The following is a 72,089-nucleotide window of genomic DNA, read 5'->3' on the forward strand; positions in this document are numbered from 1 at the left end:
CATTTGTCCTTCCGTAAGCGAAGACCATTTTGTCGCAAGACCTGATATAATGTTCTGACATTGGCTAAATGTTCTTTTTCCGTCTTTCCGGAGATCACAATATCGTCCTGATAGTTTGCTGCAGTAGGGACCGACGCACAAACAGTTTGTTGATATTGCTGAAACAACGCAGGGCAGATGCATACCCGAATGGCAGTTGTTTGAATAGATACAACCCAAGATGCATGTTAACCACCAAAACGCGTTGGTATTCTTCGTCCACCGGTATTTGCAAGTACGCATCTGCGAGGTCCAACTTCGAAAAATATTTACCTGGCACAGTTTGTCAAAAAGATCTTCTGGGCACGGTAAAGGGAAAGTTGCAATCACTAGTTGTGGATTCACTGTTGCCTTGAAGTCCACACAAAGTCTCAATTTTCCCGAATGTTTTGGCAAAATTACTAAGGGTGATGCCCCGAGAAAAGCCTGTACACGTTCAATTACACCTTGTGATTCCAAATCGTGTAATGTTTTTGCGAGCTCATCACGCAATGCGTGGGGAACATTGCGCACTCTGAAAAATTTCCGTTGCGGGTTTACTTTCAGTTCCAAATGTGCTTTATAGTTCTCAGCGCAACCAAGGGCCGGTGCAAAAATGTCTGCAAATTCTTCACATAGACGAGAAACACTGTCGGAAGGCACAGTCTGGTTCACTGACAGGACCTGATTTACTATAGACAAATTAAACAGCTGAAATAAATCGAAACCAAACAAGTTCACTGCAGAAGAAGAATGAAGGATGTAAAATGACACAAGTTTTGTTTGTCCTTTGTATGTTGCAAGAGGGCTGCACTGTCCTAACACACGGATATCTTGACCTGAATAACTAGTTAACATTTGCGGCACGCAACGGAGGTGTGCCCAGCTGTTTGTACGTGTCTTGATTGATCAGTGAAACTGCAGCTCCGGTACTGAGCTGGAATGGTATCACTTTGCCGTTAATGTACAACTACACAAAAAGTTTATTGTCCTGCTGATGACAAGAGCGACTGTCTCGAGCAACATGAACTGACTCTGGTACATAATCACTTCCGACTTGACGGGATTTCCGGCGATGTCGATGCACACTATTTGTGGGACGAACACAGTCACTGTTAGAGAGAGTGGCACTGAGAGGAGTGGAATGAACTACATGAATTTCCGTGGGCGAAGTTTCACGAGCCTGAGTATCCTTGGTTCGAATCTGGCGCGAAGCAAAGGGCCTGGAATGGTTGTGAGTTTCCGATCTGAGCTTTCTCTGGTAAACACTCTGAACATGTAATTTTTTATTACAGAAAAAGCAAATAGCTTGGCGTGACCGGCAATTCTCACACGAATGTCTAGTAATGCACCACGGGCATGATTTTAGCACTGCATTTGCTTGCCGGCGTGGCACACGTAGCTGAGTACCTGGCGGCAGCGATGCGGCTGGGCGCGTGGACTGTTTACTGTTCCGTGCAGCTCGCCCGGCGGGCCGGTTAACCTGACACACGGGTGGCGAAATTTCAAATGATTCCTGAGCATAGTCAAGTGTGTCCTGCCGATCCTATATGTCCATCACTTGTTGAAGGGAGGCATTGACTAGTTTCAAAATCTGTTCCCTTATACGAACATCAGAAACGTTCTGTGCTATTGCATCATGTACCATAGTATCTGAATAAGGGAGTCCACACTGACACTCAAAAGCACAATCCCTAGTAAGGCCTTGCAAGGTTGCAACCCACTCCCGATTAGTCTGACCTGCTGTACGTTTTGTACGAAAGAAGGTATACCTTTTCGCAACTACATTGACTGATTCTTTGAAATATGTATCTAATGCAGACAAAATTTCTTCGTAGGGCAGAGTTGCTACGTCGCGTCGGGGTAGAAATTTGACTATCACACCGTACGTGTTCACCCCAACTGATGATAACAAAAAAGGCTGCCGCTCGTTACCTTGAATTCTGTAGGCGGCGAGATGGAATCCAAATTGGCGTGACCACTCTGTCCAGCTTTCCAGCGCAGCATCGAAAGGTCGAAAAGTTGGTGCAACTGTGTCTTGTGGCTGCGTTAGTGGTGGAGCGGCTGCTGCCACATCATTTTTCATCGCATGTTGACCCTGGACGAGCTGTCCAAGGCCATCCAGTTAGGGCTGTGTCTGCTGATTCTGTAAGCGATAGAATTCGACAGTGAATCTGGAGATTGTGGCGAAGCCATTACACAAGTTAATCAGGGCAATATCGATAAGAACTCGGTTTTGCCTCGTCGCCAATGTTGTGGTTGGCAGGACAGCCAACGCCATGTTACTAGGGGAGGCCGAAATGCACACGTTTTAGCTTACTCAGGCTGGCGTGAGGTCTGGAACAGGACAAGGAAATTAGAATTTAGAAAAACGGACGTAGCTGGTGGAATACTTAACTTTAATCCATTAATGATGAACGTCGCTCTTGATGGTACATGATTCACAAAATCAATAGTAACTGAATATGGTGCCTTGCTAGGTCGTAGCAAATGACGTAGCAGAAGGCTATGCTACTATCGTCTCAGCAAATGAGAGCGTATTTTCCAGTGAACCATCGCTAGCAAAGTCGGTTGTACAACTGGGTCGAGTGCTAGGAAGTCTCTCTAGACCTGCCGAGTGGCGGCGCTCGGTCTGCAATAACTGATAGTGGCGACACGCGGGTCCGACGTATACTACCGGACCGCGGCCGATTTAAACGCTACCACCTAGCAAGTGTGGTGTCTGGCGGTGACACCACACATAGGATTTTCATAAGTATAATTTGGTCGCAGCGACATCAATTAGAGTTCACTGTAATGCTCTTCAAACCACTGTAGCATGGTTGTGGCTCCGAGATATCTACAATTATAATTCTGGAAGATTACATCGCCGTCGGGCGAAACATCTACATCTACATCTACATGTCTACTCTGCAATTCACATTTAAGTGCTTGGCAGAGGGTTCGTCGAACCACAATCATACTATCTCTCTACCATTCCACTCCCGAACAGCGCGAGGGAAAAACGAACACCTAAACCTTTCTGTTCGAGCTCTGATTTCTCTTATTTTATTTTGATGATCATTCCTACCTATGTAGGTTTGGCTCAACAAAATGTTTTCGCATTCGGAAGGGAAATTTGGTGACTGAAATTTCGTAAATAGATCTCGCTGCGATGAAAAACGTCTTTGCTGTAATGACTTCCATCCAAATTCGCGTATCATATCTGCCACACTCTCTCCCCTACTACGTGATAATACAAAACGAGCTGCCCTTTCTGGCACCCTTTCGATGTCCTCCGTCAATCCCAGCTGGTAAGGATCCCACACCGCGCAGCAATATTCTAACAGAGGACGAACGAGTGTAGTGTAAGCTGTCTCTTTAGTGGACTTGTTGCATCTTCTAAGTTTCCTGCCAATGAAACGCAACCTTTGGCTCGCCTTCCCCACAATATTATCTATGTGTTCTTTCCAACTGAAATTGATCGTAATTTTAACAGCCAGGTACTTAGTGGAATTGACAGCCTTGAGAATTGTACTATTTATCGAGTAATCGAATTCCAACGGAATTCTTTTAGAACTCATATGGATCACCTCACACTTTTCGTTATTTAGCGTCAACTGCCACCTGCCACACCATACAGCAATCTTTTCTAAATCGCTTTGCAACTGATGACCTTACTAGACGGTAAATTACAGCATCATCTGCGAATAACCTAAGAGAACTGCTCAGATTGTCACCCAGGTCATTTATATAGATCAGGAACAGCAGAGGTCCCAGGACGCTTTCCTGGGGAACACCTGATATCACTTCAGGTTTACTCGATGATTAGCTGTCTGTTACTACGAACTGCGACCTTCCTGACAGGAAATCACGAATCCAGTCGCACAACTGAGAAGATACCCCATAGGCCCGCAGCTTGATTAGAAGTCGCTTGTGAGGAACGGTGTCAAAAGCTTTCCGGAAATCTAGAAATACGAAATCCACTTGAGATACGCTGTCGACAGAGGCCATTACTTCGTGCGAATAAAGAGCTAGCTGCGTCACACAAGAAGGATGTTTTCTGAAACCATGCTGATTACGTATCAAGCATGAAAGGATGCAGGCAGTACGTAGCTGACAGCGTGTCTTCGATTGCTACCACAGGTCTCATGCAAGCGCAGGAGAACGCCTTCCTTAGCATTATACTGCTCCCACCAGCCTGCGACCGTGGCACACTGCACGTTTCGATCCGCCGCTCTCCTCGATGACGGCGTTTGTGGAGACGACCATAGCCCTACTGTAGCAAAAAGGTGATTCACCAGGAAAACTGAGTGTTTCCGTTGTTCTAGAGTGGAATTCCGATGAAGCCGCTCCCCTTACGATCGTAACTGGCGATATCGATGTCGTTGGGTCAACATGTGTAAACACGTAGAGTTGGTCTGCTGCAGATCTCCCCATCTATCAAGGTCAGATAAACGGTAGGCTCCGAAACACATGTGTGTGCACCAGCATTGTCCTCTTTCGGCGCAGCTGTCACAGATCAACACTGTCCCACTTTACAGAGCAGACAAGCCTCCGAACCGTACGTTCTGTGAAGAGTCATGGACGTCCAACCATTTAGCGTTTAGTGATAGTTTCACTGTTCATATACCTTTTTCCGTAGACGCTCACGACAGTAGCAGGTAAACATTCGTCCAGCTTCGAGGTGCTCGTTCATAGGCTCTGCGTAATAATAGTCGCCATTTCTCATAGTTGATTATCTCAGAGGATTGCCCTATTTGCAGCAGGTATCTTCAGTAGGGTGAACTCGTCTGTGTGTACTCCGTTTGAACTCTTTTGTTAGTATGTTATGTGTCCGCAACGCCACGAGGTAGCATCCAGAGTCACGTTGACCTGTGGTCATAGTGATTTGGCTTTTCCATTTAAGATCCTGTGGATCATGTTCTTTGTAGGCGGTTATCATGCAAGGATTATTTCAATTATTTAAAAAATCTAGACGTTATATGGAAATACAAGATATTCTGTATAGTTTGCAGTGTGTTAGAAACGCTATTGTTGAGTTAGCAAGTAATAGTGCATAATTATAAACGTCACACATCGATATTCTATAATAGAGATAGGTAATATTTGGTTGCGTTAATTACGAATAAGAGTACTTACTTATCTTAAATTTCCTGGGATAGAAATGGTAAGCATTAGGGAACCATGATTTTAGCGCTAAATCTTAGCAGTTAGTAGCAGGCTATTTTTACGAGGTGGACTATCGTCCGTAGAATTAAAATGACGTCATCCTTTTTCGTACCTCGCAGAGTGCTATTGGCGAAATAATCTGGTTTGTATCATATCTGAAGTCTTCTCGAGGGTACTAGCTTCTTGATACAGATGTGCTCCTGTATCTGCGAATAATAAAACAAGCTGTTCTGGCCTGTAGGCAGGCTGGGTGCGACACCAGCCATTCACAACGGGATGCTGTGTTGCCTTGATGTGTTGTCCCGCTGGCGGAGTAAAAAACTATTTTCACAATCTCTGTTTCGTTACTTATAAGTGTAATACTTGTCAGTGTAATACTTGTGTCCAAAATTAAAGCAACAAAATGCTGCTTCGCCGTCGTATGTCTCATTTACGATATAATCATATGAACTGGCAACGAATACCCGAACGAACATGTTGTGCATGGAAGGCGGCATTAACGCCTACCAAACTGAGCAGCACTTGGCGGTTAGTCCCATGTCCATAGTTGCTGTGTACAGAGTCACGGACGGTGCAGCATGGCACAGAGAAGACGCCTACCAGACTCTCTGCGATGGAGGAAGATTTGCAGCAGGACAGTCACAACCTGATGTAGCCTGCTGGGCTAATGTGAATCGTTCTGTTGTCTCCTGGGTGGGGAGACTGTTGTAGAGATCGAGACGGTACCACAAAGGTCAGGCCAAGGCCGACCACGTGTGACACAGAAAGAGAGATCTGTTATTGAATTGTAAAAGCAGGACGGTACCCCAACAGTATTACTTTTCAACTGACATCAGACCTACGAGCATTCACTGGAAGCGGTTTATCGAGGCCAACTGTGTACAGGAGGCAACAAGAGAAAGGCCTTTCTTGTCGGACACCCCTGTATGTGTACCTCTAACGCGTCTTCACAGAAGAAAACGTCTACGGTGGAGTATTCAACATGCCACATGGACGGTCGAAGAGTGGGCGGCCAATGTTATTTTCGCAGATGAGTCCCAGTTGCATCTGGAGAATGATTCTCAACGGATTCGAATCTGCACGGAGCTTGGAACACAATTTCCGGATTTAAACGTTATGGAATGAAACCAATATCGAGGAGGACCCCTAATGTTGAGGACAGTAGTTATACTGATCACTCGATCACCTTGCATGGGTGAACTGCCTAGGTTTAGCTGCTGTTACATATCGTTACGAGATCTTGCGACCTCATGTGCAGTTTTTGCGAGGTTCTGTGGGTCCAGACTTCGTATTGATCGATGATAGTGCTCGACCTCATAGAGCACAGGTGGATGTTATTTCCTTGGGAGATACTGCACGGATGGCGTCACCTGTTTGTTCTTCCGACCTGAATCCCGTAGAGCATGTCTGGGATGCACTAGGGAGACGAGTTGCTACCCTGCATCATGCATAAAGCACTCTCGAAGACTTGCGACCAGCTCTGAAATGAGCATCGGCGTTACTGCCTCAAAATGAGGCTGATGACATCATTCACAGCATTCCCCGTCGTCGTCAGACCTGTTCTACAGCCGTGAAGGCTCACATCCCATACTGGGCACATTAAACAGTTGTCGGAATGTGTGTGCAAATCCGTGGAGTTGGAGAAGACGAAACACACTTTTGTCTACCGTTAAGCATGTTGTAGTTGTTTACGCTATGTATTTTTACATTATTTCTACTTTACTATCGCCTGTTTATACTGTTTTCTGGCAAAATAAGTGCAACCTTGATAAATTGCCTTTGTTTGCTTTAATTTTGAACCAGCCTATTAAGTAGCAGGGCATACCATGATAGCTACTAGACTCTGAGTATCACCTGATTTTTATATATGATCTATTTAGTGATCAATGTGTTAGCCTCGTTCCGTTTTCATATACAAAATGTGGTGGTTGCATGCCTCATAGGAATAAAGAAAAAGTATTCAACGTCAACGCCCATTAGTTGGGATTTAATTATTTTATTTGCAATTAATGGTGACAGCAATTTCAGTTTGTGATGACAATTTCGGATTGTAAACCATTTTTTATTAAAAGTGAAAAGCAATTGTAGCAACGCTTAAAGAAACTGGGGCCTCTTTCATTAAATGGCCGAATTAATTCTGAACACTTGCGGATATCTTCTGAAAGTAGGAACGGCCCACAGATTAGGCTTGGAGAGCAAATGTTTTAGTAAAATTTGTTACTGACCGTGAATTTACATATGCTCCCATGCGGAAGTTAGTTTTAAACTGATTATCGGACTTCGTAAAATTGAAATGATTGCAGGTTCTATCGTACTTCACAAACAAAAGTATACGGCGCATGAAATGGGGCACGTAAATCATAATAAAAGAAAAAAGATATTGAGTATTTAAGAAAAGACACAAAATTACGAATTTGTAAATGGAGGACAGGTTTACAAATGAAATATGGTTAACAGTATATTTTAAAGGAATAGTAGCTTAAACTAGTCGACAAAGCACACATTTTATGCCTAATATTTAAACAAAATAACCTGTAAAAGACACCCACGATATTTAAAGCACGCACTTGATATTCTGATTTCTAATAACAGTTCCAGTTGCAAATAATTACTAACAGACCACGAAAGATCGCCTGAGACCATTTCATCGAATCTGCAGAAGTGGCTGCCTAGAATGAATAAAGAAAGATAACCGAAAGGGACAAGCACAAAGGCTAAAAGAAAAGAGCGAAACCGATGAAGATGCCCTTGTTTCACTGCTACTTTCCGTAATCACAAACTGTGCTCTTGGTATGATTATTGATTTATTATTAAGAGGTGTTTGCCATAGTTACATTACTTTGGGTAAATTTCGTGTAAAAGTTGGGAACGTTAAACGTTGACTCTATTGACTGGGATAACGGTACAACAATATTCATCTAATGAAAACACAAAAGCTTTACTTAGATTTACAATAAATTACACTCGCGAAAATATTAATCTCCAAACAAATAACAACAACCAAATAATACTTAATTAAAATTTTTAACCTAGTACAGTAGGATAAAATACAAGGTGTTGCAGCGGAAGTCAGGAGAGCAGTAACTTTATTCCAATACTCAAGAGCTAACAATATTCTTAGCAAAAACTTTAATTACCATTTGCACAGTTCTCAAAATTTTACCTTAAGCTGATCCGTTGCTTCAAGTTCGGAACATTACTGAATTGATAGAATGAACCCATGAAGAAGAGTGTTAAACTGTAAAGGAGAAAAATGGTTCAAATGGCTCTGAGCACTATGGGACTTAACATCTTAGGTCATCAGTCCCCTAGAACTTAGAACTACTTAAACCTAACTAACCTAAGGACATCACACAACACCCAGCCATCACGAGGCAGAGAAAATCCCTGACCCCGCCGGGAATCAAACCCGGGAACCCGGGCGTGGGAAGCGAGAACGCTACCGCACGACCACGAGATGCGGGCTGTAAAGGAGAGTTATTAAAACAATGACAATAATTGGGACCGATGTCTCACTTGGCAGGAGCTCGGATGGTGTCAACCAGAACACCGCTGTAACGTAGGGCATGGTACGGGCCCTCATTCCATCAGTAAATACACATATAAGGAAAGATCACAGGCTACTCTGAAGCAACTGTTAGCGACAGGAACCTAGAAGTTCTTGGCATAGCCAGTCAGTGTTCCTTGTACAATTTTAACAAACCGACTGCACATCCGCCACATCCTGTCCTTCAAGGCTATAGTTATAAAACAAACCCCAAAACGTTGAATTCATGGAGGTTAGAGGTAAGTGAACTCTATCGCGATAGAAAACCAGAGGACAGATTGTGTAGCACAGTCCCATCACACGGTTTAAATCACTCTATCAGCACACAATCTGCAAGTGGTAATTATAAATTATTGATATTCCTACACGAAAACACACTGCCTGTTTCAGTCAGAAGCATACGTTGATGTATTCCATGCTGCTTACTTGATTAAAAACATTATGATCACTGCCTCCATACTGCACAGTACTGCAGGCTCGCAAACCCTATGAGTCTGCTCCACGCCGATAGTCATACCGCGTTGTCGGCATGTGGGACAGCTCTTCTCAAGTGAGAAAGCAACCGCATTTCCTTTTGTGGCTCCGAACAAAGATCGACTAGTATCCTTCACGTTCTGTCTGCCACCAGAAAAACACTTCAGACCCCAGAGAGGGATATATTCCCGCACACACCGAACTCTCATCCCCACCAATCAATTCTGCTACACACCAAGGAAGCCAGTATAATCAGAACCCTAACTCCTTAGCAGTTCTATCAGAGGCTTTACGGACCACACGAAAATTCTTGGAAATAGCCCTATCACAAACTACGTAGTCTCTTGTCTACTGCCCCAAACTGAATTGTATCCTTTCCTGATTTTGGTTTTGTCAACATCAGGTATATAACCACCTTCCAAGCAATTCGTCTCTAAGGCAAAATGTCATCAATAGACCATCAATTACACAACGGAGTAGCTAATCCATGTCCTAGAAGCCAATTCACATGAATGGACTGATGACTCTCATAGCACCTGGAGTTTAACGCCATCGCTAACCAGGGAAGTGAAGGTTCACATCCATTCATGATAGGGTATCAAGAGCAATTTAAGGTTTCCATTAATGTGAAGTGGTACACTTCCATATGAAGACAAAATTTCTTAAATTAATGTGCAGTAAATGCAGTCGAATTGTCAGCCATTATATATTGTGGAGAGCCAAAGTTGTCAAAATTTCTTTGTAAATTTGGGTGGTCGCTACGGTGGTGGATAACAACAAGACACTCTAGTAAAGTCCTAAACGCAAATGAAAACAAATGTTTCCAGTCTTAGACCTAGGCAACGGCCCACAGAATCATTGTATATCTGTTGGAAGGGTCTTTCTATCAACTTGGACCCCAAATATCCGATCATTTTATTTAGTAATGGTTTACTAACATCACGGTCACAGAACTTGCTTTCCTCTAAAGGGTCTCATCATCCGTTCCAGACCTAATAAATCCGCTGTCTGATTTTCTGCCGCGTTTTCAACACTTCTAAATGTCCTCCCACAGACGATTCATTGAAACAGTGGAACTCTAAGAGAACCAGTTACTTGAGTGCGACTGTTTCGGAATCGTTAGTACCCTGTGCCTTACGACATATTACATTACTTTTCATAATATAGGGTTTTACAATTTCTCCTTTCTGTAACCTCTCTTTAATCTCACGAAGGCGTTCGTTTTGATCCTGGAAGTGCCTAATATCACGAAACAAGTGAGGAATTTGTGTAAGTTACCTGGGGTTTATGACCATGATCTGTCAGTAGCTGCTTATCTCCTTAACAGTCTTCGAGACTTGTGACACAGTCTACGAATCCAATAATAGTGCATATTTGAACTTTAAAGCTAACAACAAGTCGAGAGCTTGCAAGGTTCCGGATGATAACTGCACTACTCTATGCTGAAGAAAACTGTCAGGGCCTCCTATTCACCAACAGAACGTCTTTTTTCCAAGTTATTGAATATCTTCGAGGCATAGTCGTTTACCTACTTATTCCCTTTCTGTTCCTGTAATAACAATCGTCCTACCCTCCCAACTGACACATTTATTCGCAAAATTAACTCATTGTTAAAATTAAAATTAGCTAATGATAATGCCAACCTTATACATGTCTTAAGGCTTAAGATGGTAAGACCTCCACAGATATTTACATCCCTTTTTACATGTTTAGTTTAGTGAAGCTGCCATTTCTGGAAATGCTGTAATATATTTCTTATATAATTAGCCATCTAGAAAAATCAGGCAATTTGTTTGACATTCTGCGATGGTGGAAACTCATGGCTTCTACATCATCAGGGCCATTAATTGCTAACTCAGAAGAACATTCAAACATCATTATCAGTGAACTGCCTGCTAGCCTTACCTTCATGATCATCTAAACTCTTGCAAAAGAGCGAATTTAGATCACTAATTCATCCATATAATTGAATAGATATCTCAATTTTTTACTGGAAAACACATCATCTGTGATACACAAAAGCATTCCCACCCCTATCGCCAATCCAAATTCAGAAATGTTTCAATCTGTAACACATGCAGTAATCGGCTTTGAGGCCTTCTCCAAGCGAATTTCATTATAATCCCTTAAACCACCCGAAACACCAATGCAAATCTGGTAGCTGCACTGTTCTCAATATCACCTTGCTATTTAATTCCTGGGAGTCCAACATAAAAAATGTTCACTATTAGAAATACGAACTAACACACAGGGGTAGCATATGGTACATCTAGATGGTAGAATTGTACCATTGCATTGGAAGAATATTTGGGATCGTTTTCTTCACTGGAACCTGTTCCGTTAATTCGACCTAATATTGCAGTAATGCGGTAGCCCACAACTTGCTATTTAATACATCCAGAAATTTCACAGAGATTACTTCACTCTTAACATTCAGAAATTTATCTAAGTGAGTTAACTGGTTATAGCGCAAAGCACACTTCGCCAAATTACCCACCTCTGGGCTGCGTTCATCACAAGCTAACATCACCAACATGTCTCTGCATCCATGCTGATAAAACTGAAAAAAACTTTGTGGCTTCAATATAAAATGTAGCAGCTAACCCATCCAATCCGGAATCAGATTGAAATAGGTAATCGAGTTAGCACAAAAGACCTCAATGACCTTCATTCCAACCTCCCAAGAAAATTCATCAATCCTCCCCTTTATTTCTAAAAACAAATTGAAGTTTAAAATTGACTTATTGGCAATCAAATATTATTCATTATCTGCTATCTGTTTTTCTCACTTACCAATCATGTAAGGCAGGCAAAAATTGTAGAGGTAGGCAGAGACTGGAATACGTCCAGCAAATAATTGAGGATGTACAATGCAAGTGCTACTCTGAGACGAAGAGGTTGGTACACGAGAAGAATTCGTAGCAGGCAGCATCAAACCTGTCAGAAGACTGATGACTCAAAAAAAAGTGATGTATTTGGCTATGAGTCCCAGCTCAGCACTAATTTTCATTGTTGTCATTCGCATAAGCTGACAATGGTTGTTTGTTCATGATGGTTGGTCGCAAGAATACTCCCAGTGCCAGCATCAGGACTGAAATTAACTCAAGATCCACGGAAAAAATGGGTCCATTTAATATGACACTTTGTACAGTACCATTAGTACTAAGTTTATTCTCCAAGCTTATTATGTGTTTGTAGACTGGCATGCGATGGCGACGTTGACGATAGACACGTCGGCGAGGCATAGTGCTTCAATGCTGTTGCAGATACAGCTCACAGCGGAATGATTCCGCCGGCGTGCACTGCCCGCTTATGTAGGGAGCGAACGACCTTGGTTACGTAACGCAGATGATAAGGGACTTAGACTCTGCAAGCACCAGCAGGCGGGCATTATCCCTTACGTCCACTGTAGGTGTTTTAGCAGCGCGCGTCTGCTGGTACACCGGCGTGGCGTCGAGCCAAGCGGGTTGTGGATACATGTATGTGTGAAGAAATATTGAATCATTCTCCTTAACAACATAGACATGGAAACACTACAATTGCCCACCGATATCAGGCACAAACTTTCATTTAAAATGTACTCCCCAGCCCTGTGCATGGATTACTTAATGTGTGTACGAATACAGATTGTGATACAGGAACGACGACATATCGAAGTATGGGTCTGGGCATGAGTCATACATGGGCAGCCAGATTAGCTAAACGCGTAAAGTGGGAAAACTGTGTTTGAGTCCTGATCCAGTACAAGTAATCATTGTTGTAATTTCCTTATATAGCTGATGAATGTTTTTATTCACACTTATATTTCAATAACGACTGTAATCGCCTTTGTACCCATTCCTTTAGAGGTGCATGCATATCTGAAGGAACCTGGTATTGTTCTTCTCAAAAACACAGGAACTGCAAATATCTTTATTTTTTTAAATAGTGGTTGTGAATGTGGTGTATGTCGATGAACAACTCACCATAATAGTCTGTAGAAGCACAAGTGAATGACTGCACACTACGTGATCATGTGAATTAAAAACACTATAAATTTTTCTAAACATTGTACATATTTGTGCGCCTGGTTCTTCATCACCTGCTGCTACTAGTCCATATTTCCCCTATACCATATGCAGAAAAATGATTATAGTGTAAAGGTAATGATGAAATGGGTCAGAAAGATGATGATGAAATGAAAACTACAGTATTTAATTTCTTGTATAAAAGTTACTGTATATTTTTGTACATAATTCCATAAATATGATTCAATTACATTGTTAATAACTAAAAAATTATTGTAACTATATTGCAGTACTGAAAAAACTCTTATCAATAATACATACATTCTTCTCTTATATCATTGTCATTATTTCCTCAATTATTCACCAGTGAATTATAGGGAAGACACTATTGGCAAGAATTTTTGTATAAAGAGCTAGATACTTTTCCTCTGGTACTCAGCACAAGACTGATGTTGTCTGTACAATTATCTTATTCATAAAGGATGTGGTGGGTGAGGGCAGCTTGAAAGTTATTGGTCTGGGGAGATAGTGATGGGTTTCTTGCCACTAGACTGTGTTCCCATTGTCTGAGAGACATAGGGCTTTCCGATAACTTTTAATTGTACAGGTGCTCAAAACCACCTGACCAGTACTAGGTCCTGTACCACATACAGTTATGTCTGATATGTGGTTAAGTTAGTAATTACCTTTGGGGACCTTGAGCAGTTGTCTCATGTGTGTTGGTAGAAGTGTGATACCCCGCCCCCCCCTGTTAAGTTGCAATCCGACTATTTCATTGTCACTGAGAAAACAATGAAAACAGTTCACACGTTATGGATATGACATTCTAGCTGTAGATTGGCATACTGACAGAGGTTGCGTAGTGACCGGAACGCTGGAGTCGACAACCGACTGACGTCGGTTGATGTCATCATCCGGCCATCCAAACTTGAAGAAACATCAAACAGAAAGTGAGAAATAATCGGCAGATTTCCGTCATCCTCCTTGCTCAATCAGAGCTTGCATCTCCTTTGTAATAATTTAGTTATCAACTGTGTGTTACTTTTCCTTGTTGCATTGGATAGGGGATCGTGGAGGAATTTTACAAGGTGGCTATGCTCCAGACTGAACGCTGAAAGGCATCATCAGTCTTAAATGATGATGATGATGATGATGATGTTGCATTGGAACTAAGATGATGAATAGATCCTACAACAGTGCAGCTCTTGTAAATGTAATATCTGTTTAGAGATCAGAATGAAATGAGTGCTGGAATGCGCTTAAACTTGGGAAGATGCAATATAAATATTAACTGTCACAATATACTCACATATAATGGCATGCTTTTGCGTGTAGATATATTTTTGAACCGCACGTGTAACTAAGGTAAGAAAGTTCTTTCAGCCACACATCTAACTAAGGTAAGGAAGTTACATCTATAAAACAATGCTTCACATTCCGTTTAACACGCGTAGTTCGGAATTTCTGATGTTGCAGACTTGAAACTACAATGAAGACGATTCCCTTAACACTTTGTGTGTGAACTGTGATACTCAGATAACATTTCAAAATATTGCCAAAACAAGTAGACACGTTGAAACGAACATTTTAATACAGAGTACTACAATTTGGAGGAACATGTCCTGTGGTCATGTGGCACCATATATAGATAAAAAGCATGATTTTAACTGCCACTTAACTGCCACTTACTTTTCTATAGGGAAACTTCATTTGCAAAAGGCAATTAAACCTGCACAACATTCACTAGCACATCGTGTATCAAGTTGCCCAAATGTTCTGCAGTAATGCCAGCAATTGACATCAGGTTGAGGAGCTACATAATCTTTAGCTGTTACATTTAATAGCAATAAGAAAGTCCGGAGGGAAGAGACAACGCAAGTATAGTGACAGGTAAATAAATACTCTCAGTACACCAGTGTGAAAATTCTGTCGGTATACTTCCACTTTTTACTGTTTAATTATATTGTTGTAAATATCTGATAAAAGAATAGCTTTGGTACTGTGAAGTCTCTTCCGAGACAGTTAAATGTGTATAAATACTACTATCCACAATCTTGCAAAAGTAGCAATTCGCACTTTTCGGTACTACTTCAGGAACTATTTTATGCCACTTCCGGATATTACAGTAGAGTTTCCTGAACTTACATTTTCCAGTTGAAATTAGCAACTCAAATTTTATACTTCTATTTTGGAAAGACAAAACACTTTCCTTGGAACAAGCAATATTCAGTCTTACACAACTATACAACCACCTAACAGGTGTAAAGAGCCGTAAGTCTTTTTTTCATATGTATAGGAAAAAATAACAAATACTATGCAACAAGATGTAAATTAACTAAATTCTGTAATGAGTTGGTTGTAAAATACTCAGTAATACGGACAGAGAGGATTTTTCTCCCAATTTGTAGAAATAATGTTTACTTTGCGAAATTCTCCACAATAATAGAAAGTGGGGTATGAGATATAACTAACATTCTGTAGTTATGTACTAAATACTCAACGTAACCGCATGATATTGAAGTACTAAAAAAAGAAATCCTTAAAATCAAATGTGACACTTATTTTTCACAGCAGTCACAATAAAACTTCTTATTCCCTTCATCAAAATAGTCAATAGTCAAAATCAAGTCCTTTCTCCTAAGCTACGATTTCTTGCTCATTATTAAGGAAATTTAACTGAGTGGGTAATATGTCAAATAAACTAGGACCGTCCTTCAAAACATTACAGTGTGACCACATTTCCAGTTCACTAAATACTTTCCCGTATTTCATGACAGTAGGACTGTCACTACCTACTTTTAGTCACACTAATTTGATATCATCCACTTTTTAGTGTCAATAAAAATCGCAGAAGCTTCATCTAAGTAGAAAAAGTGACCTCTAATTTCTACTGTTTTAAAAGAGCACGTACCCCTGACACTTGTAGTAATTGGGCAAAAAGCTAGCAGGAATTTCACACTTTGCATTCTCCCAGAGCTTTTCGATCAGAGAAACTTTTCTGGTGGGAGAAGAGCAAATGTGTCAGACTATTACGAATTTGTGATTGATTCTCTTAAACACTGCTGTACTGACCAGAAGTAGAGAAATGGCATCAAGTGGTTCTTTTATTTGCCACCAACAATTATCACTGCAGACACACCATTGCCTTTTATGTGTTAGAGGACTATCATTAACAACTTAGACAATGTTTCTCGGTACCATACAAAACCAATACCATCTACAGTATCAAAAATATGAATGCTGAAATTGCATAAATTAAAGTTACCATAAGTGCTACATATTGTAATGTGTGATTTTAGGTAGATGGAATATTCTGTAAGTCCATGCTTATAGTGCACATGCCACTGAGAGGTAATGTTGAGGTAATACTGTAACTTTTATGGAGTTGAAAGCTACTTCGGCTTTTCTGTAGTGTAGTTCAAATTTTAGTGTTTCTAATTCAATTTCAGTTTTGTTTCTGCTTTTCATGAATACACTGGAGTGGTCGTAAGGTTTTGTAAGTGTCTAGTACAGATGGTTTGTGAGAGTAAAGTGCGGAACTCCGCTATGGAAATGCATTAATACCTATATGTTTCTTACTGCTAGGATATTTATCAGAAAAGTCTTCCATAGAATATGGGTATTTAAACTCTCCCAGGAGGAACCGCCTTATCGTAGCACTGTCCGTGCGTACTGGAGAGTTTGTATGTTCATGTGAAGCTGGAAGCTATGCCGATATCCAATAAACGAAAGCCCAGCGGTGGTCGGAAAGTTGGAACAGGGCAGGAAGATATTATATGGAGGTTCTTAGTGACAAACTAGCATGTAAGCGGTAGTCGTGTGGTCATGGATTTACTCGAGGAGGCTGTAGAGTAAATCTTGTGCTGGGCCTGTCATTGTCAGACCTTATAAGGATCTACTCTGCTTACTCCTCATGGAGAGAAGGCTTGAAAAGGATCCCTAAACATAGTCAGCCTGACCATCCAACTACCCGTCTCGCTTGCCGCGTCCAGAGGTAGAAACGAAAAGAAGAAACAAAACTTAAATATTGGTGCCTGGTATTTTCGAACTCTCATTGACTCAGACAAAAGTAATGGCCCACAACGAAGAACAGGTATTGTGGTACGTGAACCAAATAGATATAACATCGATATTGCTGCCTACAGTGAAACAAGACTTTTGGGCGAGAGTCAATTAAAAGAGCAAGGTGGAGGCTACACTTCCTATCGGAAAGGGAAAGATGAAAATGAGCCTCCTATCCATGGAGTAGGGCTTGCTGTGAGGAATCAGCTTGTCGATGAACTATATGAACTACCCACTGGAATAAATGAAAGACCTATGAACTCTGTCTCAGATTCATGAACATCTAAAAATATTATAATTAGTGCATAGTCACAATCCCTACACTCAGAATATGACAAAAAGGAAACGTTCTACAACCATACCTCGGTCAGATAAAATTATTCTACTAGGTGATTTCAATGCACTATTTGGCAGGGACCATGCCCTATAAAAAGGTATCATCGATAAAGACGATATAGGCGACGGCAAAAGGAACCCTCTTCTGACTAAATGCTCAGAACACGATCTCGTCATTACAAACAGTTGTGAAGCAAAGGTTACCTGGAGAGCAAAATGACAATGTTGAAGAACACTGGTCAATACCGAAAACCATCCTGCATCGGCTTGTCAAGAAAAGATGAAGTTCAAAGCATGTTAGTTAAAAAAGAAAGGCCTAGAATGCCTGGCAAAATGATCCAAAATCAGTCTACAAAAAAGTAGCTTAACTCCCTGCCAAAGCTGATGTTCAAAGGAAAATAAGTGCGTTAAAAATCCAATGGTGGACTATATAATCGACCGAAATAGAAAATTATGCAACAACCAACGACTCCATAGCCTTCTTCACTGCTATACAAGCCATCTATGGCCTCGCCAGGAAAAGCCTAAGCCTCCTTAGAATTAAAGATGGTACACAACTTATTAAAGACTCGTCTTCTATCGGCTGGCGGTGGAATGTGCACTTTGAAGATCTTCTAACCAGAAGTTCAGGATTGCACCAGGACGATTTTACAAAAATACCACGAACATCCACTCTAAACCATATGAGTGATGATCATTTCCTTCACGAGGTTGAAGAAGCTATCCACCAACTGAGTAATGGCAACGCCCCTGGACTCGATGGAATCCAGGATGAACTATTTAAAAATGGCGACACCGCATTAATCACAAACGTTCACATACTTATTGCCAAGATATGGAACACCGAGACAATACCTGCAGATTTGCCTCACACCGCTACTATTACTATATTCAAAAAAGACCATAAGACCCATTGTGGAAACTACCGAGGAATATCACAACTGCCAACAGCTGGACAGATCGTTGCTACTATTCTCTCCAAGCAACTACTTCCCCTGGCTGAAAAAAATCCTATGGCTTTAGACTTAATCAAGGCATGGCTCATATCATTTTCAGTGCAAGACAAATGAAAGAAAAGTCTTAAGATTAAAACCAGCCCCTGTACATTGCATTCATAGTCCTTGTTAAAGCCTTTGACTCTGTTAATCAAGAAGCCCTATGGGCAACACAAGCATCAAGTGGATGTCCTGGAAAATACTTCAAAATACTTCAGCTTCTACAAGACTATATGATTGCTGCTCTCCTTGTCAGCAATGGACCCAGAGAGACGTTTAAGATTACCTCAGGCCTCAAACCAGGGTGTGTTAATGCACCTAGCCTATTCTTAATATTCGTGGGAATCATTCGTCACTTCGGTAAGAAAAACTTACTGTTCGGTGTTGACGTAGCTTATATGACTCCTGTTAACCTATTCAACCTTAAAAGACTCCGAGCTAAAAGCAAAGTAGTCGCAACAGCTGTCATCCGACTTCAGTACGATGAAGACAACGATATTTTGCACACACAGAGGAGGATCTGCAAACTACCCTAAATTCATTCAGTCCAGCATAAAAATCCAATGGTGTAGAGCTTAACACAGACAAAACGAAAGACCTCTATCAGCCAGCCCAAATTCCACAGTGCCGGTTATCACAGTAGATAATACATCTCTAGAAATTTTAGCGTATTTTCCATACCAGGGACGCAATCTTTCCATAAATTCAGACATTGATGCAGAAATTCCACAGCAATTAAAGTGTGCAAATGCTGCATATGGTCATCTTTTGAAAAGAGAATTTGATAACCATGACTATTAGTGTCAAAACTATGCTTACAGTCTATAATGCCATTATCATGCTCCACATCTTTATGTATGTGAAACCTACACCACCTACAGGCATCACTTAAAGTCCTTAGAATAATACCACCAACGCTTCCTAAGGAGCATACTGAATGTAAAGTAGCTGGATCGACGAACGAAACACAGCACTTTGGAAGAAACCAACTCCAAAATCATTGACGCAAAAATTGACAAACACCAACTTTGCTGGGCTGGTCATATTATCCACTTGCCGAACACCTATCTCCCTAAGCAAATGATGTTCTCCCACACTGAATAATGACCAACACAATCAAGGAGGGCAAATAAAACGATATAAAGATGTCCTCAAGTCAAACATGACAAGTGTTCAAAATGGCTCTGAGCACTATGGGACTTAACATCTGCGGTCATCAGCCCCCTAGAACTTATAACTACTTAAACCTAACTAACCTCATTTCTAGTATTCATTGCATGAATTGAGCTGTTGGTTTGAAAAAGTGATATATCTTTAATGACAAATTTCATTGAGGAATAAATATATTGGGAAGCAGTAATTAGTATCTCTAGCTTCCTAAACACGCTTCTGCAGGATGTTCTTGATTTCACACCACATATAACCCTTACTGCACATTTTTGTGCCAGGGAAACTTTAGCTTGGCTTGTCGAATAACCCCAAAAAATAATCCAATGTGACATTATGGAATGAAAGTAAGCATAGTATGCCAGCTTTTTCATTTTTATATCCCCTATGTCTGACACAATTAGCATTACAAATAGAGATTTGTTAAGACGCTTCAGCAGTTCTGTGGTGTGCTCCTCCCATTTCAATTTATTATCAAGCTGTAATCCCAAGAATTTAACACTGTCCACTTCTTCTATCTGTTTGTCATCATATGTTAGGCATATACTCGATGGACAACCCTTACAAGTTCTGAACTGCATATAGTGTGTTTTTTCCAAAGTTTAGTGACAAAGAATTGGCTAGAAACCAGTGATTAATGTCCACAAATATTTTATTGGCTGATCTTTCTAAGACTACACTTGATTTCCTATTTATTCCAATGTTTGTATCATCAGCAAACAAACAAACTTGGCATCTGGTAATGTTACTGATAAGAGGTCATTGATATACACAAGAAAAAGGAAGGGCCCCAAAATGGAGCCTTGTGGGACCACACATGTAATTAGTTCCCAGTTGGATGATGCCTGATAGCTTGATACATGTCTCTTTCCTGCAAGAGATATAAGATTTTTGAACTGTTTTGCAGCATTTCCTTTTACACTAAAATATTCTAATTTGTTTAAAAGGATAGTGTTATGTACACAGTGAAACACCTTTGACAGATCACAATGTATATCAGTGGCCTGCAATTTTTTGTCTAATAACTAAGCACATTTTCAATGTAAATGTAGATAGCCTTCTCAATATCAGAACCCTTTAGAAGTCCTAACTGTGAATCTGACAGTATGTTATTTGAGGTAAGATAGTTATAAAGCCGATTGTACATTACTTTTTCTAAACTTTTTGAGAATGCTGGCAACAGTGAAATTGGACGGAAATTTGATGCTATTTCTTTATCTCTCTTCTTAAACAATGGCTTAACTTCAGCATATTTCCACCATTCAAGAAATACTCCACTGATAAACGAATGGTTACACAGATAGCTTAATATTTTACTTAGCTCCGAATCACATTCTTTAATTAACTTTGTTGATATTTCATCATACTCACTAGATGCTTTTTATTTTAAAGTTTTTATGATACACATTATTTCTGCTGGGGTAGTGAGGGTCAAATTCATATTATGGAAGTTACTTGAAATGTCTGGTCTGAGGTAATTCATAACAGCAGCTACTGAACCTGAAAGCCCCATCTTTTCTGTAAAAGTTATAAAATGTTTGCTAAAAAGTTCTGCAATACTATATGCATCTGTCACCAATGTATCATTTACTCTTAATGCTATTTGTTCCTCTTCCATGTCTGGTCAAGTCCAGATTATATGTGACGTACTTACTTCTATTAAATTTCCAATGAAAGACGAAACAATGTTTTGGCTGAGGTTGTGTACATTAATTTCGAATGTAGATATATAGAAAAACGTATATAGTAAAGGCATTGTATCATGTGTTTAAGATGAATGAAATAATTTTATAAGATATGCCTATGTACCTCAGACAAAAGCAGTTTCTATTCTGACATCTCAACATTTCTCTAGGTATAATACCTATCGCCCCTAATTCTTGAAATGGGATGTTGTTTCCCATGACTCATAAGCTCCCATTCGTATTTAAAAATCATATCAATATTACCTGTAGAAGCACAAGCTACATCCATTGTAGACATGTTGAGTGGAAATGATGGTGTACAACTTCATAAGCTAGATGCATAGTAAGATCTGTGTGCACACAAGCGACACCTCTGTGATAGACTGTTGAGGTGAGCACGGTGCGGGGCGGGAAAATTCAGCAGTTCCATTACATGATGCACGATGGCCCTGTGGAGAGAGACTGCCCAGCTAGCAGATGCTGATGTTTCTGTTCAGCACTTGCATGCTTTTTAATGGTCACAGTGCATCACAAGTCCTAGTACAAGTGGATAAAGTACACATCATTAATTGAAACGCATGTTACTTCATAAAATGCTTGTTTGCAGCCGTAACTCTAAGCAAAATTATAAAACAATTTCCTTTTGACACAATATTGTGATGCCTGTTATACAGGATCATTTCTTTACACAGAGATTGGTTATGAATATCTGCTCATCACAGCTTTGAGTGTGCCTGCTGTATAATTGCACCAACAAGCTACTACAGTCAAAACAGCACACAACAATAGCACAGCAAGTGCAAACTCAACATTTTGTTTGCACAGTCCTTTCAGTTACTTATTTTCAGCAAGGGCTCCTTTCAACAGTCTTGTCATGTCATTATACAGCAAAGCATTTGTCTAGTCTGGCACCTGTTGTAGTCAGAAGCAATTTGCACAAATACAAATGTCACTAGCTCTCTTCACCATGCCTCCCTCCCATCATACTTTCTGACTTCAGAGAGGCCTTCGCAGAAGCGCCTCTATTGTAGTCTACCGGAAAGACCGAAGCGACCCACGGGACTTGCTTATGAGGTCCTTAGTCTCTGCATACGTTACTCTGTGCTACGTGGCAGCTACATAAAAATGGTTGGAATGGTTCTGAGCACTATTGGGACTTAACATCTGAGGTCATCAGTGACCTAGAACTTAGAACTACTTAAATCTAACTAACATAAGGACATCACACACAACCATGCCCGAGGCAGGTGTCGAACCTGCGACCATAGCGGTCGCGCGGTTCCAGGCTGAAGCGCCTATAACTGCTTGGCCACACCAGCTGGCGCAGGTGCATAAACTGACAACTTCCAAACAGAATGCATGTAAGCCATGAACCATCTGTGAATAGACATTTTAACTACTTGCAGTAGGAAGAAGTTATAGCGCTTTTCACAGAAAACTGGCATTGGCACATAGCTTATTTTTATAAGATTACCTTACAATGCCTTAGAATGTACACTTTTACATCTGTTATGACCACTCTATACTAAGTATTACAGGGCAAATTGAACAGATAAACAGCATTTTATAAGTCAATTAAATTTGTGAAATATTCACTAAACCATTGTATGCGTGTAAACAAACATAAACTAGAAAAGTTCAAAACAACTAGTTAGTTTATTCGTATTATTTCATGCATATATATTGTGTATAATTGCCACAACACCAAGATATTTTATGTATCTTCTGGCATGTTACTAGTGAAACTGCCAACAACTAGTGGTATGGTTGTGCAGATAGACCATACCTTGTGTTTTAAAATGAAACTGATCTTAATATTTTGTACTGATACGCTACTAATGTGAGTGTACATCTGTGGTATATCCTCGCCATTATGCTATGACACCCAGGAAAATATTATTTAGAGCAGTGTTTAGTAGTAGTAATAACTTTATCCACCTGCAGATCTATTTTTATAAGGATATAGGACATGTCGAAGTATTTACAAATTTAGATCAATTTATAATAAGCTAATTCGCATACTCATATATTTACAGACTTCTAGTTAGAGACAGTCATTAGATTTACTCCTGGTACACAATACTTTTTTATAAATAACTTATTTAATAATCTAATGCCACACTCTTCACTCGTATCTCACTATTAGTCACTGCACACACTATACACATCACTCACCACACACACACACACACACACACACACACACACACACACACACACACTGGTGATCTCTGGGCCAATTTCTGTACCGCAACTTCCCATTTGCTATCCTGAAAAACTGAGTCTGCACTCCATAATGAGTGAGATGTTTAGCTCAGAAAGACAAAGAGGTCTTAGTATCGTGCTATGCATAACTTGGAGGTAAGTATTTCTAAAAAGGAAAAAAACATAAAGGTGTTATGGGAGTGCTGGATATTTTATAATCATTATTATTATTATTTATTTGTAAAATATCTTTTTTATTAAACCCCTGCTCTGTAATTTTTAAATGTATAAAAGTATTGCTTAACAGGTACTTTTTAGTTGCCTTTTTAATTAGTGTATTTTAGCAATTTTATTAATATATATTTTGGTAATGTATTGTAGCGTTTTATTCCTCGGTATAAAACGCTGTTCTGAGTTTTATGTCTACTTTTTCTTCGTAAATGTGAGTTGAGCCTATCTCTTGTTGCATGGTAATGCACAGAGCTGTTTGTGCAGTTATTACCAATGTTATTTTTGATGTGTACAACTGACTGATAAATGTATTCGCATGGAGCAGTTAAAAGTCCCAGTCTTTTGAACAGATCTTTACAATGAGCTCCAATAGTATTTTTCGTTATTATTCTTATGGCTCTCTTCTGGAGTTTGTAAAGTTGTGTTCATATTTTGTGCATTTTTTCCCAAAAAAGAATGCCATAGCTAAGAATTTGAGTGTACATATGACTAATATGTAACTAAAAGACACTGCATGTTACACACTGATGATAGGATTCGAAGGGCATAGTATTGTGATGACATTCTGTTTGCTAGTACCTTTGCGTGTTCACATAACTTCAATCAGCATTCATTCCTACAAATTTTGCATTTGTTACACAGTCTATAGAGGTGCCATCTACATTTCATTTAACACTGTCATTTATCCTCTTCAAACTGAAATTCATGGCATTAGTTTTCTCTTTGTTCAATGTTACTTCATTGCTTATTGACCAATCATAAACTTCGTTGACAGTTTCATTTGCTTTCTCAGCAAGGAGTTCTCTTGTTTTCTCAGTGACTATAGTATTTCTGTCATAAGCGAAGAGAATTTTTTCACCATGAATAACACTATTGGGAAAGTCATTGATGTATATCTGGAACAGTATTGCTTCTAATGTGCTACCTTGCAGAACCCGTATATTAATGTATATTGGTTCTAATAAGTGTTTTACTAAATGCTTGGATATATTTGAAGTATGTGTCATCTCTACTCCTTGTGCCCTATCTGTTAGGTATGATCGAAACCAATCATTAGGTACTCCTCTTATTCCTAATGCTTCTAGTTTATTTGATAGAATCTTGTGGTCGACTGTATCAAACGCCTTAGAAATATCCAAAAATATGCCTGTGACACACTCGTCTTTATCAAGAATGTCAAGTACAACTTTTGTGAATTCTACTATGGCTGACTCCATATTCTTGCCACTGCGGACGCCAAACCGTGATTCGCTGAAATGGTTGTATTTATTCAGGTAATTCATCAATCTGGCTTTCATAATTGCATCTATTACTTTTGAGAATGGTGACAGCAGGGAAATGGGCCAGTAATTTTCTGTGTCTTCTGCATACCTTTCTTAGGTAAAGGTACAACTCTTGCCTGTTTTAACTGCTCTGGAAATGTCCCTGATGTGAAGGATTCATTTATTATATTTGTTAAGGGGCCTTGTATAATCCCTATGCATTGTTTCAGTACACACATTGGTACTCCGGATGTAATTAACATTTTACAATGCAACAAACGGCACTGATTACATATTTGTTTATATGTTCAGATGTGCTAACAAAACTAACGTGGCTCCATTTAAAAAAAACTAGGTTCGTGTTAAAAAACATACTTCCGTGCATTTTTGTATGGTTTGTGTTAAACAATTACACTATCCCCTCTCCTCACGTTCGGTCTGTGGAAACGGTTCGTCAGTATTTGATGTGGTTTACGAAATACATCCAGCGGTAACGTTGGGTGACTCACCCTATATATTATGTGGAGAAATTATGTGAACTTGTATATGGAATCAGCCAGAAGATTGCGATGGACACCTTGTTTTCCTCTTGTGAAGTAGCCGTCAAACCAACGGACAAAAAATCGACAATGGTTGACACTTTGCGCAATAACAAACCAGAAATCCCAGTATCCCTGCTTCAACCAAAGAATAAGCCAATTTCTTCATCTGCTTTCATTTACAGTAGAGAAAAAATGTTGCCGACATACGATCCAAAGAAAAAATAATGTTATTCTTCTGTCAACGATGCAAGAGAGCAATGAATTAAATGAGAAGGCGAAGACATCGAACATGTGGAAATGGAAATGATCGTATGGCACTGTTGGCCGGGAGGGCCCAATCGGGGGAGTTCGGCAGCTGTATTCCAAGTCCGTTTTAGATGACGCCACATCGGCGACTTGCGAGTCAATGATGATGAAAATGATAATGAGGGATACACAACACCCAGTTCCCAGCCGGGAATCGAACCCGGGCCCCTGCGTGGTTGGCGGTAACGCCACCGCTAAGCAACGGAGGCAGACATCGATCAATGTAATTTTCTACAATGGTAACAAAAGGAAAGTCGTTGTATTTACTATGGCACAACAAGACCACGCCTCGAAGAACCAGACACTGGCCAATGCGATAATGTATGGGCTTTTAGATGCGCCAGGAATAAATTTTTATGTCTTGTATAAGGGGAATGGCACAAGCAGCCGTAGCAATTATCACAAGTCATTGGCTTTCATGGCGGTCGAAGCAGAAATGAAAGTTAGACCCAGGTGAAATAATTTACCCAAGGAGTTTCGCATAACATGGAACAGATTTTTACACTTTTGGGAGCGATATTCCAAGATCAGCAGCACAGCCAGGAACGATCTTAAAAAAAAGAAGTGACGAAGCGTTTTTCGCAGTCGAAAATAAGACTGGGGAAACTTCCTCCGAATGCCGTGTCTGCTAGGAACCAAAGTGCAAAGACCACCGGAGAAATATTTCTCAAAGTTGCCCTAACAGTTCCGTTTCAATACGTTTGATATATTCAAAATTTAATGGAATTTTGAAATTAATTTATAAAATCTGTGTTTCCTTTCACATGAACTATTTATTCAGAGTTGTCAGCCTTATACATTTTACCAGTTTACATATTATCTGTGATATTTTTCAGAAGAGAGGGCACAGCCTCGCATTCTACGAACATTTGCTAAAACGTAGTAGAATGTTATATCCTCTATTTCACTTCTCGAGTGGTAACCATCCATTGCTAACAAATGGTGCGGGAGAGAAAATGTAAATGTACTACACTATTTGTACTTACAAACAGTTCGCTAATAGTAAATACATAAGTGAATCCGAGTGTGGATAGAAGGTAAAACACTACGATACAACCCAGGGTTTACAGTACTGTACAGTAAAGCACAAAACTCGACGAAAACTAACGTAGCCTACATCAGGACTCGTACCAGACAGCTGTTTGTCTGCAGCCACCCAATGATAAGTAGAGTACTGTGAGTAGGACATACTGTGCCATTAGATCTTGCTTATAAATGCGACTAACATTTTCCTATGCATATCCGTATGGGATGGCAATGAGAAATGGTACAAACCACGATACTGGCCTTTTTCTTTCACACGCCCGGGTCTCAAAATAGAATCACTCAGTCACTCTTTTGTCAGTTTTCTGGGGACGCCAACACGCAAGTACAAGTCGCCTGTTGCATCATATCATTGGGCCCCTATATGGGGACATGCTGACAAGAGTCTTATAGCTGCATCTCACAGCGTTAATAGTATATTAAAACCTCTAAAAAAAGGTGTTGACATCTATGTCATAAGGAAGAAAGTCAGGGATAACTCATCTTTAAGAAAAAGTTTTCGTTGCTAAAAACTTGATGTAAGAATAATACCTCGTGCTCAACCTCTATCATCTTGTATACATTTGTTTAAGGAGTTGGATATTCTGTCTAGAGCATCACAATATATTTGTTTCTTCATAAAGTTTATTGTTCATAATCAATTGAAATTCAAAACGAGCAATGATGTGCATAATCGTTATACTATAAGAAAAATGTCATTCATTACTTCACTTTAAGGTTACCTTTACTTCAAAAATGGGTGCACACTGCAGCAACAAAAAATTTTGATCGCTTACCCAGTGACATAAAATTTTCGGCAGACAAGAAAGTAAAATCTGGAAGCAAACTGAAAAAGTTTCTCCTTGGAAACTCTTCCATTCCATAGACGAATTTCTGTTATTGTAATGTGTAAAAGTTGGTGGGTTAGTAAACCATGTTTGTAGCCATAATTACAAATAAGTCTGCGATGTGAAATAAAACGCCTATTTTCATGTATTTACGACCTACCGTGCAAAATGAGCACTGGAACATGAAACAAACTACCAGTTCGTGAAACATAAAGTACCTTCATAATTTACTCGATGCCTACATGTCGGGCTATATAGCCTAGAGGTTAAGAAATACCTAGTCATTGTCCACTTTCGTTTCTGATTTCCTTAATTCTAACATATACAGTGTCTCAGTGCAAAACATGTGTTTACTCAGGGAAATGAAAATCATTGATGTGCTGTATATTTCGGTTGTGGAGTCAAATTTCATCTCCTATGACTTTTGTAGTGATATGCTGATACCTGTTTGTCCTACACTCCCTGATTGACCTTACTTACGTTAGTAAATTTCACAATATACTCCACAATTAATTACACATTAATTACATGTTTGTTAACTGTACATTGCGATGCTGTGGTATTCCTACCGACTGCTGTCATTCTTGCATACGTAAGAGTCCCTCAAAAGAACTTACGAAGCTGCAGACAGAAATGTCCCAGCGCCCAACGAGATTATTGTGGACGGAACACGAGCTTGGTTGTGTAGAATAATTGAGGCAATCAAATGGCCACGGTGGCATTTGACTTAATCTATGTATGAGACAGAACGAGTTTCAATAACTGTAGCTTGGTACATTTTCACGTCTAATTCTTTTGATTGTCTTTACTTTTGTACCTTCTTCAGTTCATAAGTTGAAGTAAAATGTTCTCGCCAAGTATATAAATCGTAGTGTAATCCATGTTATCAGCCTGGCTTCGCGCGTTAGTGACGAGTCATACAGTTTCATTCCGTTGAAGCAATTTACTTTGAACCAAGCAAGACAATATTTAATTGAAAGAGACGGGTTGACAACTGCAGATTTTCTCGTTGGCACTGCAGTTATGAGACATCCAGTACTGCACAATTGTTATAGCCCAGCCGTCACTGTTCGCTGAGATCCAAAAAATAATTTTGTCTTATCGAAGAATTTTCGACGATGGCTACCGTATGACGCTGTTAAGAAGTCTGACAAGAATATTAAGGATGCTGTCCTGTAGTTTTACCTGGGATTTCTAATTAGCCCTCATAAAATTATATGTATATTAATTTGACAGAATGAAGTAACTCAGTATTGCATTAGTTCAAATATTGGGCATAAATCCTCTGAAATTATGTGCAGATATTTCATTTCAATAGCTGGTGCCATTTGATGATAGTATCGCTCAGTTAGAAACGTGTGTTTAAATATATAAATGTATAAAATGGGCGCGTTATTTGTGATGAAAGAAAATTCTTAAAATCATCAAGACCACTAAAATACTGAAGAAAACATGTTTTCACCAAATCCAGGAAAAGTGGAGGACAAACATATGAAAAGAGAAATCATACTGCTTGCAGATCTAATTTTGTAAAAAGTATGGGCGTTACATTAGTGGGAGTGAGTAATTACACTCCAGTGATCATATCTTTCCTTTTTTTCTTTTTTTACCAAATTCTTTAGCCTTATAACTTCAAATAATAATCTTGAAGATAATAGTAAACACTATTTAATTTTTCAACGAGAATACTGAAAGATTCTTGTCAAATATTAACACTAGCCCAGTTTAGCATAGTCATGTAACTGCAGAAAGGTTACAATCAAAACTATGTGATGAACATCTCTATTCCATGATAATTAATCCTTCCGTTGCTGTTTCGGGGTAAGACTGCTGTTCTTCTACTGATTTAATTGATTTGGTGAACCACTGTCGTCCTTACAAATCATCTGCTAACAATAGCTGACCACGGTTGTCAAGAAAGAGACAATGAAGGTGAACAGCTTTGCAAAAGATATAAGACAGGTTGAAGGAAAACTGACAGCTAATATTTGTCGCTACATAAAATATATAATCTTAACAGTAAATAAACTTACGAGGATTATACCAGAAAAATTTTATATAACACACTTAAAAATTAATAATGAAAAACTTTCGGCCAGCCGCGGTGGCCGAGCGATTCTAGGCGCTTCAACCAGGGAACCGCGTGACTGCTACGGTCGCAGGTTCGAATCCTACCCCAAGCATGAATGTGTGAGATGTCCTTAGTTTAGTTAGGTTTATGTAGTTCTAAGTTTTAGGTGACTGATGACCTTAGATGTTAAGTCCCATAGCGCTCAGAGCCATTTGAACCGTTTGAAAAATTTTATCTGTGAGTGATAGGAATATGTAGCGGAGAAGATGGAGAGGGGAAATATAAGCAAAATGAAATAAATTTTCGTAATTGATAGGAGCGTTACCTAAACGCCCGATTGCTGTGAGTAAGAGTGAAAGTCTACACTTATTAGCCGAGACAGGACATTGTATATTGTTGTTGTTGTGGTCTTCAGTCCAGAGACTGATTTGATGCAGCTCTGCATACTACTCTATCCTGTGCAAGCTTCTTCGTCTCCAAATACCTACTGCAACCTACATCCTTCTGAATCTGCTTATTGTATTCATCTCTTGGTCTTCCTCTCCGATTTTTACCCTCCACGCTTCCCTCCAATACTAAACTGATGATCCCTTGCTGCCTCAGAACGTGTCCTACCAACCGATCCCTTCTTCTAGTCAAGTTGTGTCACAAATTCCTCTTGTCGCCAGTTCTATTCATAACCTCCTCATTAGTACGTGATCTACCCATCTAACCTTAAGAATTCTGTAACACCACATTTCGAAAGCTTCAATGCTCTTCTTGTCTAAACTATTTATCGTCCATGTTTCACTTCCATACATGACCACACTCCATACAAATACTTTCAGAAACGACTTCCTGACACGTAAATCACTACTCGATGTTAACAGACTTCTCTTCTTCAGAAACGCTTTCCTTGCCGTTGCCAGTCTACAGTTTATATCCTCTCTACTTCAAACATCATCAGTTATATAGCTCCCCAAATAGCAAAACTCTTTTATTACTTGAAGTGTCTCATTTCCTAATCTAATTCCCTCAGCATCAGCCGACTTAATTAGACTACATTCCATTATCTTTGTTTTGCTTTTGTTGATGTTCATCTTATATCCTCCTATCAGGGCACTGTCCATTCCATTCAACGACTCTTCCAAGTCCTTTGCTGTCTCTGACAGAATTACAATGTCAGCGGTGAACCTCAAAGTTTCTACTTCTTCTCCATGGATTTTAATACCTTCTCCGAACTTCTCTTTTGTTTCCTTTATTGCTTGCTCAATATACGGATTGAATAACATCGGGGAGAGGCTACAACCCTGTCTTACTCCCTTCCCAACCACTGCTTCCCTTTCATGTCCCTCGACTCTTATAACTACCATCTGGTTTCTGTACAAATTGTAACTAGCCTTTCGCTCCCTGTATTTGACCACTGCCACCTTCAGAGTTTGAAAGAGTATTCCGGTCAGCACTGTCAAAAGCTTTCTCTAAGTCTACAAATGCTAGAAACGTAGGTTTGCCTTTCCTTAATCTTTTTGCTAAGATAAGTCGTAGGGTCAGTATTGCCTCACGTCTTCCAACATTTCTACGGAATCCAAACTGATCTTCCCCGAGGTCAGCGTCTATCTGTTTTTCCATTCGTCTGTAAAGAATTCTTGTTAGTATTTTGCACCTGTAACTTATTAAACTGATAGTTCGGTAATTTTCACATCTGTCAACACCTGCTTTCTTTGGGATTGGAATTATTATATTCTTCTTGAAATCCGAGGGAATTTATCCCTCTATATACTCCTTCCACCTTTCAGCTTTCCCTTCTTTGCTTAGAACTGGGTTTCCATCTCAGCTCTTGATATTCATGCAAGTGGTTCCCTTTTCTCGAAAGGTCTCTTTATTTTTCCTGTACGCAGTATCTATCATACCCTTCGTGAGATAAGCCTCTACATCCTTACATTTGTCCTCTAGCCATCCTTGCTTAGCCATTTTGCACTTCCTGTCGATCTCATTTTTGAGTCGTTTGTATTCCTTTTTGCCTGCTTCACTTACAGCATTTTGTGTTTTCTCCTTTCATCAATTTCATTCAGTATCTCTCCTGTTACCCTAGGATTTCTACTAGCCCTCGTCTTTTTACCTACTTGATCCTCTTCTGCTTTCACAATTCTTTCTTCAAAGCTGCCCATCTTCTTCTACCGTATTTCTATCCCCCATTCCTGTCAATTGTTCCCTAATGCTCTCCCTGAAACTCTGGTTCTTTCAGTTTATCCAGGTCCCATCTCCTTACATTCCCACCTTTTTGCAGTTTCTTCAGTTTTAATCCACAGTTCATAACCTATAGATTGTGGACAGGGTTCACATCTGCCCCTGGAAATGTCTTACAGTTTAAAATCTAGTTCCTAAATCTCTGTCTTACCATTATATAATCTATCTGAAACCTTCTAGTATCTCCAGGGTTCTTCCATGGATACAACCTTCTTTCATGATTCTTGAACCAAGTGTTAGCTATGATTAAGTTATGCTTTGTGCAAAATTCTACCAGGTGGCTTCCTCTTGCATTTCTTAGCCCCAGTCCATATTCACCTACTACGTTTCCATCTCTTCTATTTCCTACTGTCGAATTCCAGTCACCCTTCACTATTAAATTTTCGACTCCCTTCACTACCTGAATAATTTCTTTTATCTCATCATACATTTCATCATTTTCTTCATCATCTGCAGTGCTAGTTGGCATATAAACTTGTACTACTGTAGTAGGTGTGGGCTTCGTGTCTGTCTTGGCCACAATAATGCGTTGACTATGCTGTTTGTGGTAGCTTACGCGCACTACTATTTTTTTATTCATTATTAAACCTACTCCTGCATTACCCCTATTTGATTTTGTATTTATAACCCTGTATTCACCTGACCAAAAGACTTGTTCCTCCTGGCACCGAACTTCACTAATCCCCACTATATCTAACTTTAACCTATCCGTTGCCCTTTTTAAATTTTCTAACCTACTTGCCCGATTAAGGGATCTGACATTCCACGCTCCGATCCGTAGAACACCAGTTTTCTTTCCCCTGATAACGACGTCCTCTTGAGTAGTCCCCTCCCGGAGATCCGAATGGGGTACTATTTTACCTCCGGAATATTTTACCCAAGAGGACGCCATCATCATTTAACCATACAGCAAAGCTGCATGCCCTCGGGAAAAATTGCGGCTGTAGTTTCCCCTTGCTTTCTGCCGTTCGCAGTATAAGCACAGCAAGGCCGTTTTGGTTAGTGTTACAAGGCCAGGTCAGTCAATCATCCAGACCGTTGCCCCTGCTACTACTGGAAAGGCTGCTGCCCCTCTTCAGGAGCCACACGTTTGTCTGGCCTCTGAAAAGATACCCCTCCGTTGTGGTTGTACTTACGGTACGGCTATCTGTATCGTTGTGGCACGCAAGCTTCCCATCAACGGCAAGGTCCATGGTTCATGGGGGGGATTAGGAAGTTTATTTAATTCCATTGTAACTGAAAACCTCAGTTGCCATTGCTAAAACTCGATCCATAACATCTAATTATTCAGACTAGCAGTTAAAGTTTATAAGCCAACACGATCTTTTAGGGACATCCGTAGACACAGAAATGTCACCTATTCGTAACATTCAATCCCTAAAAAACCATCTCCACAAGGAAGTAGTCAAAATTGCACTTCTCATCTTACTTTTCAACATATATTGTCTCCACCCCGATCCAGTTTCTTTCTGAATTTAACAGAGGACAACACATTAAAGGATTTTTTTAAGTAACTGATCGATACTATGAGAACTAAATTTAGTCGTCTTACCTAAGTGTTCCCCCCCATGAACCATGGACCTAGTCGTTGGTGGGGAGGCTTGCGTGCCTCAGCGATACAGATAGCCGTACCGTAGGTGCAACCACAACGGAGGGGTATCTGTTGAGAGTCCAGACAAACATGTGGTTCCTGAAGAGGGGCAGCAGCCTTTTCGGTAGTAGCAGGGGCAACAGTCTGGATGATTGACTGATCTGGCCATGTAACACTAACCAAAAGGGAAATGGATAGGTTGAAGTTAGATATAGTGGGAATTAGTGAAGTTCGGTGGCAGGAGGAACAAGACTTCTGGTCAGGTGACTACAGGGTAATAAACACAAAATCAAATAGGGGTAATGCAGGAGTAGGTTTAATAATGAATAGGAAAATAGGAATGCGGGTGAGCTACTACAAACAGCACAGTGAACGCATTATTGTGGCCAAGATAGATACGAAGCCCACACCTACTACAGTAGTACAAATTTATATGCCAACTGGCTCTGCAGATGACGAAGAAATTGAAGAAATGTATGATGAATTAAAAGAAATTATTCAGATTGTGAAGGGAGACGAAAATTTAATAGTCATGGGTGGCTGGAATTCGAGTGTAGGAAAAGGGAGAGAAGGAAACATAGTAGGTGAATATGGATTGGGGCTAAGAAATGAAAGAGGAAGCCGCCTGGTAGAATTTTGCACAGAGCACAACATAATCATAACTAACACTTGGTTTAAGAATCATGAAAGAAGGTTGTATACATGGAAGAACCCTGGAGATACTAAAAGGTATCAGATAGATTATATAATGGTAAGACAGAGATTTAGGAACCAGGTTTTAAATTGTAAGACATTTCCAGGGGCAGATGTGGACTCTGACAGCAATCTATTGGTTATGACCTGTAGATTAAATCTGAAGAAACTGCAAAAAGGTGGGAATTTAAGGACATGGGACCTGGATAAACTGAAAGAACCAGAGGTTGTACAGAGTTTCAGGGAGAGCATAAGGGAACAATCGACAGGAATGGGGGAAAGAAATACAGTAGAAGAAGAATGGGTAGCTTTGAGGGATGAAGTAGCGAAGGCAGCAGAGGATCAAGTAGGTAAAAAGACGAGGGCTAGTAGAAATCTTTGGGTAACAGAAGAAATATTGAATTTAATTGATGAAAGGAGAAAATATAAAAATGCAGTAAATGTAGCAGGCAAAAAGGAATACAAACGTCTCAAAAATGATATCGACAGGAAGTGCAAAGTGGCTCAGCAGGGATGGCTAGAGGACAAATGTAAGGATGTAGAGGCCTATCTCACTAGGGGTAAGATAGATACTGCCTACAGGAAAATTAAAGAGTCTTTTGGAGATAAGAGAACGACTTGTATGAATATCAAGAGCTCAGATGGAATCCCAGTTCTAAGCAAGGAAGGGAAAGCAGAAAGGTGCAAGGAGTATATAGAGGGTCTATACAAGGGCGATGTACTTGAAGACAATATTATGGAAATGGAAGAGGATGTAGATGAAGATGAAATGGGAGATATGATACTGCCTGAAGAGTTTAACAGAGCACTGAAAGACCTGAGTCGAAACAAGGCCCCCGGAGTAGACAACATTCCATTGGAACTACTGACGGCCTTGGGAGAGCCAGTCCTGACAAAACTCTACCATCTGGTGTGTAAGATGTATGAAACAGGCGAAATGCCCTTAGACTTCAAAAAGAATATAATAATTCCAATCCCAAAGAAAACAGGTGTTGACAGATGTGAAAATTACCGAACTATCAGTTTAATAAGTCACAGCTGCAAAATACTAACACGAATTCTTTACAGACGAATGGAAAAACTAGTAGAAGCCAACCACGGGGAAGATCAGTCTGGATTCCGTAGAAACACTGGAACACGTAAGGCAATACTGACCTTACGACTTATCTTAGAAGAAAGATTAAGGAAAGACAAACCTACTTTTCTAGCATTTGTAGACTTAGAGAAAGCTTTTGACAATGTTGACTGGAATACTCTCTTTCAAATTCTAAAGGTGGCAGGGGTAAAATACAGGGAGCGAAAGGCTATTTACAATTTGTACAGAAACCAGATGGCAGTTATAAGAGTCGAGGGACATGAAAGGGATGCAGTGGTTGGGAAGAGAGTAAGACAGGGTTGTAGCCTCTCCCCGATGTTGTTCAATCTGTATATTGAGCAAGCAGTAAAGGAAACAAAAGAGAAATTCGGAGTAGGTATTAAAATTCGTGGAGAAGAAATAAAAACTTTGAGGTTCGCCGATGACATTGTAATTCTGTCAGAGACAGCAAAGGACTTGGAAGAACAGTTGAATGGAATGGACAGTGTCTTGGAAGGAGGAAATAAGATGAACATCAACAAAAGCAAAACAAAGATAATGGAATGTAGTCTAATTAAGTCGGGTAATGCTGAGGGCATTAGATTAGGAAATGAGGCACTTAAAGTAGTAAAGGAGTTTTGCTATTTGGGGAGCAAAATAACTGATGATGGTCGAAGTGGAGAGGATATAATATGTAGGCTGGCAATGGCAAGGAAAGCGTTTCTGAAGAAGAGAAATTCGTTAACATCCAGTATTGATTTATGTGTCAGGAAGTCATTTCTGAAAGTATTCGTATGGAGTGTAGCCATGTATGGAAGTGAAATATGGACAATAAATAGTTTTGACAAGATGAGAATAGAAGCTTTCGAAATGTGGTGCTACAGAAGAATGCTGAAGATTAGATGGGTAGATCACTTAACTAATGAGGAAGTATTGAATAGGATTGGGGAGAAGAGAAGTTTGTGGCACAACTTGACCAGAAGAAGGGATCGGTTGGTAGGACATGTTCTGAGGCATCAAGGGATCACCAATTTAGTATTGGAGGGCAGCTTGGAGGGTAAAAATCGTAGAGGGAGACCAAGAGATGAATACACTAAGCAGATTCAGAAGGATGTAGGTTGCAGTAGGTACTGGGAGATGAAAAAGCTTGCACAGGATAGAGTAGCATGGAGAGCTGCATCAAACCAGTCTCAGGACTGAAGACCACAACAACAACAACACCTAAGTGTTAACCGGTGATGGAAAAAAACCCTGGTGAAGGATATTTCTTCAAGTTATTTGTTTACATACAAAATCTATTAAAAATTATCTGCATACAAAATAAGGTTCCCATAAATTTTCAAGTGATGTAACCCAGTCTTACTCAACAATAATTTGTCATTTTAAATGTACAGATCGTTACAGTCAATTCTAATAATTTTATAAAATACCCTGTAGCTTAATGAATCTTGATTTTCATAGTGTTGAATGTGATATACCTGTGGTGTCTCTCACATGAAATTGAGTTTTATAGTTGCAAGAGTCGAACAATTCACTGTGTATTTTGGCTAAACACGACATAATTCATGAGTTGATTTAAGGATGTGCATGAAGAGACAGCGAAAGTATACGGCTAGGAATATCTTCATTCTTTTTTTGTGTGCAGAATGTTGTCAACCAGGTCATAATTGCAGCTGTTGCGAGTCGCAATGAAATGTTTCCTTTTCTAATATCAATCTGTGTTGTGGCAAGGATTGTCAAGAAGGAATAAATTTAGTTCGTTATTGAGCTGTGGCGGCTTGTTATACTGTCGATAACTTTTAGCTGGCTTCTCACCCGGGGGCTCGGATTGTGCAGTTATCGCTGCCTCGCCTAGTCTTCAAAAGCACGTCGCATCCTGGTAGAGAGCCCTCTATAGAGGGCTGCATCGGCAGTTGACGGGAGTTTTCGCACAGCGTGGACCGGGGGGCAGCAGCAGTGCTTGGAGCGACGCACACGGGCTGTGGATCGGCACGACGTCTTTTTCGGGTCCTCGTTCACTCTTCTTCACCAGTTCTGGGCTGAAGGTAAAGGTATGGTTCGCTTATGTTGCGCGCAAGTAGTTGCTCAGCGCTTTGTACCGATATACCGCACCGCAAACTGCTTCAACAGATGTTCGTGTTGGTGTTTCATTGAGTCGACATGCACTCCTTGTTACTTGGCTCTGGGATTTTGAGGATAGTATATCGCTGTGTCACCTCCGTGCGATTTTGAAGTACCATTCGTTAATCTGCTGGCCAGTCTTTTGTCTCCAAAACTTTGCCGCGGTTAATGTTGTTATGCTTGTAATGCTCCCAGTTGTCACACATAGCTATCTGAGGAGCCTAAGTCTTACATAACGTTCTTAAAATTGTGTTTGTCGCGAAGTTCTTATTCAAAAAAATCCGCTTGTCCTAAGCTTTAATGTCAGTTTTCAAAGTATTTTAGAAGCTGGAGATCCCTTAGATATTACCAATATTCAGATCTTTTAAGCATGTTCTAAACTCCGGTGAATTGTAGGACCTTACCGAATTGTTTACTATATTTCTTCCTGGAAGAAATTAGACTTTCCTTGCTCTTGTTCTGTTAGCAAAACGTATTTTCTAGTGCGTATCAACTTATTTGATACACTCTGTAAGTGTGCTCATGATTAAACCGTAGCTTTACTTCTAGTTTAATCCGGTCATACAATTATCTTTCTTGTTTGTTAACAGCACCTTCTAAGTTGCTGGGAGAGTGTTCACTGTTAGCGGCTCTTTCCCGCGTGGCCCTGGTTTACTTGCGACCATGTGCACGGCTTTAGATCATTTCCTAGCGCGGCTTGCTGTTTGTTTGCAGTCCCACGTCCTTGATGTCTGTGCTGAAGCTGAGTGTCTTACATTAACTGACCTGCAGTGTCAGCCAAGATGCTTTTGATTAACTGGCTTCGCAAAGGAAATTTTCTGTGTAATGTTTAATACATATGGCATCTTTGTTCTAAGTTGTACTGTAAACATTTTGTGTTAACTTTTGGGCAATTCCGATGCTATCTTTGTTAATATTTATCCTGTGTAGGTCCCCCTAATGTCCTGCACTTGAATTTGTTTGATGAGAGTTATCTAGAACTGTTTTAATTATTATAATTGGGCAGTTTATCAAAGGAAAATGTATAGAAATAAGTGTTGTCGTTGTTGAGGAATGAATGATGTTACTTTAAGTGGCCTAGTCCTTCCATGTCATTTCCCTTATCCTCGAAATTCTAGATTCAAATGTCGTCAGTGAAATGCAGTTTCGTTAGTAGGAAAATTACACTAAATTACGCTGGACATCTACGAGTTCCTCGAAAGTGAGCGACATTTGTAGACTTCGTACCTTGGTATCCTTGGTTTGTTTCCTGCGACCGACTATACATAGCGCAACAGGTTACGCAACCACTGACGGCGTCGGCACTATGAAGGACCGTCCTCATCGCGGAGTGCACCAGAACCCGTATATAAACCCCGGACGGCGAGCTCTCGGCAGCACGTAGCACAGCGCAGCACCACCATGCAGCTCGCAGCCGTTCTCGCCCTGCTCGTCGTCGCTGCAGTCGACGCACGAATTGGTGGTAAGCCGGCGCTCACGCCTGTCTAGCCTCTGGGGGCTAAAATCCAACATCTTCCTCGACGATTTATTTCTCTGTAAATGCTACAAATCTGTGTTTGTTGCAAAACCAGTTTGTTCCATTCCTATTCACCAAGTTATTCTTACAAATAACGTGCCAAACTAAATATATATTTATGAACGAAGAAAACAATAGAAGTATACTAAAGATTAATAAATAACCTCCTAAGACCTTCATCCACTTTCGAAAACATTCATACACGTGGATATCTAGTGAAGAGGAAAGTGACTGAAAAGCTGTCGTTTTCAATAAAATCCTGATGTTGCACTATAGAGATGTCGGCATTAACTGATCAGAAGGTATTTTAATTTTTCTCTGTGTTCCCACAAATGAAGACCTTTCTTTCTGGTGGTTTCATTGATGAAAGAAGAGTCAGGATATCCTCTAACAAATATACTCCACAGAAAATTTTCTATGAAAATAAGTTAGGGGTTGATGCATGCAACCTATATTCAGGCGAGCTCACTATGTGTCCGATTAAATATAAACATCCATAGTGTGATCGTCATCTTGGTACGTAAATTAATCTGCCAAGTATTGAGCTATTAAGGCATCCTAGTTCCTTTATTTAAATTTGTGTTACCTTCTAAGTCGGTGTTAAATGTAAACAATAACAAACAGACGTGGTAAATGTCACCATCGCACACCATGTGAGCTTCGTCGTACTGTCACTACGGATTGCAAATGTTTAATCGTAGTTGACGAATCATCGTCTCCTATCTGAAGACGATGACAGTGCTCCTACTGAAACGTCGCACATTCTCAACAATATATACTGGTTTCACCACAAAGACAATGTGCGCTAATGCCCAAGGTAAACTCTGTGATAAGTAATTCCTTGATCTGGTGTTTGTCCCTCAGATGACCCGTCCCCCAGTGGCCTGGGAGTGAGGACGTGTCCCGATAACGAGCCTGACGTCGTGACCTGCCGCCGGAACGCCCTGCAGTCGGCGCTCTCCCTCTTGGCAGGTGGTAAGTACTAACATAAGACCACACCACACCGTACAGCTAAACGCCAGGCACTTCTCAGCGTCAGTACAGTCTTGTAAACGGAGTCACGCTCCAGATTTCTAAGGGATGAAGGGATAGGGTTCATTTATGAATTTGAATTGATGAAAAAAGATTTACCACATATTACGTGTATTTCGATTTATATCACACTCTGAAGCAAATTTAAATTTTCTCAGTCCTACTCTCAGACTTGCAGTTGTTTCCTGTTCAAGCTTGCCTTTTCCCTGATCAATTTCCCTTCTTTTTCATTATCTCTGACAATACTAGGTAATACAAATGAGTGACTTACAAACACACCTAGATCAAAAGGCCACCTGAAAAACCCGCTAGTGGGAATATACCAAAGTTGTGGTTAGTGACCTAGCCGTACCATTTTACGCCACTTAGTGATTTCTGCTTTGGAGATATGTGTCTCAACGTATATTGCAGATGAAAGACAGCTATCGCATAAATACTATCTTCCTGTTTCGCTTTACACATCTTTGTGACCAGCATTACTTATCACGATTTGCGAGATTCGAAGCAAATGGTGCCTCGATTCATAATATCCGTTTAAAGCTTCTGATACGTAGTCTCGTCTACAGGTCTCCCCAGCATCGGGGCGAAACCCATCGACCCGCTGACGCAGATCCCACCCCTGATTCTGAAGGCCGACACGCCTCTCCTCAGGCTCAATTTCAAGCTGGACGACATCGTCATGATTGGTCACGCACGCAGCGTCCTCGACGACTTGCAGTGAGTCCCGACAACGTTACATTAAGAAATAATATCGATGTTTATTATTTTAAAATCTGATATACCACTCGCCATAAGTTTTCCTGTTTGTCGTTTTTAAAACTTTATCCCTGTTTTGCCAGAGTGGACGTGGAGAACCATACCATTCATGTTGTTACTCACACCCCTGGTGCCTTGGTGATGGAAGGCATCTACACTCTCGATGAAGAAGTTATTAAAGGAATTCCTATGAGAGGCAACGGCCGATTCAAACTTACAATGAGTAAGTATTTCGTGCCTAACAGTAAGTGGTCGTTTGGTTTTTATATGCGTGTGCTAATAAGCTATAGGCTTGCAAGGAAAGGGAGATGAAAACAAAAATCAAGTAGTTCAAAGTAAAATTGAATGCGCAGCGTATCTTTCTGTGTTATAAAAGGGAGTTTATTAAAATTGCAACATAAAGTCACATTGCCTCATAGTGCAGCTGTAAGTTCATTGTAAATAATTGGCTCACAAGTGATTACTCTTTCTTATGATTTATTTCTTCTCCCTTTCAGTCGACTCTACAGCAGACGTAACTTACAAGGGACACCCTGTCACTCGACGCAACGGCGAGACTTATCTGCAACTGGACTCCGCCAAGACGAAGTACACCTACGGGAAGACTTCCTATAAGCTCACTGGCCTGTTCGGAGGCTTCCCTCCTCTTGGTATGTCACACACACACACACTTAAAATGGTGTTTCACAAAACCCAATTAATATATCGCCAACATGCTGCTTACATATCAACGTATATAAGACGCTTCAATCGTCTCTGGTCAACTCTGGAGGCATAGTATTTTTTATTAAACCTCAAACGTTTGTGACAACCCTATACTCCACGTAACAAGCGCGATGACTACCTTAAACTACAGTAATACTCACATTATCGTGCTTTCTCCTTCATTATGACACTTGTTTCAGTTTTTAAGGCAGAAATTCACATCAGTGTTTACTTGTGACGATATTATCGCCTACTTTACACACACATCTCATTAGCCATACAAGTTTACAGTATGAAAGTTCTTTCCAGATGAGATGCCTTGCAGTGTGATATCAGCAAATAACATCTACTTGGGAATGAGATACAAGTCTTTAGTCTTACACTTGGCTGAATCCAACTTCACCATTATAAAATCAGCTAGAAATCTTGTGATTCGAACAAGTTGTAACTCCTGTTCCTGTGAACTGTTCTTTGGCATAGCAAACTATTTATTCGAATTTTTTATCTGCTTCTATATATTTTGTTTCCTCCTTTTGTTTCCGTGAACACCTTAGAATACTAGGAGCTCGGCAATTGTAAGTAATCCTGGTAACTGATCTCCTTACACATGCCAAATTTCAATGTGTCTGGCGTCTACACGTGACGTGCTGACGGCTTTCATACCGCGCACTAAACGCAGACTATCCGCACACTTGCAGAGGCCGCAGGCAACGCCCTGATCAACGCGATGGCATCGCCCATCGTGGAGCGCGAGATGCTGGGCCCCATGGAGGACTGGATGGAGCAGGTGTACAAGCAGCAGGCGCAGTACGTCTTCGACACCGTTCCGTACAACAAGCTCTTCCCGGAGAGCGAGAATACTATTACAAAGAATTCATTTTTCCTCAATTTTAAGTAAATGTTTTCTAATTTATAATGTGTATATAGTCAGTAATTTTATTTCTCTGAATAAAGAATTTTACTAGAAGTTCTTCAGTCAATATTTTTAAAATTCTGAACTGACATCAGTTTCCAAGAACAAATTTTTAATGATTTACCCTTTCCTTATGCTGAATACATATAACACTACTAAACGAGGATACCTCTTTATTTTCCGTAGCAGGATGACTGACAGAAATTTAGCATGGTCAGTTACTGATTCTCAACTATACCGCAGTGATCGGATACATTATTTTAGCACTGAATAGAGTAAAAATTCTTTATTGTTTAAACAGATTCTATGACTGTTCTCCACATATATTGTTACATGAGTCACATAACTTTCCAAAACTAAAATTTACCAAAGTATGTTCACTTCAGAGAACCCTCAACTGTGTACTACTTATGCTGCTATGACAGTCGTTTGTTCGCGATGTCACAGTGCATTTCCTGACTCTTAGAAAAATTCAAGCTAGCGCCCACGAAGCATGTTGAGAATTATTTGGTGCAAAAGCAGAACGAACCAGTCAAGCATCGAACGTCAGCTTTATGACTGTTAGAGTGCCGAGCGCATCAGTCGACTGAAGGAAGGAAATACCTCACTTAGCAGTGGAGTAAACAGTCCTCACTGGCTCAGCGGAAGTAGGAAGCATCCAAGTCTTTCTTTAACAAATTCACAGACACCGTTGCAAGCTAAGGTCATGATGGTTGGACTGAAATAAGTCTTTTGTATTAACCACTAAACAAAATCTGTTAGTAACCTGAAAGCGGATGACTAATTTCCCTTTTTAATCTTGCTTACACATAAGCAAACAAAGAAAGTTGAAATGCTTGGATGAACTTCAGTCGAGAGACGATTCAAAAGTGAAATAACTCTTTTATATTTAAAATTCCTATAATGAAGCTCTTAGTTTTCAGCCGGGTTACATTACTATATGTCTTTGACTAAGACAAAGCGTTGTTGGATGAGGATGATTAACACAGCACATGTAAGATCTAGCCGATTACAAAACAATGTGATACATATAAAATTTTAAATTGATCTTTCAAACCATTTGTTCATGCAACCTTCATTTTAGATACTGGTTTATAGCAGATCTGCAGGTGAAGGTTTCCAGCAAATATCTTCATGAGAACTATGGTAACTCATGTCACTGAATGTATTTACCGTAATCTAGCCATGGCGTCCTTACAGCCCCCCCCTTCCCCCTTAAACTATTTACATAACCACTTTGAAAATTGAGTCATGCGTCTTATAAATTTATCCCGTCACATTTTAGGATAAAGGTTTTGAGGCCCAACTCTTTTTGCCATCACTTAATTAGTTTTTGGACATAAGCGTATATTCTTGAATGTACTTCTGCAGCACTGTTCTTCCAAATCCCTGTGTAATCTTCTCTTCTCCCTAGAGTTTACCATCAACGTTTCACCTCCATATGAGGCTAAAATCCACTCAAACATTTCAAAAAACACTTATTAACGATATAAATGTACATTGGGTAACTCATTATATTTTCTCAGCTCTCATTATTGCCAGTTGGAATTTTACGAGCTACTTCTGAGATTATCGGTTAGTGTACCCATCAAACTTTCGTCTACAGATTTACACGTTTCTTAATAAGGTGAACATTTGAAAATTCTTAGAAGTCCTTATTGATGATAATTTAAACTGGGAAAACCACTTTTGAAATTCCCTATACAACTTATTTCAGCCACTTTTGCACTAGGAACCATTGCTAATCATCGTGAGAGAGAAATCAATAACTGACGTATTATTCATATTTTCGTTGAATAATGTCATATGTAATGATGCCTCCTTTCCTCAAGAACGTACTGGAAGGATAATACGTTGTGCACATCCAGGATCATCCTCAACATGTCTGTTTAACTAGTTAGGCAAACCGATTACACCTTCATAGTACACTCATTCCCTCATGAAGTTTGTTGCATGTGAACCATTGCATTTCAAAACGTACAATGATGTACATCATTATGATACGAGAAAAAAATTAAATTCATTGCACCACATTGAGATTATCACTGAAGGGGTGCATTACATGAAGCAACTAAAATATTTTATCAATTATCTAGTGACATTAAAAGTCTCAGAGATAGCAAATTATATTTTGAAAAGGAAGTGAAAATGTTTGTCCATGACAAATTCTTCCATTCTGGAAATGAATTTCTCTTATTGTACTATGTAATAAAGTGTAAATGATGGTAGTTAAGAATGACTAAGTCACATCCATATGTTTAAGCAGAAATCACTCGTAAATTGTACCATGTAGGCGTATTTACAAAATAATTTGTGATGTGGATACTAAATGACTCTTTCCAGATCGCTGCAATTTATCGTGTGGATCATCCATGAAACATGCTACTAAGTTACTAGGAGGGGCAGATAAGTATCGGAATTATCCACCATCAGCCCAATAGTTCATGAAACCAAGTAGGTCAAAGCCTAAGTATACTGAAGATTGGAAAACAACTCAGGGTCAGGTGATGACCAGCCAGTCTTTTGGAAACGTTGGAGCAACAGAGTGTAGTTCAGACGTTGCGGTTGATAATGGATGCAATACTTTTGAAAATCGGTACGAGTTGATTCGTAGATTTAGAAGTAGTTTTGGACGATGTGAAATGATGTACGATGTTCAAAACCCTCAAAAAAGTAGGTGTTCAGCTACAGAGAAATATTTTACCATTTTACACGGAAAGTCTCTCAGCAGATAAGCTACCAATTTTGCCGTTAAAAGGTAGCAAACTTCCAATTGACTCCAATATAATTCTATTTTTATCATTCCATTCTGCAATTCGGTATTTGTGGTTTAAAACATACTATGTGAGACAAGATATTAATATGTGCAAATACGACCTTAATACTAAGTCAAGTATCAGTTTTGGACGCTTGGGATACCACTGAGTATACAAAACCATCACCTCTTCTGCACTTCGCTGTTAACATGGACTCAATCCGTTACTTAATAACTATGTTTAGGTCAGTGGCTGTGAACTATATTCGAGTTAATTGTAACTTCATTTTGTTTGCAAGAAAATATTGCCTGTCACATCCTAACCGAACTTCGATACAGAGAGCATTAAACAGCGCCGACCGGGGTGACCGAGCGGTCCTAGGTGCTACAGTCTGGAACCGCGGGACCGCTACGGTCGCAGGTTCGAATCCTGCCTCGGGCATGGATGTATGTGATGAGTTGCTTTTATCATTCTTGGAGCTTCAATCTTAAGGGCCATCAGTGTATGTGAGTGACGTAACAGTATAGTTCCTCGCGTAAATTTGAACTTACTCTTTCACTTTGCAGTTTGCTCAGACAAATAATATAATACCAACATCGTTCATCGAACTTCAGAATCGCTTCAAATGTTCAAATCTGTGTGTATTCCTAAGGGAACAAACTGCTAACATCATCGGTCCATAGACATACACACTACTCAAACTAACTTATGATAAGAACAACACACACACCCATGCGCGAGGGAGGACTCGAACCTTCGGCGGAAGAGGCCGTGCACTCCGTGACGTAACGACGCAAACCGCGTGGCGACTCCACGCGGCTCAGAATCCTTTCATCGGCATTATTTTCACATCAGTTCGACGCCCTGAAGGCATCCCAGAATAATTATACTGGTAACGTCTTGACAAATGCCAGCATTTTTTTTCAAATGCCATAACAATCATAGTGTGTCAGTAGTACCACAGCGTCGCTTATGGGTACCCAAACACGCGAACAGTACACAAGAAAGGGTCACTGATAAGGTAATATTTAAATCGATAGGTAATAGTTAAGTGGTGAATGTACGATAAGACCTCAACCTGTTATGTCAGGTGAATTATCCAGAATAAGGTACACATGAGGCAACTGGAACGCTTATATTAAAGGTAACCACAGCGTTCCCCTTCCTGTGCATGCACTATACTGTCCACACTCCCCCAACAAGTGTGCGAGGTCAGCCATAGGCATCCCCATTCTACCCAGGCAACTGAGGAACGTGTACATGGTACAAAACATAATCCAGTACTTTTCACATGGTTGTCAGGCAATTATGTGTCTAAAAATTGGCGAAAACCGACTACCTATCTCAGATTATGATAAAATATTAATACAGTGGCATACTCATCACCCTCCTTCCACAATGGGTTAATAGTTGAGCTCTCTCCCCCACGTCCTCCACTATAAATAGCACATTTGCTTGGATGGTGTGAGTATTGTACTGAGAAGCGTAAGTATTGGATCTTGTTTGTTGTAAACACACTATTAATACAAAAATTATCCATATAGTTCAGTAGTGAAATGGTCAAGATAAAATATCGATAATATTACAAATTAAGATCATTCATCATCATTTTCTTAATGCCTTATTCCCTCTTCAATGCGGGGTCGGCCTTGTTACTGTTGATTTGACAGTGTTAGTTGCAGATGGTGGCCAGATGCCCTTCCTGCTGCCACTCTGAACCCCCTGGGATGGAATTAGTGTACCCCAGCTGTCTTCATCTAATGTAAGCCATGGAATAGTGGGAACGTTTTTCAAATGTCTGCAAGTCGTGTAACTGAGGCGGAACGTGGGGATCAGCTCTGTATTCACCTAACAGGATGTGGAAAACCGCCTAAAAGCCACGTCCAGGCTGGGTGGCATACCAGCCCTAGTCATTAATTCACTAGGCGTATTCGATCCTAGGGCGACGTGCCTACCCAAGTCCAGGAAAAAGCGCATTAGCGCGCTTGGCTACCTTGGCGATTTTATATAACAAATTTAAATATGGTTTACTAATAACAGTTTCTTTTCCAGTAGAATTTCCTCAACATTTTTGTTGTTTATTAAAAGCAATTTTTAATCTTGCCTTAAAGATTATGATTCCCATTTAACTATTAAATGGCTCTGAGCACTATGGGACTTAACATCTGAGGTCATCAGTCCCATAGAGCTTAGAACTACTTAAACCTAACTAACCTAAGGACAGCACACACATCCAGGCCCCAGGCAGGATTCGAACCTGCGACCGTAGCGGTCAAGCGATTTTATTAGCTTTCCGATTAGTTTAATCATTCTATATACAGTATTTTATATTTTAATCACTTTTTTATGTACAATATATGCAAAACATGGACTAGCAGCAGCTGCTAAAGGAAAATCGCCTTTACACACCAATATATACAATATTTACATGCCCACGTAGTATACATATTTTGCACACGCATTTGGTGTATACTTATTCATGCATACTCATACGCATCTATGACGTGCAGTTCATCCAAAAATTCAACTTCCACAATCAAAGTTTACAAATAAATAAATGCACTGCCCTACACTGAATGCCGGATCCCATCCTCACACTAGAACCATATGTTGTCAAGATGTGATAGCACTGCCTTCAACTGCCATCCAGTATGTTCCATGTCCCTTCACAATCGAAAGACTAGTTGGCACACAGTATGAGGAGCTCCACTAGCCCCCAAGAGCAAACACCACCATTATATTTGAATGTGAGGGTCTTTGAGTCCACATAATATAACACCCTTTGTCCATCTCTGTGTGGTACCGGCATCTATGCTGTATGCTTACATTTTCCACCACAGCACAAAAGTCAATAGTGATCTACACGCTTGGTGGTGGTATTTTATGAGCATTATCGGCAGTCTATCCAGACCTGTCGAGTGCTTTTTGATTGTATCTAATTACATCATATAAATCTCAATATGTCACACATTTTTGAGTTCAGAGACCAGCCATCTTATAGAATTAACCCTGACATTTGATTCAAATTTTTTGAGGTAAGAGTCATAAGAGCATGTAACTTCATATGCTGCCATACACGGTACATGTTGTTCTGTGAAGGTAGAATAAGAGGCATTGGGGTCACTTCCAAAACGCGCCACTGGAGATAGAAAACACTCGAAGACAACGAAGGAAGATCCGTATAGTGGAAATTTCTATCTGGGTAGATATTTCGACCAATTACTGGGTTGAGAAATCAATCAGGCACCTTTCAGCAAACTCTCTTGGTAAACGAATTGGTGAATGCATGGAAAAAAGTCCTTCTTGGTCTGTTTTTTCAGCTGGGCGAAAGAGATATGGACATGTTTTTTACCCATTCTGCCCGCTGAAGAGTAGCAAAAAATGTACGTATTTCTGTCGCCGACCAGAAAATTTTGAAAACTAGAGTGCTCCAATTACTCTATGTTTACTTCCTTCTGCACAGTGTGCTTCTAGTCATCATCTTCTTATTTGGCTCGATAAAATCTACATACAGGTTTTAAAAGAAAATTCAATAATCCAGATGCCGCATCTCAAATTTTCGAAGATCCTACAATTTTACAGGTAGAAAGGTGCTCTTCAAATTTAACATTCAGTAGACGTAATAGGTATGATATGTCTTGGTATTCACTCAGTTTGCAGCACAATATCAACAGAAGCCTGAAGTAACAATGCAAAGCATAATTCATTCCAACTGACGTTATCCTGGAAATTAATGCACGCTTTTTACCGGCAATATCTATAGGTAGCACGACGAAGCTGGACCCTCCATTAAGTGGTTTACAAACACTCGAATATACATCAGGGTGGAGTAATGGCTGATGGTTTTACTAGGACTCTGTTTCCTGAATATCAGGGCAGCGGCAGAGTACGTCATTCATACTAGAAGCTCTGAAACACTCTGCGATTGACTCACCCCACAATACCACATGATTAGTTCTTAAAAATGCCATAACAACATTTTATTCAACAACATGAAAATCTTTTTTCGGAAGTGCTAAATAAGCAAAAATATGCAGAAACAGAAAAAAATACAGAGAATAGTAGACAATAAGGGAAAATATGGCAAAAACAAAAAACGAAGAAATATATGAAAGTCTAGAAAAATGCGGAAACGAAATAGAGAGGATATCTGTAATTCAACAAAGGGAGTAGTCGTAATATGACTCGTGGCCACTAGATTAAAATGCTGAAACCAAGGCATGTACCATTGCACGCCCGTATGATTTCTGCGGTTGATCAGCATTCCAAGCATTTTTTTCTACTTCGTATCTTTAGAATATATTCTGAGCTTTGGCAGAAATACATGGAGTGTGTTATGAGTTATTAACATATGAGCAGGCGCGGGTTGCTTTCTTTACTATCCAACTGTGATAAAGGTTCACCACCCAGCCATAGTATCTACATCACTTTCCTAAATGTGTTCTTCGAAAAACTCCAATAAACTATCAAAGGAATCCGTTATATTTATACGAAAACACATAAATTGTGGATGGTATGGTATGTGTTGCAATGTTTGTTAGTGCTATATAGGCTGGTGCGTTGCCATACTTACCAATGGCTCGCCGGTGTGACAGAGCGGTTCTAGGAGCTACAGTCTGGAACCCCACGACCGCTACGGTCGCATGTTCGAATCCTTCCTCGGGTATGGATGTGTGTGATGTCCTTAGGTTAGTTAGGTTTAAGTAGTTCTACGTTCTAGGGGACTGATGACCTCAGAAGTTAAGTCCCATAGTGTTCAGAGCCATTTGAACCATTGTTGAACTTATCAATGATGTCTCTCATTTATACTTCTCAGCTGTGTTGATGATATGACATGTTCCCCTACACAGATACTATATTGTATCAGCCATAATCGTTTCGGAAAAACTTGAGCAGAGAGCGCTGGAAACCAGTTAGCGGAAATACTCATATCTTGTGGCTCTGTTACAGGTTAACGTTAAAAGTATACCAGTGACCATTATGACTAATGAATTAATAGCTTGTTCGCCCGTCTTTGGAACGCAATACCTCAGTGATTCCGCGTACCAGGCACCCGACAGTTCGTTGCTAGATTTGCGCAGCTATGTGGCACATGTCATGGGATTCACGTAAATAATAGGCCGCCTAATTGCATTCATGGTGATGACGTCCAGTAGTGATCCAGGAGGGTTCCATAGGATTTTTATCAGTAGAATTTGGTCGCCGAGGCATCACTATGAGTTCACTGTAATGCCCAGTAACAACAGTAGCAAGATTATGGCTCCGAGGCTTGGCCAGTTACACTTCTGGAAGATTACATCGCTTTCGGGCAAGACATCAAGCATGAGGGGATGTAGGTGGTTCGCAGCTGTCAGCGTGTCTTCGATTGCTAGCACAGGTCCCTTGCAACTGCAGGAGAACGTCTCCCTTAGCATTATACTGCTACTATCAGCCTTTGTCCGTGGTACACTGCACTATCGAGTCAACGTTCACGTCGACGACGGCGGTTGTGGAGACGAGACCATAGCCAAAATGTGATTCATCCGACAAGCTGCGTGTTTCTATTGTTCGGTACTCGAATCCCGTTGGTAACGTGAAGATTGCAGCTGTAACTGATGGCATTATTTGGTCGACATGTGAATACGTAGTGCTGGCCTGCTGCGTAGCTCCATGTTCAACATTATCAAATGAACAGTGTGTTCTGAAGCACTTGCGCGTGCACCAGTATTGTGCTTTCCCGGCGGAGCTGTCACAGATCGACATCTACCCCATATTCCAGGGCAGACAAGCCTCCGAACCGTACGTTCTGTGAAGAGTCATGAACGTCCAACCATTTAGCGCCCAGTGGTAGTTTCACTGTCCATCTACCAGTTCCCGTAGACGCTCACGACAGTAGCAGGTGAACATTCGACCAGCTTCGTCGTTTTCGTGATGCTCGTTCACAGGCTCTGCGTAATAAGATTCGCCCTTATGTTATGTTAACCGGGGACCCAGAAACGACGGAGAGGCTCCGTCCCCGCCGCAGCGGCAGTGGTGCACAACCCCACGACAACTACCGCAGTCCACTTCAGCCCTCCGCCGCCCCACACCGAACCCAGGGTTATTGTGCGTTTCGGCCCCCGGTGGACCCCCCAGCAAATGTCTCACACTAGACGAGTGTAACCCCCATGTTTGCGTGGTTGAGTAATGGTGGTGTACGCGTACATGGAGAACTTGTTTGCGCAGCAATCGCCGACATAGTGTAGCTGAGACGGAATAAGGGGAACCAGCCCGCATTCACCGTGGCAGATGGAAAACCACCTAAAAACCATTCACAGACTGGCCGGCTCACCGGACCTCGACACAAATCCGCCTGGCGGATTAGTGCCGGGGACCAGCGCTCCTTCCCGTCCGGAAAGCCGTGCGTTAGACCGCACGGCCAGCCGGGCGGGCAAGATTCGCCCTTTCTCAGAATTGATTAACTCAGTGGATTTCCCTACTTCCAGCCGGTATCTTCACTAGGGTGACCACGTCCGTGTGTACTCTGCTTACACAGTTTTGTTACCACGTCATGTGCCCACAAAGCCACCAGGTAGCATCCAAAGTCACGGTCAGAAGTGGTCATAGTGTTTTGGCTACCCATTTATGTTCCAATGGGTCAAGTTCTTTGGAGGCTGTTATCAGCTTATAAATGTGTATGTAATGCAAGAATTACTTCAATTAATTAAAAATTCTAGGCATTAAATGGAAATACGTGATATTCTGTAGCGTTTCCATTGTGTTAGAAATACTATTGTTGAGTTGGCAAGTAATACTGTATCATTACAGACATAACTCACATCGATATTCTATATTAAATTCACTGCCAGTAACAAATTTTACCAAAAGATATACTCTCCGAGTCAAATCTGTGGGCCGTTGTCACATTCACATTTACTTCCGTTAATTAGGAATGTGAGTACATACTGATCCGGCACTTCACGGGAAAAAACTGGTAAGCATTAGGAAGTCATGATTTTAGCGCAAAATCATAAAATTTGCAGTTAGTAGCTGGCTATTTTTACGACGTGGACGGTCGTCCGCACAATTAAAAGGACTTCATCCATTAACTCATAGAGCACAGGTGGTTGATGTTTTCTTGAAGACGGAAGGTATAGCACGGATTGCGTCGCCTGTTTGTTCTTCCGATCTGAATTCTATAGAGCATGTCTGGGATGCACTAGTGAGACGAGTTGCAACCCTGCATCTTGCACCAAGCGTTCTCGAAGCCTTGCGACCAGCTCTGCAGGGAGAACCGGCGTTACTGTCTCAGCATGTGACTGATGACATAATTCACACCATGCCCCATCGTTGTCAGACATGTACTGCTGCCCACTTTACTGAGCACATTAACCTGAAGTCGGAATATGTGTGCAAACCCTGAAGGAAAAAACGAAGTAAATTTGTCTGTCGTTGCGCATATTGCAGTTATTTACAATATGTATTCCTTACATTATCTCTACTTGAATATCGTCTGCTTATACTGTTTTGTGGCAAAATAAGTGCAACCTTTAAAAATTTCCGTTTCTTGCATTAATTTTGAACCAGCCTATTAAGTAGCAGGGCATACTTTTATAGCTACCAGACTCTGAGTATCACCTGATATATACATATGATCTATCTGCTGATCGATGTGTTTGCTCCGTCCCTCTTTTTGTACATTCTGTAGTGATTGAATGTCTGGTAGGAAAAAAAAGAAAAAGGTATCTAACGTGACCGCCCATTAGTTGGAATTTGATTATTTTATTTGCAATTATTATGGACGGTAATATCGGGTTGTGATTACAATTTCGGCTTGTGAAATCTTTATATAAAAAAATGAAAAGCAATTACGACAACATTAAAAGAAACTGGGGCCTGTTTCGTCAAATGCCTAAACTCATTCCGAACTTTTACGAAAGTAAATGCAGTCTCATATGAGAGTAACAACGGCCCACAGATTTGACTCGGAGACTATATCTTTTGGTAACATTTGTTACTGGCAGTGAATTTAAATATGTACATGGAACCCGCAATATTCAAAGGCAGGCACTTGATATTCTGGTTTGTAATAACGGTTCTAATTGCAAATAATTACTAACTGTCCATGAACGATAACCTGAGACCATTTCATCGAATCCGCAGAATTGATTGCGTAGAAAGAATCAGCATAACCGAGAGCGACAAGCACATTGGCTAAAAGAAAATAGCAAGACAGCAGTGAAAAACAGAGAACTCTGCCCTTGTTTCACTGCTATTTGCACTAATCACACACTATGATCTTTGTATGGTTATTGATTTATTATTTAGAAGTGTCTGGCATAGTTATATTACTTTGGGTGAATTTCGTGTAAAACCTGGGAACGTTATAAATGGGATCGATTTGACTGGGATAACGGTATAACAATATTCATCAAATGAAAACATCTAAGCTTTACTTAGATTTACAATAAATCACGCTCACGAAAGCATTAGTCCCAAAACAAATAACAACCAAATAATACTTAACTAAAATTATTAACCTAGTTAAGCAGCATTAAATAACAAGCTGTTGCAGTGAAAATCAAGGCAGCAGTAACGTCACTCCAATATCCAAAGCTAATAATATACCCATCGAAATAATTCATTACCATTTGCACTGTTTTCAATGTAAACCTTAAGGCAAACCGTTGCTTCAAGTTCAGAAAATGTTTGAACTGGTAGAATGAACCCATGAAGATGAGTATCAAACTGTTACGAAGAATATTTAAAATGACGATAACTAGGACCGATGTTTCATTTGGCAGGAGCTCGGATGGTACCAACCAGAACACGGCTGTGACGTCGGACTTGGTACTGGTCCCTCAGTCCACCAGTAGATATACATATAAGGATTGATGACAGGCTACTCTGTAACAACTGTTAGCGGCAGGAACCTAGAATTTCTTGACATGGCCAGTCAGTATTCCTTGTACAACCGACTGCACATCCGCCACATCTTGTCGTACAAGGCTATAGTTATAAAGCAGCCTCCGAAACGTTCAATTCATGGATAGTAAAGGTAATGATACAGTTGTCCATCTTTTGAAGTCTATCGCTGTAGAAAACCAGAGGGCAGAGTGTATAACACAGTCCCATCTTACAGTTTAAATCACTCTGTCAGCACACAATCTGTACATGACAATTATAAATTGTTGATATTCCCGCACAACAACACACTACCTGTTTCAGTTAGAAGCGTACGTTGATGTATTCAATGCTGCTTGCTTGAGTAAACACATTGTAATCACTGCAGAAAACTTGGGCTACACTGCCTCCATACTGTACACTACTGCAGGTTCGCAAACCCTCTGAGTTTGCTGCTGGCCGATAATCATACGGCGTTGTCGGCATGTGCGACAGCTCTTCTCAAGTGAAAAAGAGACCGCCTTTCATTTTGTGGCTCCGAAGAAAGACCGACAGATCTCTTTCACGTTCTGTGTGCCACCATATAAACACTTCGGCTACCAGAGAGGGAAATAGTGCCGCACACACCACACTCTGACCGCACACCTCAATTCTGCTACCCGCCAAGAAACCCAGATTTACCCTGAGCTTACAGTGGAATCAGATCCCCAAATGTCTTTGCCTTAACAGGAAAGCGCAGTTGTCATGAACTGTTGAATATCTAAGGACACCTTAAATTGCAGCAATAACTTCTGGCATTTTATCAGACGCTTTACTGACCACATGAAAATTCTTGGAAATAACCCTGTCACAAACTCTGTAGCCTCTTGCTTACTTCCCCAAACTGTAGTGTTCGATCTCTCTCTTACGTGCCTTTCTGATTTTGTTTTTGGCAACATCCGTTATGTAAACACCTTCCAAGCATTTCGCGTCTAAGTCAAGATCTCATCAGTAGACCATCAAATACACAATACAATTTCAAAAATGGTTCAAATGGTTCTAAGCACTATGGGACTTAACATCTGAGGTCTTCAGTCCCCTTGACGTAGAACTACTTAAACCTAACTAACCGAAGGACATCACACACACCAATGCCCAAGGCATGATTCGAACCTACGACCGTAGCAGCAGCGCGGTTCCGGACTGAAGCGACTAGGACCGCTCGGTGACAGTGGCCGGCCACAATGGACTGGTTAATCTATATCCCAGGAGGCAATTCACAGGTGCAGATTGATGAGTCTTACAGCATGCAATGCTTAACGCCATCGTTAACTAGGGAAGTGGACGATCACATCTATTCAGATTATTAGCATGATAGGGTATCTATAGCAACTTAAGGTTTCTATTAATGTGATCTGCATATGATGAGTTTGGATAATGAGGAACTGCAGTTAAGTGGCAAACTTCGATATGAAGACAAAATTGCTTAAATTAATGAGCGGTAAATGCAGTCGCATTTTTAGTCACTATATACTGTGAAAAGCCAAAGGTGCCCAAATGTTGTTGTAAAATTGTTGATGTCTACTATAGGGTGTAACAACGAGACACATCGAGGAAAGACTTCAATGGAAATTAAAATAAACCTTTTTCCTGTCTTAGATCTAGGCAAGGGGCCTACAAAGTCAATGTATAACTGTTGGAAGGATCTCTCTATCGATTTGGATCCCACATAGCCGATCTTGTTACTTTGCTATGGTTTAGTAACACCACAGGTCTCACAATTTGCTATTCTCTTAAGGATCTCATAATCCATTCCTGATCATATGCATTTTCTGTCTGATTTCCTTCCACAATTTCTACACTTCTAAATATGATCCCACAGATGATTCATGGGAATAATGGAACGCGGAGGGAACCATTTACTTTCATGTGACTATTTTGAAATCATTACTACCCTGCGCCTTACAACATATTACTTTGCTTCTCATAACATAGGGTTTTAAGATACCTGCTTTCCGTTAGTTCTCCTTAACAACACGAAGGCGTTCGTCTTGACCCTGGAAGTACCTAATATCACGAAACAAGTGAGGAATCTGTGTAAGAATATAAGTTAACAGGGGCTTCGACCATCATCTGTCAGTAGATGCTTATCTCCTTGACATTCGTCAGTCCCTCTAAACTTGTGACTCAGTGCATCAGCAACAACAGTCCCCGATCCACGAAAATTATACATATGAATCTGAAAGCTTAAAATCCGATTTTGTCACATAATGCTACCGTCGTTTAGTTTCTGGTTAACACCAAGCTGATAACTTGATCTAGGTTTCCAAGACAAACATACAGTGCTCCTGACAATAACTGAACTTCTCTGTACTAAACAAAACTGTCAGGGCCTCCTGTTCACCGACAGAACATCTTCTCTCAAAGTTATTGTACCACTCTGAGGAATAGCCGATTACCTACTTATTCCCTTCGTGTTCCTGTAACAACACTGGCCCTACCCCCATAACTGACATACCCATTTAGAAAACGAATTCATTGTTGAAATCTTATTCAGCTAACGATAATGGTAAACATAATACTTGTTTTAGACCTCAAAATGGAAAGATCTTCACAGATTTTTTGATCCCTTTTTACATGTTTCTTCATTCTGAAAACATAGTAATAAATTTTCTAAAGATTTAGGCATCAAGGTATATCTGGGAATTTGTTTGACGTTTAGCGATTGTGGAAAGTTACCAATGGCTTCTACTCTCTCAGGGTCGTTAATTGCTACCACGAAAATTATATGCCCTATAAAACTTTACAGAAGAACATGCAGAAGTCACTATGTGAGGATTGACTGTTAGCCTTGTCCTACATATTCATCAAAACTCCTGAACAAGTGCAAATATAGATTACCAGACCATCCATATAATGTAAAGGATATTTCAATTTTATAGTGGAAAATACATTATCCTTGATATACAAAAGTATTCGCATCCCCGTCGCCAATCAAAGTTCTAAAACGTTCCAATCCATGACACAGGCGGTAATGGGCTGTGAGACCTCCTCTAAACGATTATCATTATGAGCATGGTCCGGATCTAATGTGGTACCCAGCTGTTCTCCCTTAAACCATCCGTAACACCTATGCAAATCTTATAGCTGCACTGTTCTCAATATCACCTTTTTGTTTAATTCCTGGTTGGCCATCATCAGAAAGTGTTCTCTATCAGAAATATGAACTAAAACATGGAAGTAGCAAATGGGGATCTACATGGTAGAACTGTACCAATTTCTAGGATTTTTTCCATATGATCCCTTCATACCTTGACTCCAGGGGAGGATGCTCTGGAGTGGTTTCTTCACTGGATCCTCTTCTGTTAATTCGATCTAATATTCCAGTAATGCGGTAAGCCCCAACCTGTCATTTAATACGTCCAGAAATTCCACAGAGTCTGCTTTGGCCTTACCACTCAGAAATTTGTCTAAGTGCATTAACTGGCCATAGAACGAATCTCACTTCCCCATATTACCGACCTCTGTGCTGTGTTCATCACATACCACCACCACGATGTCTCTTCACCCACGCTGATAAAACTGGAAATGTTATTGTATCCTAACTGTTGAATCTAACTGCTAGCCCATTTAGTGGGGGATCAGACCCATCTTTGCAATGCAATTAGCGCAAAAGATACAGTCAGTGGCTAAATTCTCAATGACCTTCATCCTGACCTTCCAAGTAAATTCACTAATCGTCCCCTTCATTTGTAAAAACAAATTGAAGTTTAAATTCGACCTATTGGCCATAAAATATTATTCATTATCTGTTATCAGTTTCCCTCACTTACCAATCATGTAAGGCAGGCAAAAACTATAGAGGTAGACAGAGATTGGAATACATCCAGCAAATAATTGAGGATGTACGATTCAAGTGCTACTCTGAGATGAACAGATTGGTACAGGAGAAGAATTCGTAGCAGATCGCATCAAACCAGTCAGAAGACTGATTACTCAAAATAAAAGTTATGTATCTGGCTATGTGACCCAGCTCAGCACAAATTGTCATTGTTGTCATTCACATTATCAGATAATAGTTATTTGTTGATAATGGCTGGTCGCCACGGTGCCTGTTCCTTTTCACATACATGTACATCTGAAGAAATATTGAAGCGTTCTTCTCAACAACGCAGGCATGGAAATATCGTAATTTCCAGCCGATACCAGGCAACAAATTTCATTTTACATTTTCTTCCTTTTACAGGAATTACATAGTGTATGTATGAGCACAGATTACTATACAGGAATGACGACACATGGAATTTTGGGTCTGGGCATGAGTCATATATGGATAGCCAGATTACATAAGGCAACAGATCGTGTAACTTGGGAAAACCAGGTTTTTGTCCTGATCCACTACAAATTATCATTGTTGTCATTTCCTTACATAGCTGATGATTGTTTGTATTCACAACTGTATTTCAATAACGACTGCAGTCCCCTATGTAGCCATTCCTTCAGACATGCAAGCATATCTGAAGAAACCTAGTACTGTTTTAGAAATACAGCCATGCAAACATCACAGTTTTTCTAAATAGTGATTGTGAATGTGTGACAGTTCGATGAACAACTCAACGTAACAGCGTGTCTGAGCACAAGTGAATGGCAGCACAATAAGTGTGCAAGTGAATTACGAACTTTATGTATGCGTCTAAACATAGTATATATTGGTGTGTGCCCGATTTTTCTTCGCCTTTATTGTACATAGTCAAATGACTACAATGACAATGAATAATGAATTGAATCAGAAAGATGATGATTAAATGAGAAATACAGTATTTAATTTTTTGTATAAAAAGTACTGTAAATTTTTGGTACACAAATCCACAAAAATGATTCAAAATACTGTTAATAAAAGACAAAATTTGTTGCAAGTGTATTGCAGTGATTAATAAGCTCTTATCAACAATTCATACGTTCGTTTGTTGTATCATTGTCATTATTTCCTCACTTATTCACCAGTGAACTATACAGAAGACACTATTGGTAATAATTTTTGTATAAAAAACTAGATTCTTCTCTTGTGGTGGTCCACATATGACTAACGCTGTCTGCACAATTACCTTATTCATAAAGGATATGGAGTTTGAGGGGAGCTTTAATGTTATTGGTCCAGAGAGAGAGGGATTGGTATCCTGACGTTAGATTGTGTTCCCAATGTCTGAGAGCTATACGGCCTTCCGATAACTTTTACTCATACAGGTGCCCAAAATCACATCACCAGTATTGCATTACAGTATGTCCTGTACCGCACACAGCTACCTCAGGTATGTGGTTAGGTTAGGTGTTACTCTAGATAACATTGAGCAGTTGTCCCATGTGTGTGGGTAGGACTGTGGTTTCCCATAGTGGGTAGAGTGTAGGGTGACCTGGAATATAATTCGTCCACTACCCCGAGTTGTAACCTGATACCATATGTGAAACCTAGTACTGAAGATCAAGATCATCATGTACATACATTTCTTATTTTCTTATTAGTTACAATGTTATCTTATCGGTGACTCTTTCTTCAGTTAGAGGATTTGTATAACCAGGACCATCACTGCCCTGCTACTGCTGATCACTTACCAGTAAGCTTTTACTTAAGTTATCTGAACATTCGTTATGCTCAGAGGAGCTCAAGTTTCACATCCTGACAGGAAATACCTCAGTGATCTCTTCATTTAACACTAACTCACTGCTGGATAATTAGTAAAAGTATCTGAGACAACTAAATATGAGTATTATGAAGGAATTTAATAGTGCATTTAAACAACATATCCACCTAATTCAACTGCTCATGGCATTTTAGAATCTTCGCTGCTACTGTCTTAAGCACCAATGTACCGTATTTTTTGTTATACACTATGGTTCAGAGATCTAACACGGAGCATATCGATTATCACTCCCACTTCCATCGGACGATGTAACGTGTCACAGTGACACACAAAAGCGGTAAATAATCTAGAATATCCATCTTTTTCCTGTTAAGTTGCGACACTTAGTATTTTTTTCTGTTCCTTAAGCCACTTAAATCACTGTCACTGAGAAAACGATGGTAACAGTACACACAATATATGGCTATGGCATTCCATCTCCAGATTGGTAGATTGAGAGAGATGTAACAGTGACTGGCACGCTGGAGTCGACTTCCGACTGACATCGGTGGAAATCACAGTCCAGCCATTCAAAGTTGGAGAAATATCAAATATAATGTGAGAATTAAGCGGCCGATTTCCATCATCGTCCTTGCTCAATCACAGCTAGCACCTCCTCTGCAATCTATGTTAACAGTTGTGTATTACTTTCCGTTATTACACTGGAACTAACGTAAGACGATGAACAGATCCTACAGTAGCACAGGTCCTGTAAATGTAATATCTGTTCAGAGAGCTGAATCAAATGGATGCTGCATTGCGCTTAAACTTGCGTATATGTAATATAAATATTTGTTGTCATAATATATACACATATATACATACATATACACATATATATTTGAACCTCACGTCTAACTAAGGTAAAGAAGTTATATTTATAATGCAACGTTACACATTCAGTTCAATAAGCGTATTTCGTAACTCCTGATGTTGCTAACTTAAAATGTTTCTGTAAAACTACTACACTTTATGGCAGCACTGTGATACTCAGATAATATTTCAATAGACTGTCGAAACAAGTAGACACAAACGAACATTTTAATATAAAGTACTAGAATTAGGGTGAACATTTCCTGTATTCATATGGCACCATATAGATAACATGCATGATTTTAACTATCACTTACTTAAGATTTCACATACAGTCGTGAAGGACAAGTAAATACAATCTGTATAGGAAAACTTCATTTGCAAAAGGCAATTAAACGAACGCAACATTCACTGGCACATCGTATATCAAGTGGCACAAATGTTCTGCAATAAAGTCAGCAATTGAGATCAGGTTGTGGCGTTACATTATCTTTAACTAACACAATTAATAGCAAAAAGAAAGTCGGGAGAGATAAGACGTCCCATACAAAGTGACAGCTCAATAAATACTGTAAATAAACCAGTGTGGAAACTCAGTCGATATACGAGTACTATCACTTTTAATTGTTTAATTATATGGTTGTTAGTATATGATGACAGAGTACCTATGGTATTGTCAAGTGTCTTCTCACAAAGTTACATGGGTTTAATACTACTCTTCATAATCTTACAACAACAGTAATTACGGCGTTAGATACTTCTCTAGGAACAATTTTACGCCCATTCCGAAAATTATTGTAGAGCTTTCTGAACTTCAATTTTGTCAGTTGAAATCAGCAACTCAAATAGTATACTCTTACTTTACAAAGAGTAAACACTTCCCTTGAGACAAGCATATTTCAGTCTTACACAACTATACAACCACCTAACAGGCACATAATAATATGACACAATTTATATAGATCCGTTTACACATAGAAATGTCTGCTCCAGCATTTGTAAAGATCCGTTTACACATAGGAACACCTGCTCCATCTCATTCTTCTTATATGCTAATACACTCCTGGAAATTGAAATAAGAACACCGTGAATTCATTGTCCCAGGAAGGGGAAACTTTATTGACACATTCCTGGGGTCAGATACATCACATGATCACACTGACAGAACCACAGGCACATAGACACAGGCAACAGAGCATGCACAATGTCGGCACTAGTACAGTGTATATCCACCTTTCGCAGCAATGCAGGCTGCTATTCTCCCATGGAGACGATCGTAGAGATGCTGGATGTAGTCCTGTGGAACGGCTTGCCATGCCATTTCCACCTGGCGCCTCAGTTGGACCAGCATTCGTGCTGGACGTGCAGACCGCGTGAAAAGACGCTTCATCCAGTCCCAAACATGCTCAATGGGGGACAGATCCGGAGATCTTGCTGGCCAGGGTAGTTGACTTACACCTTCTAGAGCACGGGTGGTGGCACGGGATACATGCGGACGTGCATTGTCCTGTTGGAACAGCAAGTTCCCTTGCCGGTCTAGGAATGGTAGAACGATGGGTTCGATGACGGTTTGGATGTACCGTGCACTATTCAGTGTCCCCTCGACGATCACCAGTGGTGTACGGCCAGTGTAGGAGATCGCTCCCCACACCATGATGCCGGGTGTTGGCCCTGTGTGCCTCGGTCGTATGCAGTCCTGATTGTGGCGCTCACCTGCACGGCGCCAAACACGCATACGACCATCATTGGCACCAAGGCAGAAGCGACCCTCATCGCTGAAGACGACACGTCTCCATTCGTCCCTCCATTCACGCCTGTCGCGACACCACTGGAGGCGGGCTGCACGATGTTGGGGCGTGAGCGGAAGACGGCCTAACGGTGTGCGGGACCGTAGCCCAGCTTCATGGAGACGGTTGAGAATGGTCCTCGCCGATACCCCAGGAGCAACAGTGTCCCTAATTTGCTGGGAAGTGGCGGTGCGGTCACCTACAGCACTGCGTAGGATCCTACGGTCTTGGCGTGCATCCGTGCGTCGCTGCGGTCCGGTCCCAGGTCGACGGGCACGTGCACCTTCCGCCGACCACTGGCGACAACATCGATGTACTGTGGAGACCTCACGCCCCACGTGTTGAGCTATTCGGCGGTACGTCCACCTGGCCTCCCACATGCCCACTATACGCCCTCGCTCAAAGTCCGTCAACTGCACATACGGTTCACGTCCACGCTGTCGCGGCATGCTACCAGTGTCAAAGACTGCGATGGAGCTCCGTATGCCACGGCAAACTGGCTGACACTGACGGCGGCGGTGCACAAATGCTGCCCAGCTAGCGCCATTCGACGGCCAACACCGCGGTTCCTGGTGTGTCCGCTGTGCCGTGCGTGTGATCATTGCTTGTACAGCCCTCTCGCAGTGTCCGGAGCAAGTATGGTGGGTCTGACACACCGGTGTCAATGTGTTCTTTTTTCCATTTCCAGGAGTGTACTTTATAAGGGAATATTAATTTAGACAGTTCGTATGGATGTTCATGATGTTAATGATGACAAAATTTGTAGAGTGGATGTTCTGTAGGTGTAAAGAGCCATAAGTCTGCTTTTCATATGTTTAGGAAAAGATAACATATACCACAGAACAAGACCTAAATTACCAAAATTCTCAGTAATACGGACAGAGATTTTTTTTCTCCGAATTTGTAGAAATAAAGTTTATTTTGCGAAATTCTCCATAGTAATAGAAAATGGGGTATGTGCCATAATTAAAATTATGTAGTTATACACTAAATACTAACAAAACCTCTTGATATTTAAGTAATAACGCAAGGAATCAATAAAATAAAATATGACACTTATTTTTCACTGCAGTCACGATAAAACTGCTTATTCCCTTCATCAAAATAGCCATTAAAATCAGCTCATTTGTCATAGGCTATGATTTCTTGCTCAGCAATCAGGAAATATAACTGACTGACAAATATATCCAAAAAACTAGGACCTTCCGTCAAAATCTTACAGTGTGACCACATTTCCAGTTCACTGCATACTTTCTTGTATTTCACGACACCAGAATTGTCACTGTATACTCTTAGCCATACTAATTCTGATATCTTTCATTTTTTAGTGTCAATAACGACTGCAGATGCTTAATCTAAGTAAAAAATCTACCTTTGATTTCTACTGATTTAAAAGAAAACACAGCCCTTACACCCGCAAAAACTGAGAAGAAAGCCAGCTGGAATTTGACAGTTTGCATTCTCCAAGCGCTTTCGATCAGAGCAAAATTCCTGGTGGGAGAAGAGCAAATGTGTCCAACTATTAAGCATTTGTGGTTGATTCTCTTAAATACGGCTGTACTGACCAGAAATAAAGGATTAACATCACGTAGTTTTATATTTACCAGCAACAATTACCACTGCAACACACCGTATTTATTATGTGTTAGAGGACTGTCAGGGTCGTTAACAACGTAAACAAGATGTTATCTGATTTTCACCACTCCTCAGTACTATATAAAACCAACCTCAGCTACAGTATCACAAATACAAATGGTGAAATTGTATAAATTAAAGTTGCCATGTGTGTTACACATTTGAATGTGTGATTTTACGTAGCTGTAACATACACTAAGTACCTAATTATAGCTCACATGCAGCTGTAAGGTAATGTTGAGGTAATGCTGTCACTTTTCACGGGTTGAAAGCTACCTCAGCTTTTCTGTGGTGTGGTTTCAGTTTTTGTTTTTCTAATGCGGATTCAGCTCTGTTTCTGTTTTTCATGACTAGATTGCGGTGGACATAGATTGTGCAAGTGTCTATTAAATAAGGTTTCTGAGAATACAACTTAGAAATTTGTTATGGAAAACCTTGCATTAACACCTATATGTTACCTTATGCTAGGATATTTAATCAGAAATACCTTCATAGCTTACGAATAAGTCAGAGCAAATGTGCCTTATAACGAACCGTCTTTCTCTCCTATCCTTTCCTACTTTCTTCCACCACAACCTCTTCCAGGGGCTGAAAAACCTCAGCAGTTTTCGTGTCTCTAGTCGTCGTAGACACTATTCCTCTGGGCCAAGATTACAAAGCTCTCAGGGAGGATGTGATTGTTGTTGTGCAGGAACATTTACATGTCAAAAAAAAGAATACATGCAGAGGCTGCTTTTGGGGGACAATACCGTCAGTCCAATAGAGGAAAGTCTTGCTACGGTCTCCAAGTGTCGACGGGGGAAGGACTATGTTATCTTGAAACTCTTGATGACAAAGCCGGCTGGCGTGACCGATCGTTTCTAGGCGCTGGAACCGCGCAACTTCTACGGTCGCAGGTTCGAATCCCGCCTCGGGCATGGGTGTGTGTGATGTCCTAGGGTTAGTTAGGTTTCAGATCTAATTTCTAGGGGACTGATGACCTCAGAAGTCCCGCAGTGCTCGGAGCCATTTGAACTATTTGATGACAACTGGCACCTAGGCGGCCGGCTTGTGATCACCGATTTACTCGAGGAGGCCATAGAGTAGCTCCTGCTCTGCACCTGTCACTAAGCAGGCGTATTCAGGATCAACTTTGCTCACCCTGCATGGGGAGGGAGCTTGAAAAGCTGCCCTGAAAAAAACGAGCCTAACAAAAAAACTACCCGACTGGATGGCCGCATCCGGAGAGCACACCATGTGAGGTCCAGAAAAACGAAGAAACAAATCTTAAATATTGCTACCTGGAATTTTCGAACTGTCATAGACTCACACAAAAATAACCGTCCATAACGAAGAACAGCTATTGTGGTACGTGAACATAAAATATATAACGTTGATACTGCTGTCCTCAGTGAAATTAGACTTCAGGGCGAGGATTTATTAAAAGAACAAGGTGGAGTCTGACTGAAAAAAAACCTACGGCTTTAGACATAATCGAGGCACGGTGGAAATGACTTTCAGTGCAAGGCAAATGCAAGAAAAATCTTAAGATCAGAACCGACCCCTGTACATGGTATTCATAGACCTTGTTAAAGCCTTTGACTCTGTTAATCGAGAAGCACTCTCGAGAATCCTGGCATGAAGTGCATGTCCTGAAAAATACATCAAAGTGCTTCGCCTTCTTCATGAGAACATGAATACTGTTTTCCTTGTTAGGAATGGGCCCAGAGAACCGTTTAAGATTACCGCAGTAGTCAAGAAGTGATGTGTTATTGCTCCTAGCCTATTATCGGAATTTGTGGGAATCATACTTCACCTTGTTAAGGAAAAACTACCGTTGGGTGATGAAGTAGATTATAGGAATGATGGTAAGCTATTCAACCTTAGCAGACTCCGAGCTAAAACCAAATTATTCGCAAAAGCTGTCATCAAACTTCAGTACACTGACCACAACGTCATCTTCGCAGACACAGAGTAAGACATGCAAACTACCTTAAATGCATACATTCCTTTTTAGAACGTAAATGGTTTGTTTCCTTATTTCATTTAACGACGTGAAAAATAGCTTTTCTTACGTTTGCTTTGGATCACTGAAGAGTGTTATCTTCTCTGTATCACAACTAATCAGTCTGAGAAGGGAATATTTTGTAAGGATGAACAGAGCACTTATATTTGAAAGTTTATGAGAGGAATTTCATAAAGGGACTGTACGTAATTTAAAGTTGAAACTGTAAATGAGTTAAAAAAGAAATATTGTTGTTCCCGTTTCTGGATTTGAGTTTTGTTTTTCAAATTTTAACGGTTAGTTTTTATTACAGTTATTTAATAATAACTGTTTTGTTCCGCCACTGTATTTATTGAGCACCAAGGGCTGAGAGGCCGTTACACATTACACAAGTTAGAGGTCAGCTTCTCTCAAGCCCTTAACTATTACTAATACTCAACCATACTAGGTTTGTGAAGTTCAGGAACTCATTCCAAGATCGTCAGTTACTCTTCGTAATGCTAATGATTTGACAGCATTTATCTCTCGCTTCTTGAAATATTTTGAAGCTCTCTGCAACAGCCTAGGATACGAAATTTCAGAATCGTACACCTGCTCTTAGAAATAGAGTTTCACTCTTCCAGAGGACTGGCTTTCTTCTTAAATGGTAATAAGACGTTGGAAAGTATGTAAAGACCACAGATATAATGTGATCCAACCACAACTGAAAACTTTACTAAACATTTCCTGAACAGTTGCCTGCACAGCCCATAGACTTGTAGAACATCCGTTTCGCCTGCTGCAGTTTATAACAGTTCAGTTTCGTTGGTGAATATAGATAGGAAGTTGTCTCCGAATCGTAGACCACACTGAAGAGTGTTTGTGAGAATAGGAAAGCATATAGAAAAATATCGGGTGCTGGACGATCGCGCTGAAGCGCTGCTGTGCGTATGCTGTACAGAACAACTCGACCTTTGTCGCTGGTGGTAGTGGTGAAATATCGTATCCGATTAGGTGCCTACATACCTCTCAAAGAAGGACTGTGCAGAGGTGCTGTGCAGCAAGTACTGTGAGTAGCTCCTCTGTATGTGGAACTTACGATTACCCAACACATCACGTATTTTATTACAGCGACTCCTTGCACGTTGAACCAGAGGGTAAGCGAGGAGTGGTAGTAGTCGATAATGAGCACAGGTCTATGAGCTCATTTATCCTGTGGAGAGTCAACATGGTGTCTCTTGTAGCCACAAACACAAAGATAAGTGATGTACTAAAATTCCTAATGATGCCAGATCTATGTGAATCTACATAAGTTCCACCTTAATCACTTTGATTAGTGAGATTTATCTACAGCCTGGGATGGTAAGCGTATGGAATTCCAAGGCGACGAACAGGTGGGTTCTATGAAGCAGCAGCATCATCAAAAGCAGCAACAAAACAACATCTACTATTACTACTACTACTACTACTACTACTACTACTACTACTACTACCACCTTGACCAGAGCGATACACATTCTTAAAATTAAGTAAGTATTGAAAGCATCAGAAGGTGATAAGAGAACGACATATTCCAACATAGGATTTATCACAGCAGTGATGATCACGCAGAGTTACTGCTGATGGAAGTGTTGTTGTTGTCCTTCTGCGGCTTACCTAATGAATGTTCGACGATCGTCTTACGCAGGTGGGTATGGAATTCGGTTGTGGATTGGAGAAGATAGATTAAGAAAGAACGGTGATTTTCACAGGTGTTTAGTGGTTCTGAAAAGAGGTGCTTACTTTAAAGAACTCAATTAACGATGGGATACGTCTTGAGCGGTGGAGAGATTTGTACAGAATTGTTGTATCGACGGGATTTTTATTTAGCTACTGTTCCTTCAGGTTTGATGAAAAGATGTAGGATAATTCGCAACTGGAGTATATAAGGCCCTTACTGAGTTACACTGCGACGAAATTAATTAAAGCAAAAAATCGTTAAAAATACTAACAAACGTAGCACACACACACACACTTACTCATACATTCAAGATAAAACGAGCAGTATGTCATGTATAAAACTCTGTTAACAAAATGAGAGCCATGACCACCATCAACCACCTAGGAAACAACAGTCAAAAGGAGACAGTGGCCCTCCACATCTGAAACTCCCACATTTGACACCACGCTAATACCTCCAAACCATAAGTTCACGATTAACAGAGAACCAAAAAACTAGCCGTTGGATACGAACAGCAATACATTGGAAAATTTGTAGATTTTACCTAGATAAGCAAGAGAACAGCTATTAACTCCGTGAGATAGTAATATATAAGTATAACAGTATTATAGTGTTCAGAGGATTCAACACTGCAAAGTATTGGGGCATTATTAACGGTTCAACGAAGTCTGCGGAGGCTACTTTCTCTACATATACTGCAACTAAAAATTAATATTTTCTGTTTTACGTACCAAATCGTCAGTATATATTGAGTAAAAGCGTTATATGCGACAAAGTAAGAGAATTTTCTCCGGAGTGCGGCTATAAATTTCTGATTTTCCGTCTTATATCACGATTTTGAAACCATTTCGTTCTATGTGATTAATATTAATATTCATCTGTACACCAAGGAGCCATTAGTGTTCAATTGTGCGATCTGATTTCTGCAAGATGAGATAAGCATGGGACTTCTTGCTAATATCTGTGATTGACATTCTCTGTGAAATAAAAGTGGCTGTATCGTCCACTAGCAATGCAACCTCACTTTGACAGATAAAATTAATGCTAGTTTCTTATCTCCATTCATGTGGAACTTTCACATTCCATAGTAAGTGAAATTCCTTTCCCAAATGCAGTGCCAACAGGAATGGTATTTTTTGACTTGTTTAAGGTACTATATACCACCAGTCAATCAATATGCTTCTGACCACTGGATGAGGTAGTACGATCTCAACAGATAAAATGATGAAACTAAATACAAAAGGCCAATTAGAAATACACCGTTTGGTCAGTAGTCATGAGAAAGAAATGAATATCATAAGTCACTGTTTTGTGAACCCAAAGCTGCAGTAATATACCGAGTCACTGACTCTACAAAATGCTCGTATCATTCTCCACAGATTTTGATCCAATGACTTTGCAGTGCAACGCACAATTGTTTTTATGTGCATGGTACTCGGTTCCTCAATCTTAGAGGGGCATCAAGAATATCCCATAGATGAATGCTTGGGTGATCTGGTAGAACAAGTCAATTTCACAAATCTACTGTTCATCAAGTAACCTTCGTGCAAGCACTGTCCACAAGAAGTGAACCTGGCGTTGTCACTGCAGCGGGACAACTTCGTTTAATAGTGACTGTCTGACTACGGTCCAGACCGTTATAAGCCACCTCCCACCAAGACATAAAATTGGTCATACACAGGATCTACAGCTTTGTCGAGTTTGTTCCACACACCATGCTTCCGTCAGCTGGAAAAATAGAATCCGAAGTTCATTTGGCCATGCTAGTTGCAGTCACGCTTTCATAGTCGACTTACGAAGTTGACAGGCCCATGTCACTCACGGAGCTGTATGTCGAGATGTAAGCGAGTTGATGTGAGTCGGTGATCGGCTGCATTGTCTTAGTGGTACAGTATGTAGATACAGTGCTCCTAGCAAAAGGTTCCTGACGTCCTACATTCAAATTGGCGGTGATGGGACCCACAGCAGACCATCGGTGACTCTACAGATGTGACCTGACATTTGCTCGTCAAACACTTGTGCCTTCTGCAGTTAATTTATGTGAGAACATTGACTCTGCGATACCGAGAGCTCACCATAGAGACTGTAGACCTCGGTAATCCCAATCCTTGAGTTATATATCGGTAGTAACTTTAGCCCACTTCGCACTTAATTGACCCTGAAAAGTGCAAGTGTTGGGGGGGGGGGGGGGGGTGGGGTGGGGGGGGGGGGGGAGACTTCACCCCAGCAACAAATGCATGACATCAAAACCACAACATCCTTATCAATGATATCATCATCATGTGACCCACATTTCAGCGATATCGTTCCTCTCCCCTCTCACTCCACATCACAAACCATTTCCCACAGCTCCCCAGCCAATTACAAACTAGTATTTTATTAGCGATTAAAATGAAACATCTGATTGCACTGTAACTTCCAAGTTACCTAAGCCTCAGTAGAATGCAATAAAAAAGTCACCACGTTCAAAGATTTTTTCCAGTACTACAGTATTTCCCGTGTTGAACCCCATGTAACCTGCATTTACATTGCATCAAATGGCACACATTCAAAAACATATCGCCATTACTACAGCATTCCAAAATAAATATGTTAACTTCAGGAGAATTGTGTAATATGTCACAATGTTACAGATATGTTGTCAGTACTATAGTATTTAGAAAAAAAGATAATGTAAGTTTATCCTGGGTTATATAAAATAACACTATACCGAAACATATTTATCAGTATTACAGTATTTCCTAAGAGTTACGTAGGATTCACTTTAATTGTGTGAAAACGGTGTCATTGAAACCTACAACTATGGCTAAAGTGATATAAGGCGAAAGGCTAGGGCCCATGTGTCATTTCCTGTTGCTCCCTTATTGGCGTAAATACCTCTGAAATACGTAGGTCTTTGGCAATCACAAAATCAGTTACCTACAACACAGACTGAGTTAAATATCAAATCTCAATAATAGGGCAATAAAAAGGTTTCAGCACAGCGCCTCTAACGAAGACGGCACTCGAAGACAACCATGGGTTCAAACCGGTCCACAAATATACCCAGAAACCACTCACCGGACTCTGTGCCCAATACTCTTGCACAAGTGCTCGCCTTAGTCACCGGGCGGACCTTTCACATCGTCCTCGCTCTGTTCCCACTCCCCAACTCACCCACCGCAACACGCCCTGTCTCGATTCCCGGCGGGGTCAGGTATTTTCTCTGCCTCGTGATGGCTGGGTGTTGTGTGCTGTCCTTAGGTTAGTTAGGTTTAAGTAGTTCTAAGTTCTAGGGGACTGATGACCATAGCTGTTAAGTCCCATAGTGCTCAGAGCCATTTGAACCACGCTCCGTCTCCCATCAACAATGACCAGCAAAGATCTTAGCAGCCTCCAACCAGAGAGAGATCACAGAATGGATCAAACTAATAGCGCCAGGAACCCCGCGTCGGCTGAGCCTTCCTTCCTTAAACCAATGGACACTGGTCTAGCCTACCGAAGAAAGAGGGGAAGATTAATTAACGGGCTTAAGTTGATTAAGGTGCACCCTGAGGACCTTACCTGTTGCCAGATGCCTAACAACCAAGTTAACGGGTCACAGAATTTTCATGATGGAAACGAGGGGTGAACTTCGCGAGCTTGGCACCACACTTCATCCAACCGGCACAATTCTTCACGAAAACCTCACTTCCTACCTCGCCTTGATAGGGGCGTCTATTCCTATTATATCGACATGCCCGGCTACGGTGAGCTAACCTAATATTGTTCCTGGCCCGTTCCTAATCTTCCCTAAGATCTCCAGGAGTAACAGACGACGGCAGGAGGTCGTTGATAACCCACTAGTTGGATAAAGAAGAATTGATGGGTAACGCAAACCAGAGAACCGCAGGAACTGCTTGGATGCTTCATGCTGCGCAATGGTAGTGTAAAATTTAACCAAGACTAGATGGTATCCAACTTACTCTGAGGCTTATGATGACGCGCCCGTTTTGTAAGAACCCCTCTAGAGGACTATTACTGGGTTTAACCTTCCTACAGGCTTCACTCTCACCCACTAATCGCCTGATTTCCTTATACAACATGGGTCAAGTGACATGAGCCTTAACCTTTCTAGATGCCCAGATGCCCTTCCATTGCAGAATTACGAAAATAATGGAAAACGGGGGGTGACAGCTGCAGAAGCAAACAAATTTTCAAGTCCCCGACTTCTTAACGCGTTTAAAAAGTATGCCGTTCCTGATGGAGTAGTTGCTAACCTCACCATCTGATAAGAGTTGTTTTCTTAATGGAACCCACCACAGACCTTGACCCTTTTTTTAAGGTCCACAAACAACTCAGGAACTTCATATAAAGCGG

At 40.5% G+C, this 72,089-nt stretch overlaps 1 protein-coding gene across 1 annotated transcript; it reads left to right on the plus strand.

Annotated features, from left to right (window-relative positions):
- Positions 1 to 39,004: 39,004 nt before the first annotated feature.
- On the plus strand, positions 39,005 to 42,612 carry LOC124616085 (putative beta-carotene-binding protein). The gene is made up of 6 exons (XM_047144337.1): positions 39,005 to 39,098; positions 40,017 to 40,127; positions 40,751 to 40,901; positions 41,024 to 41,163; positions 41,438 to 41,590; positions 42,344 to 42,612. The coding sequence occupies exons 1-6, from the start codon at positions 39,038 to 39,040 to the stop codon at positions 42,541 to 42,543; spliced, it is 816 nt and encodes a 271-aa protein (XP_047000293.1). The 5' UTR covers positions 39,005 to 39,037; the 3' UTR covers positions 42,544 to 42,612.
- The last annotated feature ends 29,477 nt before the right edge of the window (positions 42,613 to 72,089 follow it).

Source organism: Schistocerca americana, chromosome 5 (assembly GCF_021461395.2).
Source record: "Schistocerca americana isolate TAMUIC-IGC-003095 chromosome 5, iqSchAmer2.1, whole genome shotgun sequence".
Lineage (NCBI taxonomy): Eukaryota > Metazoa > Arthropoda > Insecta > Orthoptera > Acrididae > Schistocerca > Schistocerca americana.

Coding starts and splice junctions, on each gene's coding strand:
- LOC124616085 (XM_047144337.1), top strand. CDS start 39,038: ATGCAGCTCGCAGCCGTTCTCGCCCTGCTCGTCGTCGCTGCAGTCGAC. Junction 39,099..40,016: donor AGTCGACGCACGAATTGGTG/GTAAGCCGGCGC, acceptor TTTGTCCCTCAG/ATGACCCGTCCCCCAGTGGC. Junction 41,164..41,437: donor CCGATTCAAACTTACAATGA/GTAAGTATTTCG, acceptor TCTCCCTTTCAG/TCGACTCTACAGCAGACGTA.